At 37.7% G+C, this 72,089-nt stretch overlaps 1 protein-coding gene and 1 pseudogene across 4 annotated transcripts; both read left to right on the top strand.

The window, feature by feature from the left end:
• Window positions 1-17,697: 17,697 nt before the first annotated feature.
• Window positions 17,698-56,100, top strand: CCDC77 (coiled-coil domain containing 77). 4 transcript variants are annotated; one of them, XM_069094359.1, is made up of 12 exons: window positions 17,699-17,876; window positions 19,122-19,179; window positions 21,832-22,060; window positions 22,658-22,800; window positions 23,674-23,770; window positions 24,889-24,955; window positions 25,699-25,787; window positions 26,683-26,831; window positions 42,810-43,056; window positions 52,107-52,232; window positions 52,340-52,492; window positions 53,482-56,100. In XM_069094359.1, the coding sequence occupies exons 2-12, from the start codon at window positions 19,139-19,141 to the stop codon at window positions 53,626-53,628; spliced, it is 1,488 nt and encodes a 495-aa protein (XP_068950460.1). In that variant the 5' UTR covers window positions 17,699-17,876; window positions 19,122-19,138; the 3' UTR covers window positions 53,629-56,100. The 4 variants fall into 4 exon arrangements, with proteins under 4 accessions (XP_068950463.1, XP_068950460.1, XP_068950462.1 ...); XM_069094361.1 differs by having other exon boundaries at window positions 21,804-22,060; XM_069094360.1 differs by having other exon boundaries at window positions 17,699-17,890.
• LOC138165932 (vesicle-trafficking protein SEC22a pseudogene) lies at window positions 30,751-42,946 on the top strand (annotated as a pseudogene).
• Window positions 56,101-72,089: the final 15,989 nt, after the last annotated feature.

The raw sequence follows: 72,089 nt of genomic DNA, 5'->3' as shown, positions 1-72,089 counted from the left end.
CGAATACTTCTTCACCTAAAAACAAGAAAGAACAAATGTGAAATTGCAAAGCAGAACATTTGCCTCCAATTACAAGGCTCATGTTAGTGGGAGGGGGAGAGTAGCCTTATAATGTTAATGCTAAAAGTGAGCAAATAGTATGCTTTGATCTCTATCCAGACTCAATATTTCTTTGTCTGGATGCAGATGGCATTTTCCATCATGAGTCTTTTGGAGTTGTTTTAGGTCCTTTCATTACTGAGAAAAGCTAAGTTTATCAAAGTCAGTCATTACACATTATGGCTGTTAATGTATACAATGTTTTCCTGGTTCTGTTCACTTCACTCAGCATCAGTTCATATAAGTCTTTCCAGGTTTTTCTGAAATCTGCCTGCTCATAATTTCTTATAGCACATTAGTATTCCATGACATTCATATACCACAACTTGTTCAGCCATTTCCCAATTGATGGGCATCCCCTCAATTTCCAATTCTTTGCCACCACAAAAAAAGCTGCTATAAATATTTTTGTACATGTGGGTCCTTTCCCCACTTTTATGATCTCTTTGGATTACAGTCCTAAAAGTGGGATTGTTGGGTCCCTGCCTACCTCTTACACTTTATTTTACTACTGGAGTGGTTTGCCATTTCTTTCTCCAGTGGATTAAGGCAGACAGAGGTTAAGTGACTTGCCTGGCATCACACAGCACTGTGTCTGAGGCTGAATTTGAAATCAGGTCTTCCTGACTCCAGGCCCAGTGTTCTATCCACTGAGCTACCAGCTGCCTTAATACAACCCTCCTCACTTAAATCCAATTCACTTGCATTGACATCACTTCCCTGATGTCATGGTCCTCTTTGAGAACAAAGGACAAACAAACCACAAGCAGCAACTTTCCTACTAATACTCCACTGGCTTAGTTGCTCTTCTTCACTTTTCACACTTGATTTCCTGACTCCATGATTTTTCACTGGCTGTTCCCATACCTGAAATGCTCTCCTCCTCCCCCTTAAACTCCAGGCTTCTCAAGACTCAGATAAAATCTCAAATAATGGAGGACTTTCCCAGTCTTCCCAGCTACTACCAGTTAATACCTTCCCTCTGAGATTAACTTCAATTACACCATATATAATTTATATGTTCTTAATTATCTTCATGTTTTCTTCCCCAATAGAATGTGAGTTCCTTAAGGGTAGGGACCCTGTTTTTGTTTGGTTAGTGTTTCCTTCCTTTTTATTCCTAGCAGTTAGCACAGTACCTGATAGTAGTAAGTACTTATTTATTAGTAGTAAGTATTTATTTATTTATTTAGTAGTAATTATTTGTTAATACTTGTTGAGTGACTGACTGTTTCACCTACTGACTTCTTTCAACAACACTCAACAGCACCTCATTGTGTAAATTCTGTTATTAATTGTTTTTTCATTCTGTTAATTCACACAAGACTTCCCATACTTCTCTGAATTCTTAATTTTCATCATTTCTTATGGTACAGTAATATTCCATTACATTCATTTACCACGATTTGCTTAGCAAATCCCTAGTTAATGGATATAATTTTGTTTCTCATTTCTTGCTATAACAAAATTACTGTTATGAATATTTTATTGTCTGTGAGAACTTTCTTTCTATCTGTTTCTCTTTGGAATATGGGCCTAGCAGTCCAAGGATATAGATATTTTGGTCACTATCTTAACATTACTTCAAACTGTTTTCCAGAATAGTCAGACCAATGCACAGATCTACCAACAGTGTAACAATGTGCCTATCTTTCTGCATCCCCTTCAGCACTGATCATTTCTATCTTTCATTCTTGGAGACAGCTAGTTATCACAGTGGATAGAGAGCTAGCCCTGGAGTCAGAAGGACCTGAGTTCAAATCCAGCCTCAAACAATTACTATCTCTGTGACCCTGGGTAAGTCACTTAACCATGATTGCCTCCACACACACACAAAAATAATTCTTCAATTAATACTATGTGGCTACAAAGCATAACAAATTGACACCTCCTAAAGGACAATGGAGAGGCACATGAAAGTTGTGAATATACTTAATCACATTAACAATTAAGAATTATGGGGGGCGGCTAGGTGGCACAGTGAATAGAGCACCGGCCCTGGAGTCAGGAGGATCTGAGTTCAAATCTGGCCTCAGACACTTAACTCAAAAACTAGCTGTGTGACCTTGGGCAAGTCCCTTAACCCCAACTGCCCTCCAAAAAGGAAAAAATAATAATAAAAAGAATTATGCACCAAAACCAGCATAAATCATATCATCAAGGAGATATAGGCTCAAAAAGTGGGTGAGTCTATCAAGAAATGAGAACCAAGGTAATGTGTTGTCATTCCTAGAAAACCCATATATTCCTTGGTGTAGATGCCTTCCAAAGACCTACTCTAGGCCCCATATGCTTCTCTTTTACACAACCTTCTACTGCATCACTCCAGTACACTCTATATTATAGATGGATGATTACTTATTCTCCAGACTCAACGTTCTGTTCTCTTCTTTCATGCATTGTTCCTAGAGTAGGAATGATTGGAACCTTGGAGAGAAGTATTCATTCCTTAGAATTTGTGACAGAAAGAGAAGGAAAGTCTAACATTCACCTAAATTTTAGTAAGGCAAATTTCAAAGGGTTAAGGCAAAAAAAAATCAATAAAATGAAATTCTATAAAAGAAGTCAAAGACATATTAGAAACTCTCAAGAATGAAATTCTGAATATACAAACAGAAGAAATTCTGATCAATGCCTGGCATAAAATGGGTGATTAATAAATGCTTATTGATGGATTTTTAAATGGGAAATTATCTAAAGAGGTTGCTTGAATATATAAGGATCTCATCGACTAAATTAGATTTTTAAATGCAATACCAGGAAAATAGAAACAAGGGAAGACAATTAATGTCAACTACAGCATGGTTTTTTATGAAGAGCATCGGGAACATTAATGTTCAGGATGACCTGAGGCTTATGAGGAAAGTTAAAGATAGTGAAGAATGCATTTTGTTTTGTTTCAAGATCTGTTGGGGAACAGGAAAGAGGAAAATCAAAGAACAGATAAGACTGCTGCTTGGGGTAAATGGGACAATGGAAACAAATAATAGACTATTGTTGAATTAACTATGACTTTGCTTCTGTGGAGTTTTGTTCAGTTTTGGGTTTGGAGTTTTTTTGTTTGTTTTTTATTTACTAAGAACATTGACCTACTGTAAAGAGAAGAACTGAGATGTCTGTTAAGAAGCTGAAACCCAGAATTAGTAGGGAGATAGTGGAAAAACTACCTGGTTGCCCTTCTTAGGTTCAAGTTGCTAGTCCCAGATGAACTACATTCCAGAATTTTGAAAGAAATTGCAGGCATGATTGTTAAGCCCTTAACAGTGACCTTTGACAGATCATAGAGAATGAGAAAAGTACCCTGGATTTGAGAGTTCCAGTTCAAAAAGAAAGAAAATAAAGCATGCAAAGTATGGGCCAATGAGTTTGACTAGAAAAACAAAGACAAAAGTAACCAGTCCCTGCCCTAGAGGAGTTTATATTTTAATGGAGAAAATAATGTACACATAAATAGGTATGTGCAAAATATAAGTAACCATTCCTTCTTCGAGGTACATTCATTCCATATTTATTATCCAGTCATGATTCTGGTGTTTGTTTTCTTATCAGCTTCCAGGACTACTTCTCTTTCACTTCCCTTCTCAATGAGTTTGATGTTTGGTTCACAGTGTTTCTTTTCTCCCCAACTCCTGCCCCAATACTAGGAGATTACAACATACAACTAGTATTGACAATCCCTTAATGCCTTAACCTCCTAGGTTCTCAGCTTACTCATTTCCCATGACCTGCTCCTATATTTCAGCTACAGTCAGAGGCAGTCATACTTTTGATCTTGCTATCTCACCCACAGGAGTTCCACCTTCATATGCTCTGAAATTCTCTCATCTAACCATAATACATTGTCATTCCACTTTTCTCCCTGCCTTGTAACTACTAACTCTATTCTTTGTCCTCAATATACCTCCCAGTCCTTCCATTCCTCAGTTCTTTCCTCACCCCATCATTGGCAACACTGTTCTCCCTTCCCCATACTGATCCTTTGGTGAACCAATTGAACTTAATACTATTCTCTTCTTTCAAGGCCCTTATCCTCTTATCCTATCACTGATCATATTGTCCTGCCTACTCCTAGGTCTGGACTATTTTTACCATCTATTACTTTCACTCCTATTAAAACTATGCTGGTTAGGTCCACTACACATTTATGTTACATAATCTCAACTGGGCACTGTCTGCTGAAAGGCATTCTTTTATACCTCCCAGTTGAGTTCACTATTCCATTCATCAGAAAAGCATTTCCAAAATTTTTCACCTCTTCTCTAATCTTTCATGTTCTACCCTCCAGCCCTTGTCAGCTGAGAACCTTGCCTGAAAAAATGAGGTCATTTGCCTGGAGCTGTCTTTTATCTCCTTCGCCTTATCTTGCATCCCTGGGATACCTTCCACTACCATTTTCTCCTTTAACCCTGTCTTACATGAAGAAGCAGCCCTTCTTTTTGCCAAGGTATACTCCTCTACATGCCTAAATTATCCCATTCCATCTCTTTTTCTCCAGCAGATTGCCCCCTGTATTATCCCAACTCAATTATCTTCAATCTCTTCAATAAGAAGAGATTGGATACTTTCCTGCTGCCTACAAAAATACATATGTATCCCTCATCCTCAAAAAACCCTCACTTCATCCTTCCATCGAGGAATATTTCTCTTCTCTTTTCTGTCTGAATTCCTAGAGAAGGCTGTCTACTATCTAAGCTTCTATTCTCTTTTCTTTCTCTTCTTAAATCTCTGCATTCTGGCTCCTGGCCTAATTGTTCAAATGAAATGGCTCTCTCCAAGGTTAGTAATAATTTCTTAGTTACCAAATCCAGTGACCATTTCTCAGTCTTCATCCTTCTTCATTTCTCCATAGACTTTGACACTCCTAATCACTCTATTTACCTTTATACCCTCTTCTCTCTAGGTTTTCATGATGCTACTCTATCCTGGTTCTCTTCTCACCTATTTAACTATTATTTCTCTGTCTCAAATGTTCATTCAGGTTACAACTGCTACCTGTGAGTGCCCAAAAGAGAGAAAGCGACAGAGCCCAAGGTTCTGTCCTGACCCTTTTCTCTCCTCTTGACTATTTAACTTGGTGATCTCATTAGATCCCATGAATTCAGTTATCATTTATATGCAGATGAATCTCATATCTATATAGCCCACTCTAACCTCTCTCCTGAGCTCTAGTCTTATTGGGAATCCAGAACCGGATGCCCCATAAATGTTTTAAACACAGTCTACTAACCAATAAGCATTTATTAATCACCCACTCTCTGATGGGCATCATAATAATAGATGGTAGTATCTTTTAAAAATTTTATTTATTTTAGTATTTTATTGTTCCCATTACATGTAAAAACAATCTTTAACATTACTTTTTAAAACTTTGAGTTCAAAATTCTCTCCCTTCCTCCCTCCTTCCCCTCAATTGAGAAGTCAAGCAATTTTATACACATGGAGTCATGTAAAACATATCCATAATGGTCATGTTGTGAAAGAAAACATAGGCAAAACAACAACAAAAAAACTCAATAAAAATAAAGTTAAAAAAAAGTATGCTTCAGTCTGTATTCTATACCATCTGTTCTTTCTTTGGGATTGGTTAACATTTTTCACCATAAATCCTTTGTTGTATTGCTGAGTACAGATAAGTCATTCAGAGCTAATTGTCTTACAATATTGCTGTTGCTTTGTACGCAGTACATTTCACTTTGCATCAGCTCATGCAAGTCTTTCCAGATTTTTCTGAGAGCATTCTGCTCATTATTTCTTATAGTACAATAGTATTTCATCATAATCACATACAACAATTTGTTCAGGTATTCAACTCACACTTGTGTCCTCTGCCTATTCATGTAAACAATTTAAATTGATCATAGAATGAGGAGAAGGGGGAAATGTGCAATAAAACTACTCTGACAATGAGAAAGGTCTTATGAGTTACAAATATCATTTCCCCATTTAGGATTGTAAACAATTTAACCTTATTAAGTTTCTTGTAATTTCCCTTTTCTGTTTACTTTTTTACGTTCTTCTTGAGTCTTGTATTTGAAAGTTAAATTTTCTACTTAGCTCTGGTCTTTTCATCAATAATGCTTGAAAGTCCTCTATCTTGTTGTAATATCCATTTTTCCCCCTGAAGGATTATACTAAGTTTTGATGCGTAGGTGATTCTTGGTTGTAATCCTAGCTCCTTTGCCCTGCAGAATATCATATTCCAAGGAGTGTGACCCAGATCCAAATATGTGCAATGCAACAGAGTCCTGCCTCAGTGCTAGCAAAAAGACCCCTCTAATCTCCTTCTGACACCTTTACTGTCTGTGGGCTGAGAGCTCTGGAAGCAGCCACTGTCACTGTTGCTGATGATTCAATCATTCCCAAGGCCTTTTCCTGGTTTCCTGGGGCAGGGTTTGTGCTGGCATGGTCTGTTTTGGACTGTGTTCCACTCTCACCCAGGTGAGCTAGACCTTTCCTTCTGACCTTCTAAGTTGTTTTTGGTGTCTGTGGGCTGAGAGGTCTGGAAAGCACCATTACTACCAGTGATTCAGTCACTCCAAAACTGCTCCAGATTTGCTGGGGCCCATTCTACACTGGTGTAGGCTGTGCTAGACTGAGATCCTCTCTCATCCTGGTGCAACAGACCTTTCCTCCTGACCTTCCAAGTTGTCTTGGATTGTAAATTTCTTTCACTCCTTCTTTTTGTGGGTTCTCCTGCTCTGGATTTTGTTAACTCATTTTCAAAAGTATTTGGAGGAGCTTGGGGGAGAGCTCAGGTGAGTGCCTGCCTTCACTCTGCCATCTTGGCTCTGCCTCCCTAAATGGTGATATCTTTCATAGTAATAGAGAAGTTAGGAAGAAGGGAAGTTTTAGGAGGAAAAATAATGAGTTTAGTTTGGGATATGACCATGTCACACCACCCCGCCTCCCTCATTCAATAAACTCCTGTGGTTCCCTTCTGGGAACTTCTGGGAACAGATATAAAATCCTCTTTATCATTTACAGCCATTAACAACTTGACTTATTCCTATCTTTTTCTCACACTTTACTTCCCTCCCCACTTCTATGTGTTCTGTAATCTAGTGACACTGGTCACTTGTTCCTTGAACAAGACATTCCGTCTCTGGACACTAGGTGTTTTCACTGGCTGTTCCTCATGTCTTAAATACTCTCTCTCCTTATCTCTGCCCCTCAACTTTCTTGGCTTCCTTCCAGTCAGCTAAAATCCCATGTTCTACAAGAAACCTTTCTGATCTCCCTTTATGTGGGTACCTTTTCTCTGTTGATTAACTCCAAATTATCCTACATATAGCTTGTTTGCACATAGTTGTGTGAATGTTGTCTCCACCATTAGACTATGGACTCCCTGAAATAAGGATTGTTGTTGCTTTTTGTCTTTCTTTGTAGCCTCAGCATTTATCACGATGCTTGGCACCTACCAGGTGTTTAATAAATGCTTGTGGACTTGATATAAAACATCTCCCTTTGGAGGGATAGATGATCATAGCCAGGGGTGCATAACGCAGAAGGAGCCTGGAAGGAAACAAGGAGCTCCAAAGAGATGGAGATAGGAAAGAAGTTCATTTCTGATGTGGAGAATGATCAGTGCAAAGATGTGAGACAAGAGATGGAGTGTTGTCTGTGAGTATTATCAAGAAAGACAATTTAAATAGATGCTAGAATGAGAAGGATGAGATGTGTAATAAAGCTAGAAATTCAAAATGGAGTCATGTTGTGAAGAGTTTTAGTAGGTTTTTTATTTTAAAATTTTTTTTGTTTTGTTTTTTTGAAAGGGGGGAGGCAAAGCAATTGGGGTTAAGTGACTTATTCATGGTCATGTGGCTAGTAAGTGTTAAGTGTCTGAGGCTGGATTTGAACTCAGGTCCTCCTGACTCCAGGGCCAGTGCACCACCTAGCCACCCCTTGTAGGTTTTTAAAATTGTATTTTACCCCAGTTATATGTCAAGAAAATTTTTAGCATTCATTTTTTACAAGATTTTGAGTTCCAAAATTTTCTCCCTCCCTCTCCCACTTTCCCTCTTCTGAAAATGGTACGCTTTAACAGCTTTAGCAGAGGTGTTTATAACTGATCCTAAAGGTAATAGTGGGTCACTGGGCATTATTGAGTAGAGAAGCATGATCAGATCTGTGCTTTAGAAAATTAAGTTTGATGGAGATAGGTTGGAAAGGAATGACTTGAGTCAGGAAGAACAATTGGAAAGCTATTATGGTTATCCTGGAGAGTGTAATGAGGGCCTTAACTAAGGTGGTGGCTGTATGAGTGGAGGCAAAAGGAAATATAGTCAGTGAAACTGAGGAGATGAAGATGACATCTAGGTTGTGAAGACAGATGAATGCAATGATGGTAGTGTCCTGAACAGAGAAAGGGAAGTTTGGAGGAAGACAACAAGGTCTGCTGTAGACATTTTATTTTATTTTTTACATTTACCAAATATTTATTTAGATCAGAAAGTAAATAATATATGCATTATTCCTTGTTTGTTGGATTCTTCAATGATACCTTGTGAAATGATCTCAATATTAGATAATTTGAACATTTGATCACTTTCCTGAATTTTTTTCTGGGTTTCATGATAAAGAGCATATTCTGTTCCACTATTGAATCTCTATATTAAAGAAGTTCTAAAAGTATGTAAAGAGTTCCATATGTGCCAGAATATTGTCTTACTGAAGTGAAGTATGGTACTAGGGTATGTCTACCCTATATGACTGTCTCACAAATAATCCATCATTTGCAAATTTATAAAATTATACAGATATTTTGTTAAAATATAAATACTTAAAAATTTGACAGAATCTAAGTTTGATTTAATCTGCAATATTTCATTTTTCATTTTCATTTTTAATTTTCTGTGATCTCTCCCATGTTGATTGTTGCTCAAGTGGTTAACATTTCAACCCATCCACGTTTTTTCTTATAAAATATTATTTAACTCATCTCATTAATCATCAGTAGATGACCCACCCAAAGCCAGCCTCCTGTTCCCTATGCTTCACTCATCACATTGAATCTTTTTTTTTCCTACTCATAGGTACTAAATAAATGACTTAGAGAGATGATACTGCTTCTCTTTCCCCAAGAAAAATATCCTATTCCTTGGATAGAGAATGAACACATGAACATATCAAGTAAATGTATAATGATGGTAGTAACATTGCTACATTGATAATTTATTAATCCATTAAATTTGCTTGAGGAATTAAAATAACCCTCTCATGAATAAGTTGATGGAAGACTTTGGAATCATGAAAAACTAGACTTGAGTCCTACATCGTGCAATATGAGTTCTGTAACATTCATTCATTCATTCATTCATTCATTCATTCATCCTTTCATTTATTTGTTCATGTTTTTGTGTCCCTTTGCCTATCATAGACATTTTAAACTTGAAATACTTATTGAGCAACCCATTGAAAATGTGCTGTAAGTAGCAGGTTATGCAGGAATGGATCACAAGAGAGACTATCAATTCATCAGTTGATCAATAAGTTTTAATTAAGTATTTGCTATGTGTCATATGGGCAGCTAGATGACACAGTGGATAGTGTGCTAGGCCTGAAGTCAGGAAGACCTGAGTTCAAATTTGACCTCAGTCACTTACTACTGTGTTTCCCCGATAATAAGACCTATCCCGAAAATAAGCCCTCCCCTTACGGTGTAAGATTCCTCTAAAATAATCCCTCCCCCGAAAATAAGCCCTATTGAGATTGTTACTGTAGTGGTGATCCCCTGCGCTACATGCTACATTACGGTACCCTCTGTATGCAACGTTCCCCCTCCCCCCGGGTGAAACGCACGCCATGCTCCGAGCTGCATCCAATCAGAGCTGCAGCAGTGAGCGCTTCATCCTGTTCTTCCCCAGTGATTTGCTTGCTGGTGCCATTGAGAGCAGTGCCGCGGAGGAGAGCTGAGGCAGGACAACATAAAAACCCGGTATGTAAGTGGGAGTGAGGGGGCATGATGGAGGATAAAAAGGGCATGATGGAGGAAAAAAGAAGAACTCAGGGGGCATGATGGAGTGAAAAGAAGGACTGATGGTCATAATTTTATTATTCTGTCTGTTTTGACCCCCAGACATGAGTAAAAAAAGGAAGAGCTATACTGTTGAGTATAAGAAAGCAATTGTAGAGGAGTCACATGGCAAGAATCTTGCAGTTTTCTGTAAAGAAAAACTTTTGGATCTTCGAATAAATAAGCCCTCCCCTGAAAAAAAGCGCCCTGTGGTTTTTTTTGGCCAAAAAAAAAAAAAAAATAAGATAGTGTCTTATTATCGGGGAAACATGGTAGCTGTATGACCCTGGGCAAGTCTCAACCCTATTTGCTTCAGTTTCCTCACTTGTAAAATGAGATAGAGAAGGAAATGGCAAACCATTTCAGTGTCTCTGCCAAGAAAACCCCAAATGAGGTCATGAAGAAATGGACATGATTGAACAATAGCAACAACAATGTGCCACCTACTGTGTCAGTTGGTGGGGATATAAAAATAATGAATGAAATGATGCCTACTTTCAAGGAACTTAAATTCTGATGGAGTGAAAGCAACAAGGACATATATGGCTATGTATAAAATAAATACAAAATAGCTACAAAGTACTTTGAGAGGGAAGGAACAAGCAATGAGGGGGTTAGGAAAGGCTTTATGAAGAAGTTGATACTTGAGCTGAGTCTTGAAGTAAAAAAGGGATTCCATGAAGTAAAGGTGAAGAGGGAGTACATTCTGGGAATGGGGAGTAGCCAGTATAAAAGTACAAAGATGGGAGATGGAATTTCTTTTCTTTTATTTCTTTTTGCTTTTTGGAGTGGGGAGGGCAAGGCAATTGGGGTTAAGTGACTTGCCCAAGGTCACAGGACTAGTAAGCGTTAAGTGTCTGAGGCTGGATTTGAATTCAGGTCCTCCTGACTTCAGGGCTGGTGCTCTATTCACTGTGCCACCTAGCTGCCCTGGGAGATGGAATTTCATGTGTGAGGAGCAGAAAGAAGGATAATTTAATTTAGTTGGATCTCAGAATGCAGGAGGGGCTTCGATGTCCATTACCCTCAACCTGGTTTAGCCTGTCTGCCAAATCAGTTTAACCAGGGTGTGACTGCTGTGAATGCAGACAGCTTCTTGGAGACACAGGTGAGAGCTGGGTGAAAGGTGTACACCAAAGGCAGATGAGAACCCCTGAAAAGAGTATTGTAAACCCTCATACCAGAGGTGCTAGTCCTCCCTGAATAGTCCATACACTCCCCCTTTCTCCCCACCAGAGGCAATAGGAAGTAACTGGAACTAGTTGAGTGCAGGAATCACATGGTCAGATTTGAGCTTAATGAAGCTGGTGATTTTTCAGGGAAGAGAAAGGACTCATTAAATAGATCTTGGAATCATCTACATAGAGATGATAGGTACATGTATGGGATCTGATGAGGTTACCAAGAGAGCATTTAAAAGGAGAAGAGACAGACCCAGGACAGAACCTTGGACAACACCCAAAGTTGATAAGCACGATGTGATGCTAAGCCTGCAAAGGAGACTAAAAAGGAGTGGATAGATGGGTAGGAGAAGAACTAAAAGACAGAAATGTCATGGAAACCTAGAGAGAAGTGTGTACCAAGAAGAGGATGATCAATGGTGCCGAAGGTGAGAGAGAGGTCAAGAAGGATGAACATTGAGAAAAGATCATCAGATCTGGCAGCTAAGCCATCATTAGTCACTTTAGATGGAGTAGTTTCAGTTGAATGATAAAGTCTAAAGCCAGGTGGCAAAGGGATAATAGATAAGTTTGAGGAGAGGAATTAGAGGCAGCAAGTTAGAAATCTTTTTCAAAGAGTTTTGTCTGACAAAGGGAAGAGAGATATAGGGGATGATAGGACTTTTAGAAAAGGCTTGTTTTGAAGATGGGGGACACTTGGGCATGTTTGAAGGAAGCAGGGAAAGAACAAGTTGATAGGAAGAAATTGAAGAGGTTGAGAAAGGGAGGGGATGATTGAGGATGCATTTTGCTAGAGAAGACAGGAGGGGCTGGGATCATGTGCATGTGTAGAAATGTTGGACTTAGCAAAGAAAAGGATCTCTTTTTTTATAATCAGAAACTGGGAAAAGGAGAATGGGAAGTGATGTTGATGTGGGAGTAATAGGTGTTACAGGGGCTCCAATAACCAGAGTCCCTGAGTGGGCAGTCTGGAATGAATTCATAGGACCCAAGCAATCTTTTGAGTCAGGATTGTAAAACTTTATTGCTATGCTATAACAGGAGGTCTTAGAGAACCTGCAACCTTTAAAAAGTCATAGGTATAGTTTATAAAGAGTTACAACAGTAAATCAGATGTCAATTATGCTAACTAGGTAAGGGTGGGATTAGGGAGGAGTTAAGGAGTGGTCAGTAATCAAAGGAACATGCACTTTTATTATCTACTTCGAAGGTGTATTGCCCATAATTCACTGGGAAATAGCCCAAGGAGGGGCTGCATGGAGGTGTGGTTTTAGGCTTGAAACATCACTAAGTCAGCTAGCGGTCAGGGCTAACTGAGAAGTGCCTAGTCTGCCACCCATCAGTGTCATGTTTGACAAGATGGATGTTGGGAACCAAGTCTAACGGGGATTCAGGGTGTGCCTCATTGGCTGAGGAGTTCACTTACAGATAGTGCATTGAAGGATTCATAGGTGCAGCTGGCCATTATACTAAGGGGAGATAAACAGTTCATGAATTGTTGCTAGGCAGAGTCCTGGCTGGGGGAAGGGGCAGACTTAATGCTCTGAGGCTAGGGAGGGGGGAATGTGATTTTACAAACTGGTTTTACAAACTGATTTTACAAACTGATGTTACAAACATAGACACCCCAAGTACCCCATCAATGTCAAGGGGTCTTGAGATGAAGAGAATGAAAGAAGAGGTAGCTCAAATTGAATGGCCTCGTTTTTTTTCAGTAAAATAAGAAATTGCTGAGATGGATGAGGTAGAAGAATTTGTGGGGGGCTTGAGGAGAGGAGAAAAGGTTGGAAATAACTTTGTGGGGAGTGAGATAATCAATCAATGATGGTCATCTGAGTAGAGATGACAATTAAACCTACAGGAGCTGATGAAGTTACAAACAGAGTTTAGAGAAAAATGAGAAGGCCCCGGGATAAGATCTTGGGGGTATATTCACACTCAGGGTATATCATGTGACTAATGACCCAGTAAAGGATATTGAGGAGTTGTTGGACAGGGAGAAAGAGAACCAAGTGAAAGCAGTGTCAGGAAAACCCAGAGTGGAAAGAGTTTAGAGGAGGAGAGGGTGGTGAACAGCATCAAATGATGTAGGAAAGGTTGAGAAGAATAAGAATGGAGAAAAACCATCAAATTTAGCAATTAGGAGATCACTGCTAACTTTGAAGAGAGTAGTTTCATTTAACCAATAAGGTTGGAAACCAGATTATAGAGGGTTTAGAAAAGAATGAGAGAAGATGGTTCAATGAAAATAGAAAGCTTTTCCAAGAAGTTTGGATGAGAAAGGGTGGATGGAAATAGAACAAAACCTTTTAGGTTGGGTCTAGTGAGGATTTTTTTTAAGGATGACACACTAGAGTTTTCACTGACTGTCCCCCATGTTTGGAATTCTCTCTCTTTTCTTTCTACTTCCTGTCTTCCCTGACTATTTTCAAGTCCCAGCTAAAATCCCACTTTTTGCTAGAGGCCTTTGTTGCTGCCCTTTAATACTAGTGCCTTCTTTATTTGATTATTTCTAATTTTTCCTGCCTCTATCTTGTTTGTACATAGTGGTTTGCATATTGTCTCCCCTATTAGATTGTAAACTCCTTAAGGGCAGGGACTGTTTTTTACTTTCTTTGTATTCCCAGTACTTAATTACATGCCACCTGTGCATTAAATGTTTGTTGACTTTACATGGCTTCTGCTGGCAATATGTAGAAGAAAGGAGGGGATGAAATCAAAGGTCCACATAGAGAGGTTGGCCACACACAAGACACTACTCCTCCTACCTCTATGATTCTAGCCAGACTGGTTTTCCTTCTATTGCTTGCTCATGCTGTCCCTGATGCCTAGAATACACTCCCTCTTCATCTCCACTTCATAGAATTCCTTTTTTCCTTTAAGATTCAGCTTAAGTAACATCTTCTTCTACATGAATCCTTTTCTAATTCCCTCCACTGCTTGAGTTATCTTATAGTTCTCTACTTTCTACTTATTTGTATTTATTCTCCTTATATTTATTCTGTATATATGATAAATGTCCTTGTTGCCATTTCCTTCTCCCGAATTGGAATTTAGAATAGCAGGTAGAGATTGTTTCATCCATTGTATTTGTATCTCTAGAGCCTGACATATATTCTGGAACATAATATGTCTTCATAAATACTTGTTGATAGATTAGTTGCCAAAGCCTTTTTTGAATTCCTTTCCTATGTTCCACCCTTGCTAAATAACATTTCCCCCACTCCAGACTTTCCTAGAGTGCTTCATATGAATGTTTCCTTTAGCCCCACCACATTTAAATTTTTGTATTTATCTGCGTAACCCTTGGTTCAAAGGACCAAATGTGTAGGACTCTCTCCTCATTGGTGGAGATTGATTACCCAGTACCCTATACCAACATGAGGGTCAGGGCAGAGTTGGTGAGAGTGTCAGAGAAGAGAGATCTGGTCACTAGATTTGTATGCAGGATTCTGCCCTAGCAGTCTCCCACTTGGAGGCTGTGTTAGGTTCAGTTGACCCTCCTCCACCAGGCTCTCATGAAGCAACTCAAAGCAGTCCCCAACCTTTAAAGTAAAAAGTAAGACTTGGTCTAGATCCATTGAACTCTGGGTGAGAAGTCAATGAGGGAACTTTGTCATATCCAATTGAAAGTCCCAAAAGTATCTAGTTCAGCAGTCAATTAGGAACTCTCTTTATAATCATACAGTGTAAAGGTCCCTTCAGGAGCATATACATAATTGGAAATAGGCTCCACAAAGCTCCTATGTTGTGAACTGGAGCTAGGCAGGGAATATCTGCATAGGCACCAAGGAATGACCCAGTTGGCCAGTTATACAGGCATATTGGTGTATTGGCAAATATTTAACAATCAGCTTTGAGAGGGGTGGGAAGGATGTACTCTTAATACACTTTAAGTTTAAACTGCATTATTAACATTTTCCCATCATTTTTAAAGTCTAGAATCAAAGGTTCCCAAAGTGGGTGATACTGACTCCTGAGGGGCACTGGAACAATCCAGGGGCAGACTAGCCTTGAGTGCAATTGGGGGGCATTGAATAAAATAAGGGGGGTGGTAGAAGCATAAAGAAAGAAGAAAAGAAGAGAGTTTTGAAAAACCATTCTTACATGTTTCATCTGTTGTATAATAGAGTTAAAGTTATAGCGATTTTCCAAATAAACACATAAAATGCACGTTATAACTGATCAGTGGTCAAATCCACCAACAGGTCTTAACAAGCAAGTGTTGGCAAGCAAGCCTGTCACACATTGTCTGGTAGTCTAGCATGCATCGGCAGTAATATGTGTGTGTAATAACTTGCTTATCATATGATATTATATGTCTATATGATTCAATGTTATGTCATCAAAACTCAATGCAGGAAAAATCCTGCATTTTTTTTGTAAAACAAATTTTTGTAAAACAAATTTACAATGTTATTAAATTTAAGATGTATCATTTAAAAAATATTTAAATTTAAAATTTATGTAAATTTAAAAAACAAAAACAAATCAACAATTGTTAAAGGGTTAAAGAAAGTAGATTTCCAGTTAAAGAGTAATTTTTTTTGAAAAGGGAACAATTGGTCAAATAAGTTTGGGAACCTCTGGTCTAGATAAATAAATAATATACATAAAAATCAATGAAAATAATAAATAAAGTAATTGATCAAGCCTTGATTTGTAGCATTTGAAGATTTCAAAAGTGTAAATGTTCAAGCTGAAAATTTAATAACTGACTCTCAGAACTGGCCTCTGTACAAAGTAGCAAAGAATGGATACAAAGCACATATTCTTAGACCAAAATACAGCTCAACATGTTGCAGCAGCTAGGTGGTCCCCTGTCTACCTCGGTTCCAATTTTACCTCAGACGCTTAGTATCTGTATAATCCTGGACAAGTGAGTTGATCTCTATCTCCCTCAGTTTCTTCACCTGTAAAATGAGGATAATAATAGAACCTACTTCCCAGGGTTGTTATGAGGATCAAATGAGACCATTTTTTGCAGAGCGCTTAGCTCTGGGCTTATTTGCCTTTACTCCCTAGCTGTGTTTGGTCAGAGAGACACACACTATAAGCTTCTGAAATGGGGCTATAGAGGTCTTGGGCCTTTCCTATGTGTGGCCTGTGAATACAAGCTTTTGTTCTATCCTGCTTTAGGTGAAGGAATACTGGAGACACCTCTGACTTTGTGAGCTTCAAATGGTCAGGAGAGAAAGCCACTAGAAGTCTCTGAACTACAGTCCCTGCTGGTATTTGCCAGAGATCATATGGTGTTGAGCCAAGGCCCAATCAACCCACCAGTTCTAGTCTTGCAGTAGCAGGGATGTAGATTCGTGGGATAGTTGTGTATCTGATGATGGGCGATTACAAGAATAATTTGCTGTGTGGCATTGGTCCCATTTTACCTGGCTATGCCGGTTCCTGGAAAATTGTTTCTGAATCCATCAGCAAAACCTTTCTAGTGCCTGCCCAGACCTTTCCTTCTTCCATCACTTGTGGATAAGACAGCATGGTTTAGTTATTACTGTAGTAACTTTAAGTAGCCTTGGAGTTGAGAAGACCTGAGTGTGAATAATGCCTCAAATACTTACTGTCTATGTGTGTCTGGAGCAAATCACTTAACCTCTATTTTAGTTTCCCCAACTATAAAATGGGGATGATAATAGCACCTATCTCCCAGTACAGCTGTCAGTCTAAAATTAGATAATATATTTAAAGAGTTTTGCAAACTTTAAAGTACTATGTTAGCTCATTATGAGGCATAGGAGGGAGAATTTTGTGGAGAACCCTCCCCACCCCAGCATGTTGGGTGGACCCCTTATGCCTTATTTGTGAAAGATGGACGAACCTCACATTATCAACAGCAGTGGATGGATGCGTTGTAATGTGCATGGGAGAAAAATGAGAATGTAAGATTTCAGTGGAGAAAACAGTGATACCTCTATTGCTGCTTTTTTTTTTTTTTTTTTTTGTATTTTGCTTTTTAGAGGGGGGAAGGCTGGGCAATTGGGGTTAAGCAACTTGCCCAAGGTCACACAGATAGAAAGGGTTAAGTGTCTCAGTTTGGATTTGAACTCAGGTCCTCCTGACTCCATGGCCAGGGCTCTGAGCCATCTAGCCGCCCCCACTCTATTGCTGCTTACGGAGAGAAAGTAGTTTGGCTAAGGTTATGGCGGGTGCACGCTAGAATCGGGGTGAGCACATTTGGCAAACCGGCCCCACTACTCCTGGGGGAAGTGGTTTGGAGAAGGCAAAAAACTCCTGGCCTGAAGTGGTGTGAGAAGAGAGTAGAGAGAACTACATTTCCCAGCGATCTTTGGGGAAGTAAGCTGATACAGGTGAAATGTCTTGTGGGATGGGGAAGACGCGTGCCTGAAATTCACTGCGCCCTAATCCACTTTTCCATTGGTCGGGAAACCGAAGAGCACTGTAACCCTCAAGGTGATTAGTCGGTTTCTGTGGCGCCATGTTTCCCTCTCGTTCAACTTGGGTATTTCCGTTGGGACCCAAGATTCTGACAAATCGTAGTTTGTTTTGAGTGTAGGATCCCACAGAGCCCGGAGACTGAGGGAGACATTGTTGGCATCGGTTCGGAAGATCCGGTGAGAGGGAAGAGGTCTCGTTTTGGGGCCTGAATCCCGGGAGGGACGACAAGGGTGGACGCGGGGCAGGATCACTCCTCCAACCCTCCAGGGATCTTGGGGGAGGATCAGTGTCAGCTCCCCCATTTACAGATGAGGCAGCCGAGGTCCAGACTCTGGCCACCCGACTTGTTCCAGATCACACAGATACTAAGCATCAGAGTTAGGATTCGAACCCAGGCCCCAGATCCCAAGGCATTGTGATGCCCCCCGTCACCACAGCAGGCTTCGGAAAGGACAATTAGAAGGATCTTTGGGGTCAGCCCAGGAATGGCGAGGGACATTTGGGTGTCAGCAAGAGTTCTCGCAGGCTACGCCCCCTCCATCCGTTCTGCTTTCTTCGGTGAACCCTGATGTCACCGGAATTACACTAGGCCAAGACATTTCAGAGCGGAGGCCTGGTTTCTGGTTGTTCCAGATTAACAGCCCCTCCGATTTTTTGCTCAGTGCATTCAGCTGTGAGCAGTCTCCGAGAATGAAAAAATGAACTAAAACTCAGGCCCTGCCCTCCAGGAGCACCTTCCGTGAGGGAGGCAGAACGTATAGACATAACTTGTACATATGGAAAAATGGTGAAGTGGAAAGTGGAGGGCCACATAAAGCGCTGTTGGAGGAATTGGTCACAGTGGGAGTCCCGACGTGCCAGCTGATGAGACTTTTTACCAAAGTGTGATATAAATGAACAGGCTCTTGTACATAAACTTCATTAACATTTTATTGTGCCAGAATTTTACTGGCTCTGAAACAGATGAAGAGTTTTATTAATAATGAAAAATTTTGATGCCACTATCAAAGCCTTTACTACTTATTTTTCCTAGAAGGGGGAAGACAAAACCCAAAAAACCTATTGTTTTAAAGCTCTCTCCATGGCACACAGTCCATTAATCAACTAAGGAACTAATACCCATTTTATTGGTTTTATGCTAGAAATAGAAAAACATTAATTGACCAGATTGTATTAAGGGGAGAGATATAATTCTCTTGATTCAGTTTCCTGACTGAAATATTGCATATTCTGAGGCCAACTCAAAAGCACAGTAGAATTTCTTGTGAATTCAATGTAGTGGTAGAATTTTGAAACAGGTGGGCGTGTTAGATATCTAGTGATGCTACTGGGGAAATTATTAATGATGACTGGGTAATAGAAATTTTGTTCTGCACAGTTTCTTTTATGCTCACGTATTCTGAACTTTGTTTCTTTGGCAGGTGCTTGACAAAGCAGTATGAACCAGCATACCCCACCCTCTACTCCTGTCTCCAAAAAGTAAGTCTTCCCATTTTAAAGGGTTTAAGACTTAAGTCACATTTACTCTAGCCTTTGTCCAAAATAACACCTTTCTTATGGCAGCTGGAGGGATATATTTCTTGAACTCGGATTTGAAGGAACCTTATGTATTGGGAGAAAGAGACAGGGTAATAGAGTCCCAAAAGAGTTGTGGTGATTCCTAGTGTAACTCTTTTGGCTTCCCTAGTTCTCACTTTTATAGTATAGTTAGGGCAAGTGGGAATTGCCTCTAGAAAACTGAAATTTCCTGCAGTTTTTGCTTATGTAGAATTTACAATAAAATAACTTTGTATATTGATACTACTGGCTATTACCCAATACTGGGATACAAATTGTTTGTAGATTTAGCTTTGTCACCTGTATCTGTAGTAATAACTCACAGTTATATAGAACTTTAAGTTTTAAAATTAACTCTCCTCTGCAACAGCCATTTGAGATGAATATTTCAAGTATTACTAGCCTTCCTATAGTGTCAGAGACAGGATTTAAGCTCAAACTTCCTGACTACAGATGCAGAGCTCATTCTGATACACCATACCACCTTCTCATTGTAGAAATGGGAATTTTTTTTTTTTGCTTTTTGGAGAGGCAAGGCAGGGCAGTTGGGGTTAAATGACTTGCCCAAGGTCACATGGCTAGTAAGTGTTAAGTGTCTGAGGCTGGATTTGAACTTAGGTCCTCCTGACTCCAGGGCTGGTGCTCTATTCACTTTACCATTTAGCCTCCCCTCTTGCTGTTATTATTGTAATCAATTATATAGTTGTAGAAAGGACATGTAATTTTTTGGTTTTCCTTTCTTTGTTCTACATCATTTCATATGTTATTTAAATTCTTTATAATTTTCATTCTGTATGGTACAATAATATTCCAGTAAGTTTTTGTATCTTTCTGTTGTATGCAAGATACTATACTAGGCCCTGGGAATAAATACAAAAACAAAAGTGAAAAAATTCCTATATTTCAGGGGCAGCCGAGGGAGGAGAGAATATATAGAAAGGGGAAGGGGAGGTGGTCAAAGCTGCTGAGAGGTCAAGTTAAATATGAAATTAGAAAAGGCTATTGAATTTAGCAGTTAAGAGATCCTTGGGAACCTTAGAAGGAACAGTTTCCATTGAGTGTTAGGGTGGGAAACCAGGGTGTAAGAGTTTGAGAAAAGAGTGGGAGGTGAGGAAATGAAGGCATGTAAATGAACTTTTTAAAAAATAGATTTTTTTGTAACTTTTGCTTTAACATTGCTTTAAATTTCTTCTTTTATTCCTCATCCTCTTCCCTCCTACAAGGATATTCTAACAAAGAATTTGTTTTAAGGAAAAAAGAAGTGAAAAATCTATCAACATTTTGAAAAAAATCTGGAAAAAAAATGTGCTGTATTCCATCCCTGTGGATCTTCTACCTCTGCAAAGGAGTTGGGGAAAGGAAGAGCTACTCATGTTTCTTCTTTGGGCCCATTCTTGTTCTTTGTAATTTTGCAACATTCAACTGTTTTGTGGTTTTTGTTCTTTCCATTTACATTGTTGTAGTCATTCTGTATATTGCTTACTTGGTTCTGTTTACCTCATTCTCCATCAGTTTGTATAAGACTTTCCAATGATCATATTTGTTGTTTCTTACAGTACAATAATACTCCATTGCATCCACATTCCCTACTTTGTTCCTCAGTTGATGGACGGTAGATGATCCTTCTAAGGGCTTGGCTAGACGAGGAAAGGGCAGCTAGGTGGCACAGTGAAAAAGTGCTGGGTCTGGAGTCAGGAAGACCTGAGTTCAAATGCATTGACCCTGGGCAAGTCACTTAACCCTGTCTGCCTAGTTTCCTCATCTGTACAGTGAACAGGAAAAAGAAATGGCAAACTACTCCAGTATGTTTGCCAAGAAAACCCCAAATGGAGTCATGAAGAGTTGGACATGACTGAAAAAACTGAACAACAGCAAATGCAAGGAAACAGAGATAAAGGATAATAGCTTGAGAGTATGACTTTCAAGTAAAAGTTATTTATTGCTTAAGGAGACCTGGGCATGTCTGTAAGCAGTGGAGATGGAATCAGTGGATTTAATTTTGTTTAATGCCTACTATGGGCTAGACATTGTGCTTGATTGAAAACAAAATGAAGAACGTGCTTAAGGAGAAAAGATAAGATGGGGTCAAGAGTACAAGGGGAGGCATTGACCTTGGCAACAAAAAGGGCTACTTCATCCAAGACTGTAGTGAAGAAGAAAAGAATAGGGAATCATGGAGAGGACTTTTGAGGCATAGATTAGGGAAAAAGAAGGAGTCTGTGATGGATGTCCTCTAAAACTTTTTTTAATGATATCAATAATTTACTCCCAACTCCTTGAAATATTACTTCAGATCCATAACCAACACAAATAATCTTAAAAACCCCACCTGTCTTAAAAGAAAAGTTTTAAGTGTGTTTTTAAAATGGCTTATTAAAAGGTGGAGTTATGGGATTCAGAATTTAAATATTATTCAATACAAGATTTGTTTGGACTAGCTAATCATATCACCCAGTATAGTGTAATCAAATCTCTTTTAACTTTCAGGATATTAGAATCTAAGTATACCAGATTCTAAGAATTCCATAAATATTAACAAGCTTCAGTTTTCATTTTTGTGATGATTTCATTTAGGTTACCAACCTCCCAGAGCCCTCCCAGACACTGTGCTGCTTCTGGGACAAAATCTCCTATGGATTCAGAGGAGTCAACTCCCCTGCCCTCCATTACTGAACGTCTAAATTTCATCTGCCCATCCAAAGAATTATTGGAGTATTACCGAAGAAAGATACATGAGTTTGATGAACAAAATGAAGAGCTGTTGAGAAAACTGGAAAAATATACCCACATGTACAAGGACCGAGTAAGAAAAAACAACGTAGTCCTCATTCAAGTCTTTTTCACTAAGTTTGTTCTTTAAATTATAATTAGAATGTGTATGCCTGTAGGAAGTATCGACTTGTGTCCAGAGTGGGTAGCTATAAAGAATGTTGTATTAAAATAACTTAGTCATACCGAATCCTGGGATATGTGCTTCCCATAGGCTCTACCCCTCCCATGGGAGATGGTGCTAAAAGGTTTTATGTAAGATTCTGATGTTTGATACATTATTCACATAGCCCTTGTATGGAGCAAATTTACTTTAAATGTTCCCTCACCTATTTGGTACCAGCTGGTACAAATAACTCAGGTCCAAATTCCTGTTAGAATGTTCTGTATTGATCATTGCATCTCAAAACACTCTTTCAGAAACTGACTTCCAGCACCCTGCCACATGGTGGCTGATTGCCTTAATGTAATCTCGTGAATCATTCTCACAACACTTAAATATTATGACGCTTTTTATACTCTGGAACTGTATTGAATGTTACTACGGTATATGAACTAGATAGGGTTATATTTAGGAGATACCCTCTGAGGCTCAGGATCATTTCATCTGCCTTTTTTTTTTTTTTGGTAGCACAAACTGGAGTTGGAAATCCAGCAGAGGGAGGAAGAGATTGCTGAGTTACAGAAAGCCCTAAGTGATATGCAGATCTACCTCTTCCAGGAGCGCGAGCATGTGTTACGCCTCTACTCAGAAAATGACCGATTAAAAATCAAGTACTGAGCAGAAATGGGGGATCATAATACCCTAGAGTTAAAAAATAGAAGGGACCCTAGAAATCATCTAGTTCAACCCCCTTTTTTTACAGATGAGAAAACTGAGTGCCAGAAAGTTTAAATAAATTGCCCAAGGTTGCACAAGTGGGGATTTGAACCCAGAACCTCTTGTTTCTCAATCTAGTGCACTTTTCACTCTGCTGGAAGCTGGCAGCAGGGGAGGTTTCAAATATGCACTGAAGAAAACCAATTTTTTTTTCATTCTTTCTAGTCATACTGTGTAACATTGCTTTTAGTGATTTAAAAGGAAAAAAAGTCTATATATAAATCCCATTTCCTTTCCAGTGATAGCTAAGAAAACATTTCAAAGTTTTTCCTTCTGAACTTCCATGTTTTGTTATCTGGACTTTTATGAGATTAGAGCTGAAGCATTGTTAGTGATCTTAGATACTTACTAACTGTGTGACCCTGGGCAAGACAACTCCAATTGCCTCCACCACCACTCCCCAAAAAAAGAAAGAAATATATAGTGGTACTATTTATAGTAGATCATTAAATTTGGAATCAGGAGACTTAGGTTCATAACCAGACTCTTAACACTTACTAGCATTGTGACTGTCAACTTTTCTGAGCCTCAGTTTTCTAATTATAAAATTGAAGATGATAATTCTTATACAACCTTCTTCATTAGTTAATTGTGGTGAAGAAATTTCTTTGTAAATTTTAATGCAGAATGTAAATGTGAGTAGTTTTTATTTCTGACAGTCCTCTAGAAACAGGCTGACTTTGTTTCTTCAAGAGAGAATGCCCAACAAATGGAAAAGGGTATATGTTCTAGGAACAATTATTTATAATATTCTCTGGTGATTATAGGGAGCTAGAAGACAGAAAAAAAATTCAACATCTCTTGACCTTAGTGGGAACAGATTCTAGAGAAGTAACTTATTTTCACAAGGAGCCTCTACACAAAGTAAGTGATTATTGGGACAGCCTGGTCAATAAGATTTTTTTTTTTATGAGGTATGGGACTCAAGGTTATAGAAACAACCTAGAGCAATCAAAGCAATTGTGACCAAAGTCTGTCATGGGTCGAACTGGATGGAGAATCCAATACAAAAACCTTTAATCCTCATTTTTATAATAGCTGTGTTTTAACATAAGTAATTCATTTGACAAATAGTTATTGAACAACTCCTTTGTGTAAGGCACTATGCAAATTGTTTTATCAAGTATAGAGAATAAGATAGTCTTTTCCCTAATGGGGTTTATAGCCCATTAAGCTAGGGCTATAAACACATGTACACATAAAATACAACATAGAATATGAAAGTATAATAAGAGTCAGGGTAGACCATAAGAAGGAAAGATTACTCTTAGCTAAGGGTATCAGGGAAAGTTTCATGGCAGAGGTGGCATTTGAACTGGGCCTGGAATGAAGGGTAAAAATTGGAAAGTCTGGGCTATAGGAGAAGAGCATTCCAGATATAATAATTTATAAATTTAAAAATGTGTATATAATCTAAGTTTTTTAAATGTAAGTTTTTTTTACAGATTTATGTTTATAATCATTATTTCCTCCTTTGGGACTCTCTACCTGACCAATGTTAAGAATAAAACTCCTTTTGTTATTTGGGTAGGGAATTTGGGAACTGAGGAGAATTTATCTCTGCTGGTAAGTTTTTGTTTATGGTACCTTGGTTTATATATCAGATGGATTTTAAAGTTCCTTAGAGTAGGAAATCATCCTCTAGTGACATTTTGGCTACGTGATAACTGGATGCCATGTGGAAACAGCAAGAACTCTGTTTTCTTTCAAAGATTAAGAAAGATTAAGATCTTGGGACACAAAGAATAAATGGCTTGCCTGAGCTCAGGGTCAATCAGGGCCATACTTTGGTATAAACGGAAGTACAAACCCCAAGCCTTAGTTCCTCTGCTTTGTACATGGAGTCTCATGCTTAATTTAGTTCTTTTTACATCTGTATGCAACGTGGTGAATATACTGTGGGGATGATATTTGATCTTAGAGGTACATGTTGGAAAGTGAAATGTTTTCTCTAAAGGGAATGTCCCTTTTGATTCTTTCAGGTCACTATTCCCCAAAAGACTGTTCATTTCAAGCAGCCACATGAACATGAGTTCATTTCCAAAGCAGGTACCAATGAGCAAACTTTTTTTCTTAGAATCCAAACAGCTAAATGAACATTTTTTAAAAATACTGTACAATAACAGTTCTATTTTTTTTTGTGAGACAATTGGGGTTAAGTGTGTGCTCAAGGTCACACGGCTAGTAAGTGTCAAGTGTCTAAGGTCGGATTTGAATTCAGGACCTCCTGACTCCAGGACCAGTTTTCTATCCACTGCACCACTTAGCTGCCCCTTTACAATAATAATTAATACTGATAATGATGATCTGGTGGTACTCTGAATATTCTGAAGAGCTTTGTAAGGAAAAATTCAGTTTTGTTCAGTGTGGTTAGTATTGTATATTACATTTCTTTTGAAAATTAGTAATTCAAATGTGATATGTGTGTGTATGTATATGGCAGTTCTATTCACCAGATTTTAAAATTAATATGAATATCCTCAAACCACCTGGATAAACAGGAATTACTAATAAAATAGATCCTGCTCAGATGCAGTACTCTGCAACTCAATTCAGTAATGAAATGGGTATTGTTAATCAGGAGGCATCCCACAGAGTTCCTTACTATGTTTTTTGGGGGAAAATACTGTGATTGCTGTAAAATTTTCTTTTCTCTCCTTTTTCTATTAGACTCTTTTCTGAGATCAGACTGAGCACCTCAGCTTTTCCTTGCTAGCATAAAATGGGTAACTGCCCATCTGGAATAAAAGCCACATAAGTTATTTTCCCAACTAACCTGTTTTCTACTGCAGGTACTAAAAGAAACTTAGGAAGATCAAAAAAAGAGACACAAGAAAGTCCTGAGAAATACCAAAGAGACAATCAGACACTTGTGCTGCAGGTAGAAAATATCTGTTGGTAAACAATGACAGCTTCTGTCTTCCACAAATTTAAAATCTTGTTATGTTTTAGGGACCCACTTACCACATATATTTCTCTGCTGTTTACTGTAAGATTAAAGAAAACAGACATAATTTAAACATTTCAAAACTCCTGCTTCCTGACTGTATAAAGACCTGCTTTGGGGTACTCTAAATTCTTAGCCAACATTAAGTGTTAAATTTCTTTGTTATTGGGATAAGTTATATAGAAACTGAGAGGAATATCCTTCCTGCCAAATTGTCATATATGACACATCCGCTATGTAACAGATAGGTTGTGAAGTTCCTTAGAATAGTGACTCTTCTTCCAGTGAGATTTTGACCACTTGGTAACTGAATGCCACATGGAACCAGGATTCTTTATCTATACACTGGAAATCCTGGCTCTATGAAGGTAATCCAATTGTTTAAGTAATATTTTCTAACTATAGGTATTGACTGCAGTTGGACTTGACAGCAAGATCCATAGAGGGGAGTCATATAATTATTTCGTTATAAGGTGACTGTTGTCTTCAACCAAAAAAACTAAAGAAAGATTCTCTATGTTCCCTGCCTATCTAGAGGGCTCTTAGCTTGTCTCAGTTCCCACAAAGGAATATTAGAGCCGAAGGATTAGGAAAAAGGCACTGGGTTTTCCAACAATATAGTCCAAACTAATTGTATAGTTGATTATTTTGTTGTGTAGTTTGGGCCCGATAAAGACACTTCAAAGAAAGGTCTGTTTAACATTTTTGTTATTTTGTTAATGTTGCTGCTGATTATTAATTTTCCTAGAAAGAGATTTAGCATCTATTCTTGTGAGTAGTTGTCAAGGGGAGTAGAGCTGAGTATTTTACCCCTTGTTCATCTTTCTAGGTAGAAGCACTGCAAGCTCAGCTTGAAGAGCAGACCAAGCTTGCCAGAAACCAGGTTGAAGGACTTTTAGAAGACCGACGCATCTATATGGAAGAAGCACAGGTTCAGCATGAGAGAAACCAGGAGAGAATCAAAGTGCTGACAAACAAGTGAGTGCCTAGGAGAGGCTCTACTTCTGTTTTATTTTCCCTGAATAGTTTAAAATTAGGTAATTTTTTACTTATATGTTGTCTTTTTTGTTATGATGATGATTATTACTTTGGTATAATAAAGAATCACAGAATTAGGAGTTTCAGAAGGTAAAGCATCATAGATTTAGAGCTGAAAGAGATTTTTAACATAAAGTAGTCCAAGCTTCTGCCTTAGCTCCTAAACATGTGCAAAGGTAGAGAAAATCATTCAGCTATTCTGATTGACTCTGTTACAGATATGTGTTACATAGGCTCAAATGGACCCTCACTGCTGCTAGGTAATCCTTCTACACCTCCTTTATCAACTCATTATTTTGCTATCTGCAGCAGCAATTCCAAACCTTTGCATCATTCCTCGAGCCTTTCATGTTTCCACCTTTCCTGCTCTTTCAGCATAGAACCTTGCCTCACATTTTATAGAAGAAGCTCCCTCTTCTCCTTTCTTCCTCATTTCATATCATATGCCTTCTGCCACTCTCCTCTATCTCTGTTTTATGATTCCTTTCCAAGGCTAACCCCTTTGCCTACCCAAGAGATCTCACTCCATTTCAATCTTATCACTTATTTTCAGTCTCTGTCTTCTGACTCATTTCCTACTGCCTACAAATGTGCTCATGTCTCCCCTATCCTGAAAAAAAACCCTTACTTAATTTTCCCCACCCCAACCCCTCCCCTGGTCCCACCCACCCACCTCCCTCAATCAACTCTAGTGTCTTCCTAATGCCTCCAGGATCAAATACAAAATGCTTGCCTGGCATTCATAGCCCTTCAAAACCTAGACTCCTACTACATACTGGACATACTACATACTACTACATATTCCCCTGCACATACTGTTCAGTCCAGTGATGCTTGGCCTCTTGGCTGCTCTATGAACAAGACACTCCAAGTCTTGGCTCTGAACAGTTTCTCTGACTCTCCTCCATGCCTAGAATGCTCCCTTTCCTTACCTCCTCCTTAGGATAGGGGTCATTCTCAAATAAAGTGAACCATTTTCTTCAGATCAACCTCTTTCAAGCTCACTGTGTTATGTTGCCTTTGCCAGTGGCTCTATTTTTAAAGTAGTTATATTCAGCTTGTAGTCCATGGGAAAGTGGGAGGTGCATAATGAAATCAAGTCAACAATATATGTAGATAAAGTGACGCCAGGCTTGTAAAGCAAGGATTTTATAAACATGATTTACTGGTTTTACAAGAAAAAAACAACTTATCCTCAAGTTCCCATATAGCCTATCACTCTTTGTCCCAATGTTTTCTGCTAACTGTATTGTAAAAGTAGGTTCTATTTTCCCATAGGAATAGTGTCACAATTGATTGTATTTGTGACCAAAGATCTGGCTTGAGATGCATCATGTATATAATAATTATAAATAAGAGTAGCTTAGAGTTATATATAACAGAACAGTAATACTTACAACTAGAAAAAAACTCTTTAGATTTACAAAACTTTTTCATATATATCATCTCATTCATACATATCATCTAATAACAACTCTATGAGTCAGTACAAGCAGTATTATCATGTCATGAAAGCAAAGATACAATAACCATAAATCTCTTGTATCAATAGGAGGAAAAGGTACTAATTGCTACCATATGTGCTATCCTCCTTTTAATATATTCCAGACCTGTACTGATTCGTTTATACTGTTAGTACTGTCTTGTAAAGAAGTCGTATTTAACTTGTGCTCAGCTACTGTCCTCACATTTTTTTTCTTTTTCATAAAAACCTTTTTCCATTCTGATCTTGTATTTGTATTTTGGCATTTTTCCTTAACCTTTTACTTTTTCTTATTCAATTTTCTTGTTCAGTTTTTAATACTTTTTTTTCTGAATTTAAACACTTCTCAAAAGGTCTTTCTATACACACAGCAAAACAAAAAAAAAGAATTATGTATTTGAAACAGTATTTCATTTTGCTTGCTTTTTAAAAAAGTATATTATAATTCTCTCCTTATCTGTACTTCCTTCTGAACTTCCTTCTGTTGTCTGCATCTTAAGAAATATTTCAGTGCCCTTTCCTTTTTGGCATCACTTTTGCTAACTCTTCCTTTCCCTTAAAAAATTCCTCCATGCCCATTAAAAACCTAAAGAAGGGGGCAGGAAAGAAACTGTAAAAATAAGTATTAGTCAAACAAAACAAATCTGAATAAAATGGCCGTATCCAGAACTATATGTCTCTGCACTTTGAGTTCATTACCTCTTTATTAGGAAGAGGTAAATAATAGTCTTCCTTTGGAAACTTGGTTGGCAATTGCTTTGATCAGTGCTTTAATCATTTAAAAATGTTTTTTCTTAGGGGCGGCCAGGTTAACCCCGATTGCTTAAAAAAAAAGGTTTTTTCTTTACAGTTGTTGTCTTTGTATAAATATTCTTCTGGTTCTAATCATTTTACTCTGCATCCATTCAAACTACCTAGAATTCTTTAAAATTATTTTGTCATTTCATACAGTACAATAATATTCTATTATATTCATATAGCACAATGTTTTTATTCCTTAATTCATAAAGATCCCACTATAATTCTGGTTCTTTGCTTTTCTTCCTCCTGCCCTTTGAATCCCTTCTTCTGGATCATGAAGTTTGTTTTGTTTGTGACTATTCCCTCCTAGATATTATCTTCCCTCTTAGCTACCCCCCTCCCTTCCCTGCTTATTTACTTGTTGAGTTTGAGTATAGTGTATGTGTTCAGCCCTCTTTCATTTGTTTTGGATAAGAGTGAGCTTCATATGAAGTGTTGCCCCACTCACTTCTTCTATACTCTTCCCTCCCACCTCTCTGATGAAATCTAGCAAGTTCTACCCCCCTCTTCCAATTTTTTGTACTAGAGCATTCCTTTTATCCTCTCTTCACTTTCCTTCCTTAAAATCCTCAGAATGGAACAACCAATTCACCCCTAAAGTGCTTAAGGGACACACTTATTTTTTCTCCCACTATTAATGTTAGCACTGCTTCCTTGTACAACCCTTTCCAGTTGCTTACATAAATTTTCTTTTTTAGGTTTCTCTGGACTTTTGTGTTTGCTTTTCAAAGTACCTATTTAGCTCTAGTCTTTGTATCAGCAATGCTTGAAAGTTCTCAATTCTAAAGTCCTCTACTTTAAAGGTCAATTTGTTTGCTATAGCATTATATCAGCTTTTCAGGAAAGTTATTCTTAGTTGTAACCTTGTATCTTTTACCTTTTAAAATAATTGTATTCTAAGATCTCCTGTAGTTTATCTTAGAAGCTACCAGATCTTTTGTAATCCCAACTGTAGTTCCTTGGTGTGTGTAGTATCTTCCTATGGTGATCTGGATTTGGGCTAGGATACAACTGGGACTTTTTGGTTTGGGGTTTCTTTCAGAAGGTAATCAGTAGATTCTTTCTATCTGTACTTTGCCCTCTGATTCTAATAGATCTGGGCAGTTTTCATTTATGATTTCTTGAAATACAGAGTCCATTTTAAAAAAAAATTATAGTTTTCAATAAGTCTAGCTATTCTTAAATCATTTCTCTTTGAGTTCTTCTCTAGGTCATTTGTTTTTGCTATTAGATTCCTTATGATCCTTTCAGTCTTTTGATTCTGTTCTAATAGTTCTTGCTTTCTGATGGAGTTACTGATTTCTCTTTGGTCTATTCTAGTTTTCAAGGATATGGTTTACTATTCTTCTAAACTATTTATTCTCATTTCTTTTCTCTGGAGCTTTTATTTCTTATTTTATTCCTTACTTAATGTCTACTAGGTGGAAAATAAATTTTTTTTCACTATAATTCCCTGTTCACATTTGTTAGTTACTTGCTCCTTCTTTTGGGGATTTTTAGATTTACAGTAGTTTTTTATTTTGCCAGGCACTTTCTTTGATTTATTTATCTCTTCGGCTTTGGTTTCTGTACTGAAACTTTGTTCCAGGGTCAAGTTCCAGCTCCTCTAACCCCTTTGGGTGGGGTAGTGGGGTATGCTTGGTCTTGCTTTGGGTCCCCTGTATTTCCTGTCTTGACCACCACTTCCTGGGTTGGGGCTCCCCTGGATCTTTGAGGCTCAGAGTACTGGATCCTCAGGTCATCTGTGGCAGAGGTTCTTAATTTGGGGTCTGTGAACTTGTTTTTAAAAAATATTTTGATAGATCCTTCCCAGGGGCAAGAGTGCTCCCAGATCCCATGATACATCACATGTTGCATCACACAGAGCAGCAGGTTTCAGCTCAGCAGGTCTTTTCTGTTTGTTGAAATGTCTATGGTTTTATCTGCTTCAGTGGTTCGTATACACGATGGATTACTGCTTTCTGTTTCTACTGATTATGAACAAAGCATGGGAGTGCAGGAATGCAGAAAGTATTTTAAATTACTCTCAAAGAAACTTGGTCAGCTTCCTAATAGATGTACACTGAAAACTGGATGATACAATATTAATTTTATTAACTCCCTGGGAGTGAGTTACATGATGCTATGTACCCAAATTGCCCAGATGTCTTTCCTGGATGAGTTTCAGAAGGAATTCATCAGTACTTACATGATGAAGACAAATACTGCTGTCAGACCATACTGTTTCATTGAATTTGATAACTTCATCTGAAGAACCAAGCAGCAGTATAACAATTCCTGGTCCCTTTCAACAAACACCAAACTTTCTGACATGCAAATAGAAATCGAGCACCTTATCAAGTTTCCATATGTGAACTGGGAGCAGCCAATGGATTCACCTCTTCGTTTTCTGTGGAATGTGAAAGTGCTAGTTAGATTTCTTTTGTTCACCAGTGATTGGAGCCAGTGACTGCCAGAGATTGTGGTATTTATTCTTAGTCTCTTACGTGGGACTCTGAATTTAATTTGAGGCTTTGATGCCATAGAAAGTCTCTTCCAGAATGGTGGTGAGAATTTCAGTTGTCTCGTGTTTTGCCTTGGAACAGCAGCTTATCTATACCAGTGCTGTTTGCTCATCGGCTGCACTGACTGGAGGGATGTAAAAATCTTTCTTGACTTTATCTTTGCAACACATAGCTATCTGAACCCAACAACCTCTGGCAGCTTTTCTTTAATGTAACTGTAGGAGTATTTGTGACACTCTGGATCTGGCTAAGGCGATCCCAGGGCAAGTCCACCAATTAGAATGGCTAAAACAAGCCCAACATTTGCCTGCATCAGCTGCCTAGAAGGGTGAAGAGAGCCTCCTACTTGTCAGTGAAAATTTCCACCAGACCAGGTATGAGAAGCTTTATTTTTCCTCCTTTCTCCACCTTTTTGTTATTCAAAAACAACATAACTTGCCTCTGAGTATTCCTGCCTTGGAAGTCTTCCAAAAGTCTTTGAAAACATTGCTGGCTGAGGGATCATCATCACACAAAAGACAGGCCTCTTTGCTCTGATAACTTGTGGAAGGACAAAGTAAATTTGGGAGATACTAGTAGAAAGCAACACAAAAGCTTTTCTGAAAAAATTCAGTGAAAATATGAATATAATACTAGGTCTCCAAACCAACTGTGAACCAGTACCAACATTGATTTTTGTCTCTGTGAGGCAATAATACAGATTAAATAAAAAGATGCTATGGCATACTGGCAAACTTATGTGAAAAAGTAGTTACTAAGTGTTAGACTATTTGATTATACACTAATGGGAACATGCATTTGTGCATTTAAAGGGGATTTTTTGTTATTGTTTTTTTAAAGTTTTCTCTTGAATTCTCAACCCTAGAAACTACCCAGTTATAAAAATGGTGCTGGCAGTCTCACCTAGGTGGGAACTTTAGAAATATTTGAGAAGACAGTGACGTTTATAAACTGTTTGTGTGGAATTTTGGAAGTGACCATTACTAACAAGTGTTACTCACATTTACTATAAGGCAGAAAGTACACCTATCTCTCTAGAAATGGTACTAACTTTCAGTGCTTATAGATATAAGCCATTAACTGTCTCAGTAGTCCTCCTGATAAAATTGTAAAAGACATCCAAGTGCTTTGAAAGTCCTCATTGTTAATCCAGGCATAAAGAAAAACTGCCTACACTTGTAAAATCTGTGAGACACCTATACTGCTTTTGGCAACTGTATTCATTAATGTCTCATTTTTTAAAAAAATGAAACCAAAAGTTTCCAGGCAGAAAATTTTAAGGTAGAAGCAGCCTGAGATAGCAAGAGGAATACTGGAGTGGGAGTCAGGAGGCTCATGTTGAAATCCTGGCTCTGCTCCTCACTGACCTTTGGCAGCTCACTGCCTCTTTAGGTTTATTTATTCATTTATAAAATGAAGGGGTGGTTGGATTTGAGAATTTTCAAGGTTTCTTCATTTCTAACATTTTATGGAATTTGGTATCATTGAAAAATCATAGACTAATGCTGTTGGCTAAAAGATAACATTTGCAAATAAAATAAGATGTCAGAAAGAAGCTGAGGAAAGACCAGGACACACAGGGAAATTTATCATTGTGTCCCTCTGTATATGATGTTAAATTTTTATAGATACCCACCCAAGCATTTTTATTCTATGCATATAATATAAACCTTAATTAACCAGAGCTTTTTTGCTGCAGTCAGTTTCTAAGAGGAGGAAGCAAAAGACAAGAAAAGCTGTTATCAGAATTTATTTGAATTTGAAAAAACAATACCAGGTAGGTGGTAGGGTCAGTACATATTCAGCCCCTTCTCTTATGATTGTACAAGAGTGATTCAGAATCATGACCCTGAGGCACTACAAGATCTTAAATCATCCAAGTAACAGGATGTGATATTCATGGAATATATGGATTAATAAGGTTTTCAATTTTAATTTTCAAAAAATTTTCAAATTTCAATTTCAAGATTTCAATAAGGATTTTCAACAATCATTGAAACAAGTTTTAAAATTTTTATGTCAGAAAGATTTTGTTCCCTTTTTCATCCTAACATTCTTACTTCTGCCAAATTGGTGGTGGTTTGTTGACTTAGGATTCTGTGAATCCCTGAGAGAAAATAAATTTTTGCCAAAGACACAGAGAAATCCTGGATGTTTGAATAGTTTTTCATATTACTTTTTTCTTCTAAGAACAATTTCTATCACATCATCTTCACACTACCAGGTGTGACATGGAAGATAGTTATTCTTTGTCCAGATTGTATAGAAGAGGACACTGAGGTACCAGAAAGTTGTGTGATTTACCCAAGGTCCTCCTAACTAAGCCAGCATTAGAGTGTGTACCTCATAACCCCAGGTTCTCAGGACTCCTTCCACTACAATGGGAATCATGGATGTTGTATTCACAGACTATAGTTTTTTTGAGTAAGAACTAGAGAATTTAGCCAGGGGTGGGGAACCTGCATCTTTGAGACCACATATGGCCTTCTAGGTCCTTGGGTGTGGCCTTTTGACTGAGTCCAAGCTTTACAGAACAAATCCTTTTTTTATGGACTTGAGGACCTAGAGGGCCACATGTGGCCTTGAGGCAACAGGTTCCCTACCCCTGGAGACTTTTTCATAGCAATAAGTCCACACTTCTTTTTGCCAAGTATTGGTATCTAATATAAGGTATCATGAGACTTTTTATTGTCCAAGATAGCTTGTGCTGTTAATGGCACAAAGACTCTTATTTTCCAAAAGCCTGACAATAATATAACTTATTTGCTCAATAGAACTGTGCTTTTATTGCTCCAGGATGTCAGCACTCAGGGGTTTTCATTTCTGGTCTTCTGTGTATATAGTAAGCTCTGTCCTCTTGACTAGAATTCCTCTTTCTGGGCTAGAAACAAGTATTTTGGAACTTAAAGATCTGTCTCTTATAAATACTGTTGCTTTAAGACAGAATATTTTTCTTTAGTTTTGAAGTTTTGCTGTGGTATAAAGGGAATGAACCATCTCCAAGTTAATGCAAAATAGGAGTGTTTATCACAGTTTTTAAATATGTGAAATGTTATCTTGAGTTAGCTACAGGATCAAAGACTCAATTAAATTAACTCCTTTAGAGGAATGCATCAGAAACAAAGCCCAATTTCTATTACGCTCCCTCTGAAACTCCATTAAGCCTCCAATCACAGGGGGAAGAATACTTTTAATTTCCCCCTTTTCTTTTTGGTGAGGCAATTGGGGTTAAGTGACTTGCCCAGGGTCACACAGATAGTTATGTGTCAAGTTTCTAGTTAGAGGCCGGATTTGAACTGAGGTCCTTCTGACTTCAGGGCTGGTGCTCTATCCACTGTGCCACCTAGCAGCCCCCATTTCACCCTTTTCTTGAAGGCCACAAGTACCCTCTCTAGTATTAGGTACCTCATGCCAAAAATGGTCTAGGATAGCAGTTTTTATCCATCCTTTACTCCCTATGCATTAGTAACATCCCTGATGACTTGTTCTGGGGTGTAGGAATTATTGAATATATAACCATACTGTCTTATACTTGTTCTTTTTGTCTATTTAAAACCTGCTTCTGTTGACCTAGAAGTAGTTTTGTGTTCTGTGAGAGAGGAATGAAATTATTGCAGAAATTGTCTCCTCTGCACACAAACTCATAAACATAGCCCCACTCTAGAGACAAAATTCTCTAAAACTTTGTTATTTATGATTATGCCAAAGCTTTCCTCTTTTTCCCCAGTCTTTTTTGTTTGTTTTTTCCCCACTTAATAGTATTAATTTTTTCCAATTACATGCAAAGATAGTTTTCAACATTCACTTTTACAAGATTTTGAGTTCCAAATTCCTTAAGATAGCATGCAGTCTGATATAGGCTATATGTGTACAATCATATTAAACATATTTCCACATTAGTCATGTTGTGAAAGAAGAATCAGAACAAAAGGGAAAAAATAGTATGCTTTGATCTGCATTCAGACTCCGTAGTTCTTTTTCTGGATGTGGACAGCACTCTCAATTATGAGTCCCTTGGAATTGTCTTAGGTCATTGCATTGCTGAGTCTGTCAAAGTTGGTCATCACACAGTGCCGCTGTTACTGTGTACAATGTTCTCCTGGTTCTGCTCATTTCACTCAGTACCCGTTCATGTTAGTCTTTTCAGGTTTTTCTGAAATCTACTTGCTCATCACTTCTTATGGAACAATAACAGTCCATTACATTTATATGCCACAGCTCGTTTAACCATTCCCAGTTGATGGGCATCCCCTCAATTTCCAATTCTTTGCCACCACAAAAAGAGCTGCTGTAAATATTTTTGTACATGTGAGTCCTTTTTCCTTTTTTATGATCTCTTTGGGATACAGACCTTAGTAATGCTATTGCTATCTCCCATACTCTTTAGGATATTGTAATTTTCCTGTTTCCGAGTACAGTAAGCATATCACTACCACATTAAAGGTGGAGTTTAATTTTATTTTACCATTCTGGCTTAAAAGTTGAAATAAATCTCCTGATCGTTAAAAAAAATTGTTTTGATAAGTGCATTTCAATATAATTGGCTTCCTTTGCAATCCTACACATTTTATTTTATGCATTTAAAAATAACCTGATTTGGGGTCCATATACTTACTAGCCTGCAAAAGGGGCCCATAATGCAAAGAAAGATTAAGAACTCTTATTCTGTTGCATCTTAGGACAAGGTGCTAGTTCTTCAGAGTTCCTTTCGGCCCTAGCACTCCCTAGGCTTTCTGACTTCTATAAATCTTTTTTTAGGGGGCCCTCCACTTCTGTTGCCTCTTGTCGCTGAGTAACTGGGCTATGTGCTTGTGTTGTCTTTGCTGGTGGCCTCCTTTCCTATTGCTTATAGCCTTCTGACTGATTTTGTGTAGCTTGGGGCTTAGAGCAGGTGCTTTTACTGTAAATTTTCTGGGGGTTTCTTGATCATTATTCTGTTGTACACTCCAGATTTTTGCTGGAGTAGGACTGTGGGACCTAGGCAGTGTGCCTCCATTTACAAGTTATCTTCAATTTCAATTGCTTTTCTCACTATTTTTCCAATTTGTATGGTTGTTTGGAATCTAGCTTCAACTTTTGAGTACCCATCCTCAATTTGATATCACATATTTAAACATATTCAGTTTCTTTAACTGTTAATCCATAAAGATACTGAATAGAATAGATCTCAGGATTAATCTCTGTAGGGTACAACTCACTGGTTTTGTTTTTTTTTACCCTTGAGTCACTTGTACAGTAATAGTCATAGTTTTTAAGATTATACATTCATAAATTATAGTTGAGAATGCCTTTGTGAAGTGATTAAAAGTCTTGTTTAAATCAGTTTATCTTTCATTTTTGTTAGACCTGTTGCTCTCTTACAAAATGAAACTTAATCTTGCATAATTTACTTTTCACAGAGCTATGTTGATTGCTTTATGATGTCTTCTATTCTTGTAGGTGTTTTCTGAGATATTGACATCAACCTGAATAATTTATAATTTATGGGGTTTTCCCTGTAAAGATCTTTAAAGATAGGTACAATATTTACCCTTTTCTAAATTCCAAGGGACTTACTATGTCTTTATTGTGCTACATGTGCTATTAATCTGTAGCCATGTGCCTAGAAGTGGTAAAACTTCCTAAAGGCTAATGGAATAGAGAATTGAATTGTGAGTTGTTGTGCTATATGTGATATAAAAACAAATTTGTGAACTTAAAAAAAAAACTTTTCAGGGGCAGCTAGGTGGCGTAGTGAGTAAAGCACCGGCCCCAGAGTCAGGAGGCCCCAAGTACTGTTCCGGCCTCAGACACTTAACACCCACACAAAAAAACTAGCTGTGTAACCTTGGGCAAGTTACTTAACCCCAATTGCCCTCCAAAAGGCAAAACAAACAAACAAACAAACAAAAAAACCTTTCAAAGCTTAGAAAAAATCTAGTGGGAGTATAAAACATGGTCTCTTACCTTCAAGGAATTTAACAGTCTGACTGAGAGAGAAAAGTAAGCTACATGAAATAATTAGCACATAGTATAAGGGAGATGATTTAAGTGCTGAATTGTGTGATAGACTAGAAGTGTTATAGAAGTTCAGTATGGTATGTAATCAATAGAGAAATAACCTCAGAGTCAGGAGGACTTTATCCTTATATACATTCGCATTATTTCTCATTGCCACTTCCAGACTCTCCCTCTACCATTCTCCCTCAGAAACCTCTCCTCCTTTAAGGTTCACTTAGTCCATATTTATCATCCCATTAAAATTCTGATAGCTTGTAGCTATCAACCTTCAGAACACTCTCCTTTCCTCAATGAGTTTAGTGTCTTGATCATTGTATTTCTTTGTACCCTAACTTAATGCCTTCATACTAGACTTACTGGTACATCCTCAAACACTTGACTTTCTACTTCTTCAGCTTACTTATTTCCCATGACTTACTCTTCCACTCCACCTCAGCTACACACAGAACTTTCTATACCCTGGATCTTGCCATCACCACAAGTGTTCTAATTCCATATTCATGAGTTCCCAAATTCCTTTATCTGACAATATCTTTTATCATTCTGCCTTTCCCTTTGCCTAACAACCGCTACCTCTCATCTTGGTTCTCACTATGACCTCCAGTCCCTTTATCCTCATTTTTTTCCCAGACTATCACCCTATCACTCCCTCACTCCCAGTTCAGGTCTCCATTCTCTCTTGAGTCTCTTTACCACCTGCTATGGCTGACCTTGCCCTGCTTAAGTCTTGGAGTACTCCTACCAGCTACTGCCTTTGCTGTGCTTATATGCTGCTTGAACAAAGCAGGAGAAAATCATGAAACCATGCTGCCTGGGTCCACTACAAATTTATGTTACATAATTCCAACTGGGCTCTCTCTGTGGCGTGGCAGTCCTTTTATACTTCGCTAATCAATTCACTCACCATAGCAGGTTTTCCAGACCTTTTTGTTCCTTCTTAAACCTCCTGTTGTTACAACTCCCCACCCCCCTCAGCTGATAACCTTTCCTCGCATTTCACTAACATTTCAAAAACTAACACCTTGTGCTACATTCTTGCCATGGCAAACCCATCAGTATGCACAAGTGATCCTATTCCTGATTTCTTAGCTGATTGACCTATCAGCCCCACTCTCAAGAATCTCCAATTGCTCCATCTACTGACTGCCTCCTTGCTACTTAGAAGCATGCTCATGCTGTACCCATCTTCAGAACCCTTATTATTCTGAATAGCATCTTTCTTTTCTCTGTCATGGATAAACTTGAGAAGGCCATCTAAAATTCGTACTTCTACCTTCTTTCCTCTCATTCTTGTCTTAACTTTCAGTAGTCTGGCTTCTGATCTCAACGATAAATGAAACCACTCCCTTCAAAGTTATAATGATCTCTCACTTGTCAAATCTACTAGCCTTGACCTTCTCTGTAGCCTTTGACACTATTGATCACTCTCTTCACCTGGAACTGTGATTTTCCTTCAAGGCTGCCTTCTCTCTCTATTACTTCACTTAGCGATCTCATCAGTTCCCCTGGATTCAATTATCATCAATATGCTGATGATTTCTCAGATCTGTAGATATAGCCTTATTCTTTCTAGGCAGCTAGCTAGGAAAGGGGTGCAACTAGGTAGTGCAGTGGATAGAACACTGGGCTTGGAACCAGGAAGACTCATCTTCTTGAATTCAGATCTGGCCTCAGAGACTTTACTAGCTGTGTGACTCTGGGCAAGTCACTTAACCCTGTTTGCCTCATCTGTAAAATGAACTAGAGAAGGAAAAGGCAAACCAGTCCAACATCTTTGCCAAGGAAACCCCAAATGGGATCACGAAGCATTGGACACGAGTGAACAACAACAAAAACTGGGAAGCCATCTTTTCCATAGCTGGCACAAAGGAGAGAATGCTAGACCTGGACAGGAAGACCTGAGCAGATTGAAATTCAGACACTAGGTATATAATCCTGGGCAAGACTGCCTCAGTTTTCTCAACTGTAAAATGGAGATAATAATAGCACCCATCTCCCAGGATTGTTGTGAAGATCAAATGAGATAATATTTATAAAGTGTTTAGAACAGTGCCAGGAGCATGGGTGCTTAATAAGAAGGGAAAAAAAAGCAGATAAATGTGACTGATAAAATCCTGACATCTAAGATATGTAAAGAACCTCAAAATTCACAAAGGCTGTGACCTTCTAGTCTATTATGGTCAAAGTATATGAAAAGATAATTTTTCAAAAAAGGAAAGACATCTGATAAAGGCCTTATTTCTAAAATATAGAGAACTGAGTCAAATTTGTAAGACTACAATTCATTTGCCAATTGATATATGGTGAAGGAATATGAATGGATACTTTTCAGAAGAAGAAATTAAAGCTGTCTATAGTCCTATGAAAAAATGCTCCAAATCACTGTTGATTAGAGACATGCAAATTTAAACAACTCTGAGGTACCACATCATATCTATCAGATTAACTAACATGTCAAAATAGGAAAATGATAAATGTTGGAGAAGATGTGGGAAAGTTGGAACACAAATTCATTGTTGGTAGAGCTGTGAGCTGATCCAACCATTCTGGAGAGCAATTTGGAACTATGCCTAAAGGCCTGTAAAAATGTGCATACCCTTTGACCCAGCAATACATCTTCTAGGGCTGTATCCCAAGGAGATCATAAAAATGGGAAAAGGACCCACATGTACAAAAATATTTATAGCAGCTCTTTTTGTGGTGGCCAAGAACTGGAAATTGAGGGGATACCCATCAATTGGGGAGTATCTAAATAAATTGTGGTATGTGAATGTAATGGAATTCTATTGTGCTGTAAGAAATGATGAATAGACAGACTTCAGAGAAACCTGGAAAGAGTTATATGAACTTACATGAGTGAGGGGAGCAGAACCAGGAGAACATTGTACGCAGTAACAGCCACAGGACTGATTTTGATAGACTTAGCCCTTCTCAGCAATGCAAGGACCTGAAACAATTCCAAATGAATAGTGGAATGATGGAAAATGCCAGCCACATCCAGAGAACTATGGACTCAGAATGCAGAATGAAGCAGACTAATTTTCTTTTTTGTTTTGTTTTTGTTTTATTTGTTTTTTTTTTCTTATGGTTTTTCCCATTCATTATATTTTTTCTATGCAACATAACTAATGTGAAAATGTGTTTAATAGGAATATATGTGTAAAGTTCATATCAGATTGCAAGCTGTCTTGCGCAGGGAAGGGGAGAAAATTTAAAACTTATGGAAGTGAATGTTGAAAACTAAAAATAAATAATTTAATTTAAAAAAAAATTTTAAAAGGAAAGACATTTGCTTCTCTTGAAAAAAATAGTCAATCTGAGCAATCTTAGACATGCAAATTAAAATAACTTTTGAAGTACCACTCATACCCATTGTGTTGATGAAAAATAATCAAAAGCAATGAAATTCAGTAATATTGGGATTGTGGAGAAATAGGTTCACTTATTCATTTTTTATGAGATTGGAATCTTGTAGAATCTTTTGGAAGTTAATGTGGCAGTATATAGCAAAATTTATCAAAATAATCATATCCTTTGCCCTAATATTTCCATTATTGGGAATATACACTGAAAAATTGCCCTTAAAAAAACAGTAACTATCTCTAGAGACTTTCATAGCAATATTATTTGTAATTAGGAAAAAAATGTAAAAGCAATTGAAGTGTCTCGTAATAAGAACAGTTAAATTATAGTATATTTATTAGGTACTATAATGCAGTTAAAATTGGCACAAAATATGAAGAAGTAGGGGAAAACCTTTATGCAATAATGCAGAGTGACCAAAGCAAAACCAAAAGAACAAAGAACCCACTAACTGTAAGCACAAAGAGAAACAATGGGTGGAAGGATCATAAGATAGTGTTAGGACAACTTATAGGATGAATTTCGATATTTGGATTAGACAGTTATAAAGTAACTGATTTACCAGGATGGTACTGGTGTAAAGTATTACTTATGATCATTAAATTAATGCCTGAGAGGGGTTGTTTGCAGCAATAAGATGCTGAAAAAGGTAGAGGACAATTGGATAAAGGGTATGGGGAGAGTGATTCACATTAGTAAGGATACTTCTTTAATCTCAGGAAAGGAAGAGAACATAAGTGATGATGCTGAAAAATTTTGAGAAATAGCAACAGGGAGAAGGGAAGAAGTAATCAGAAGATTAAGTAGTGAAATAGGGGGCTAAATCAAATGCTGTAGGTGGGAGTGGGATGAAGAAATGATAGATAGGGCACAGTGATTGTTGAGCAGCAATAAGGGCCCTGCTGGAGTTATTCACATTAATTTATTATTAGCTGAAATCAACTGACAGGAGGAAATCTTTAGGCAAAGCAGGAGTGATTAGCCAAACATCTCATTCTGACTGTTCTAGAGCTGTTACTGCTCCCTTGGTATAGTTCTGTTCTATGTATTTCTTTGATTCTCTATATCACCTTTGTCTCTCCTTTCAATTTTAGTGTTGGAAAGACCATAAGAGTATATGACTAGAAAAAAAAATAAGGAATTTTATTTTAAAGTGACATTTAATGGGGCCAATAATGTAATTTAATTTTTAATGTTTCTGAGAACTTTTTAATCCAATCTTTGCATACTTGTACCAGTTACATATAAATATTCTTTCTAGACCTTAATGTGAGCAACAGGAAGTTCTTTTTTTTTTAAATGAACTGGTATATACAGGCAGGGCTGTTGTATTTTCCTTCTTCCTATGTTATGGACATCACAACTGAGGAAATTGAGGTGCTGCTATCCAGTGTTTCAGTGCACTTACACCCAACATAATAGAAGTGTGGTGGAGTGGGAAGTGCCCTGGGCCAAGAATCAGACCCAGGTCTCATTCTCACTCCACTATACGGCTTTGGGCAAGTCAGGCATTTCAACCTCTCCAAACTTCCATTTTCTTTAAGAAATGGGAATAGTACTTGCCCTGCTTCCTTAGAGTTGTTTATGGCAATCAGAAAGTGTGTATAAAAGCACTTTGTAAACTAAAGAACCACTAAGGTAGGACATTGTTCTTAAACAGAAATGGCTACATGTTCCTGTTGAATTCGAAGTCACATCTTATGTATCAGATGTAAAATGGGAGCATATAGGGAAAGGAACTCACTTCCTCATTTATCCCATTGTCAGTCTTCAACGAACCCAGGAGTTTCTCTATGAGAGCACTAAGGACTTCCTGCATCTCAAATTTGAAAATCAAGACAAAGAGAAGGAATGGGTGACTGAAAAGGACCATTTACTCTGGAAATTGAGCCAATACCAAAAGCAGCAGGAGCAAGCAGTACAGTATAATGAGGAACACTGTCAGCAACGGATAGTCGACAGTCTCTTGCCAGCGGTACAAGAGCTTCAACAGGAGCAAGATCAATATATTCAGGTAACTGTCTTTCTGCTCAGTCAGTAGGATTGATCCCTTCTTGTAGAACATGTGCACTTTTGGGGAGCATTGAAAAAATTCAGAAAAAGAGATACTGTCTGAGTTCCAGTAAGGACCCAGGGACTGGATCTTGGTTTTATTGGCATAGCAAACTCCTAGGGGAGGAACCTCCCTTGACCAATGCAGATCATCACCTTCTGTGCAGCTTGTATTGCCTAGCCAGCATGTGTCAGAGGTGAGACTGGAACCCAGGTCTTCCTGGCTTTGAGGCCAGCTTTCCATCCACTGTGCCACTCTGCCTCTCAGTGACAGTACACATAGAAATTGGCAATAGTAGTCCCAATGAATGAGTGAAGGAATGAATGAATAAATGAAATGAAGAAAAAGCAATTATTAGATGCTTACTATGTGTTAGGAATTTTACACTGAGGGGACGACATAGTTTCTCTTCTTGGCATCAACCTTAAAGGTGATATTCTACCTTTTCAGTTTCTTTTAGATTTTTTTGCTAGTACCCTCTCTTTCAGTAATGAAATTAATGTGTTGTTTTCTGAATGAAGTAGTACTTTGTTTTGTCCTTTAAATTTACCTCACTAAAATTTCTTTTTTAAAAAATTATTTATTATAATAAACTCAGTTATCATCAGTGAATTTAACATGATTATTAAGGTAAGAACAGCCTTCCTATTGGTTTTCATTTCTAATAATCGTCACCATCACTGTTATCATCATTATCATTATCTATATAGTACTTTTTGCATTCCAGGCACTATGCTAAGCTCTTTACGATATTCTTGCATTTCATCCTTACAACAACACTGGGAAGTAGTTCTATTAATATTCCCATTTTGCAAATGAGGAAACTGATGTTGTATTTTTCTGCCTTTTGCTGTTATTATTTACATAATTGTATCCAGGGTATATATTGTTGTTTAGGTTCAACTTTTTTCATTTTGTATCATTTCATATAAATCTTTTACATATTTGTTTGCATTCTTTATATTTGCCATTTCTTGAAGTGCAGTCATAATTTACTACTTTCATAAAATTATTTGTTTGGTCATCCTTTAATGTTTGGACATGTTTTGTTTAGAGTTTGGGATCAGTATGGATAATACTATACTAATCTAAATATTTTTATAGAGAGTGTGGTTGTCAACAAAATGGAGAGTCATAGAGAGGAATAGTTTTATAACTTGATTATATAATGCTATATTGCTTTCCAAAAAGATTGTACCAATGCATACTGTTACCAGCATTGTTCTTGATTCTCCACAGCCCTTTAAGCATTGATGCTTACTGTTTTTATCAGTAAAGCTCTAAAAATGCATCAAAAGGGATAATGATAAAGAAAACCAATGAGTAATAGCTCCTTCATGCAGTCCAGGGTTGCATGAAAAGATTACCAGAATACTGCAGAAGCTCTTAGAGAGATAAGCCAGGGAAGAGGGAAGAAAAAAAAATACACCAATCCCCAGGTTCCATACCAAGGGGAAGGGCCAGAGCAGTAAGTAGCACCAGGCAACTGCTGCTAAAGACAGATCTGGGCTAGTGTCCAACTTGAAGCCTGGGCACCCCATTCCCCAGCTTCTGAAAGACAGTGCTCAGTGCAGGTCTCTCCTCCTGACCTAACCTCAGCTTAAAACAAGGCCAGGCTAGTGCCCAGCACAGAATGGGGAGCAACTTCATGCCTTAGGCACTGTAGAAAACAAGATCAGACCAGTTCCTAGGCAGCCTCCAAAACCATACGGTACCTGCGCAACCCACCGCCAAACCACGGAGAAGCCAGGACCAGGGCAGCACCTGGGAAGCCATGCAGCTGGCTTTTTGTTTTTGTTTTTTTAAAGTTTTTATTGATGTCTTCTGTTTCTTACATCATCATAGTTATCCCTAGTATTTCTCCTCCAACTCCTGGAGAGCATTCCCAAGTAACAGATAGTATTTTTCAAAAAAGGTGGAGGGGAACAATATTGAAAAAACATCCAAAAGCTCATACGATGTATATGATACCTGTGAACCTCCCACCTCCATGAAGTAGGTTAGAAGTGTCTTCTCATGTCTCTTTTCTCATCCTGCTTGATCTTTATAATTTTGTTACATTCACTTTTGGTTTTTTGTATGTGGTTCTTTTGACTTATATTGTTGTATATATTTTTTTATTGTCTCTGCTTACTTTATTCCGCATCACTTCACATAGATTGTTCCATGGTTCTCTGTATTCATCACACATATAATTTCTTACTGCATAGTAATATTCCATTATATTCCTATACCACAATTTTAGTCATTCCCCAATTGATGAACATCTACTTTGTTTCCAATTCTTTACTATCACAAAAAGTGCTGCTATAAATAGTTCTGTGTAAATGAGGACTTTCTTTTCATCAGTAGGTTCCTTTGAATATAAGCTCATTAATGAATCTCTGGTTCAAAGGGTATAGATATCTTAGTCACCTTATTTGTATAATTCCAAATTGCTTTCCATAGTAGTACCATGTCAGTACAATTGTAGGACCATCTTACAGCTCCACCAGCAATGTATTAGCATGCTTGTCATTCTACAACCTCTCCAACATTGTCTTGCCATTTTTTGTTATCTTTGCCAATTTTCAGGACATGATGTGAATCCCTACCATGTTTTAATTTTTATTTCTCTTATTTTTGGTGATTTAGAGCATTCTTCCTTGTGGTTGTGAATATTTTGTAATTTTTTTTGGAGGGGGACAGGCAGAATAATTGGGGTTAAGTGACTTGCCCAAGGTCACACGACTAGTTTTTTGTGTGTTGAGTGTCTGAGGCTGGATTTGAACTCGGATCCTCCTGACTCCAGGGCCAGTGCTCTATTCACTGCACCACCATTTTTTGCAATTCTTTTGAGAATTATTTATTTATAACCTTTGTCTATTTGGGAGTGACTATTATTATTGCATATTATTATTAGTTATTTATATATGTATTTTAGATTCCAAACCCTTATCAGAGAATTTTGATACAAAGATTTTTACCCATTTAATCTCTCCCCTTTTTATCCCAGGTGTGCTAGTTTTGTCTGTGTGGAAGCCTTCCTGTTGCATGTAATCTGCAGCTGGGATCTTGTAAGGAAGTAAACTAGTAGCACAGGCAACAGTAGGACTTGGTTGGGGCCTTTCACAACAAGAGAGAGCGCTAACTCTATATTCATGACTATGTGAGGAGTAGTTAGAGAAAGCATAAGGACAAAACTCTCTAAGTCAAGCCACTGTAGATATAGCTATAACATATATCTAAATAGGCATGTGTGTATACATACATACCAAGAACATGTGATAGTGTGACCCTTTAGGTAACATTATTAGGTTGCATTTTAGTCAGTAATTTTTTCTTTTTTATAGAGGAATTAAACCTATTAACATTCAAGGTTGTAATTGTTAAATTTGATAACCTCTGTCACACTTCATTAAATTTTTTTTTCCAGAAGACAATTAAAATCTTCCTTATTTTGCTAATCGTATCCCAGTCTACACATTATAAACCCATTCATGCACACACATATCAGTAAATATAGTTCTTAAAACTATGAATTCTCTGAATTTTGCCAAAATTAAACTTCCCTTCTTACCTCAGAATTTGAAGTGACTCTGGCATTATCATCACCGTTGTTTCATCATCTTTGCCTTTCTGAAATAGAAGGCTGTCTGGAGATGGGATCAAGTGAAGAGATAAAAAAATTAGCTTTAATGAGAGTAGGATTACTTCTTCCTCAGAGACAAGTGGGAAAGACAGAATGTTAAGAAATTTTGAGAGGGAAGCTTCCTTCAGAATGTAAAAATATATCTTCAGTTTTAAGTGTTGGGGAATTAAATAATATTCTGATATGAGTGTATCAGTGTGACTGGGAACTGATGTAGGAAATTGGTAAGAATAGTGAAGAATAGAATTTTCCAAATTGTGGGTCATTTGTGAAGCAATAGTCAAAATTATTCAACATCTTCAAATACATTTCACTTCTTAAAATGAAAAAAAGTTCGTTAGAATCAGTATAAATAAGACTAAAAATGAATTTGTTCTGAGAATAAAAGAAATACTATTTTGTTTATTTTGTCTTAAAATATAAATCTCATTCTGCACCTCTAATCTATTACCTCTCCATCAGGAGGTGGGAAACATGATTCATCATCAGTGTCATGGGATCATATGAGTCACTGCAGTGATCAGAGTTGTTTTCCTTTACAATATAGTAGTCATTATATACATTTTTCTTCTGTTTCTGCTTGCTTCATTGTATATCAGTTTACATAAGCTTAGGTTTTTCATAATCTGTCACCTTCCTCATTTTAATAATATTTATACTGTAATATAACATTTACAATGTATATGTCATATTTCATTACATTCGTATATTGTAATTTGTTCAATCATTCTCTAGCTGATGGATATCCCTTTGTTTCCAGCTCTTTGCTATAACAAAAAAAATATTGTTATAAATATTCACGTGAGTCCTTTTCCACTTTCTTTGATCTCTTTGGAGTATAAGCCTAGTAGAGATATCACTAAGTATTTCTCTTACTGTTAGTGGCTTGAAACATTCTTTCACATGGTTATTAATAATGATCCAAGTATTTTTGCTATTAACTTGGATGATAGAATAGAAAATATATTAAATTTAAAGATATTACTAAGATAGTGGAATGGGAGTAGAAACCCTTTGTAGCAGCAAGCACCCCGGCCTCCCCAGGGTCGCTGCCAACACAGGTTCTTAGATCTGCTTTTTTAAAGGAAAGCAACTCAAAATGGGTTAACAAGCTTACTTTAATCAGTCAAACATATATTGTTTACCTTGTTCAGGGGAAAAAGATCAGCACCCCAAACTTCAGAGTATACAGGCAGAATTATCAAGACAGAGAAACAGATCAAATAGACAGTTTCCAAACTGTCCAACCATTACATGCATACCAAATCAACATCTGGGTTTTTCAAAGCCGGGGGCTCTCAACAATGGCTTCCCAGAGTTTCATCTGATCAAATCACAGAACACTTCTCAAAGTGAGCCCCAAAACAAAGCTACACATCAGGGCTTATATAGCCTTCTCCTGGCTCAGAGAATGTAACAACCTTATTGACTCACTGGACAATCAAGAAATATCTACTGAAAAACAAGCCTCCTTACCCCAGGCTCCAGGTGTACTTTAGCCTAGGGGCAGGGAAGATCTTAAAAATTTACATTCCCATTACTTTGGCTTGAAGCATTCTTTCACATGGTTATTAATAATGATCCAAATATTTTCGCTATTAACTTGGATGATAGAATAGAAAATATATCAAATTTAAAGATATTACTAAGATAGAGGAATGGGAGTAGAAACCCTTGAAAGATAATTTTAAAAATTAAAATACCATATAACTTTGAAAAAATGGTCAGTAACTAATAGTAAATTCAATTAATGTTGCATGGCATTTCTAAGGAAAAATAAATACACATATGCAAAGAGTAGATATTGGCAAGAGTAGGTAACATAACAATATTCTCATTTGTAAAAAGATTTTGAAGTGTGCTAAATTATTTTGCAAACCGATAAAGATTAAGAACACTTTTGATAATTTGTTTTACACAAATACAGTATCAAATTTTTACCTTTGTTTAAAACAAAAATTTAGATCAGAATGTATGAAAATTTGAAATTGACAAATGTGTTGGCAGAGTCAAGGAGTTAGAAAAAAGGGAATAAATGGACAATGAAAACTTAATCACTTCACTCTAACAGATATTTAATAAGGTTGAAGGAAGGATGGGAGGTTGTGGTTAAAGAGTGAAATTTCAGAGTTCAAAATCCATGAGGGAGTACAGTTATGATGAGGGTAATGTGTGATCATTTAAGTGTGGGACTATAATGGACTTGGAGGGAGAAGGCCCTTAAAATTGAAGAGGTTAAAGAATTAATTATGTGATCAGGTTGGGTCATCAACATGAGTATTTAAGACCCTGAAAATTATGGGCTATATCCCATCTAGCCTACGTTCAGACCATCTTTTTTTTTTATCTTGAGTACATGCTTATCTATTGAGCCGGGGTGGGGGGACATTTCTACCAGCTACTGGGCTTGTATATAGTTCAGGAAAAAAGTCGTCATTTTTGTAATAAGAATTATTGATTACTCCCTTTGATCTAGTGATTATACTATTAGAATTATGTCTTAAGATATTTTTTTTAAAAGACTCTCTAGTCAAGCTGTTTAATTTGTTACAGGGAAAAATTAGAAACAGTTTCAAAGTCTAGTAGTTGGAAAATGACTAAGTAAATTATGGTCTGTAAATGGAATATTGTATTATGTAAAACGACATTCATAAGGAATATAATTGTAGTTTGGAAAGACAAAAAAATGCGAAAGTGAAGAAAGTAAAACTATAAACTAGTAGGCATGCTGACTTATTTATTTTTATTTTATTTATTTTATTATATTTATTTTAAAAATAACAAAACTTTTAAGTGAAAGGTGACAAACTATTTATAACTATTTATACTTCTAATTATATCATCTTATTTTTTTTTTCTTCCATCATGTTCAAATTTTTGTTGAGTTTACAAAATAATTTTCTATCTGGTTTTTAAAAAAAATTTCTGCATCAATTTGTATTTAAGTTTTACATATTTATTTGAATTCTTTGTATTCATCTTTAGCTATGGAACAGTAATATTCCTTAAGATTTATCAACTCCAATTTGTTCAGCCATCCCCCAATTGATGGGACATAGAATTTATTTATAGCTTTTTGATGCGACAAATAGTGCTGCTTTGAATATTTTGGAACATTTGAGACCTTGGGATATAAACACAGTATTGGGATCATTAATCAGTATGAATAATTTTGGAATTATGTGAACAAAGTTACTCTTTTCTAGAATGATTAGACCAATTCATAGCTCTACCAATAATGGGTCAGTATGTCTGTCTTCTAAAGACCTTCTGACATTGAATGTTTCCATCTACTATTATCTGCCAGTTTGATGGGTGTGTGGTAATATCTGTATAGTTTTTAATTTACATTCTCTTATTAGGGATTTGGAGCATTTTTCATATGGGTGTTGAAAGTGTGCACTGCTTCTTTCAAAAACTGCCCCTTCATATTCTTTGCCCACTTATATATTGTTAAATGAACTATAGTATTATGCATCTTGTGTCAGTGTCCTATAAAGTTTGGATGTAGTTTATAGATATTTGATGCAAAGAGTTTTTTTCTCCCAATCAAGAATATTTCTTCTATTATTGATTTGTTTTCTGTGGGAAAGCACCTTAATTTGGTAAGTCAGCAAGTCAAGTCAGCAATCTTACTATGTGCCAGGTACCAGATAAACTTGAAATTATCTATTTTGTTTTTTTAAAATCTCTTCTGTGTGGGGCAGCTAGGTGGTGCAGTGAATAGAGTACCGGCCCTGGAGTCAGGAGGACCTGAGTTCAGATTTGGCCTCCAACACTTAATACACACCCACACAAAACTAGCCATGTGACCTTGGGCAAGTCACTTAACCACAATTGCCCTCCAAAAAAAAAAAGGCAAAAAATCTCTTCTCCTGATTTGCTTATGAATTTTCCCCCTGGAACATTATCATGATATATAGTGTAAAAATGGGTCTAAATTTATTTTTCACCTAACTTCTTAACAGTTTTCCAGTGGATGTTTTTAAGTATGAAATCCTTTCCTGAGTAATATCCCTCCTTATGTTTACTGGATTGCTCTATTAAAAATAATTAAAAGTCTAAGAAAGTTTGAAGAGCCTTGGCGATTAGTAGATGATGGCAACTTTTATGGGACGTTTATATAAGACATCATGTGAACTTTGAAGGAGAAAATGTATTAAGAATTTTAGTAGAGAAATAGACCAACAACAGCAGTGAGGAATAAGGAATATGCCAACCTGTTCTTTTGACCCTGTGGGCCTGGAGAAGAGGAGAAGGACCTCTATTGAAGAAACTTGCAAAAGATATAGTGTTCTCCAGGGAAATCTGGTTCTGCTAAAGTTAAAAGGAATGTATGAAACATTCGGTATTATTGGGATGATTTGTGGCTAATAGAACAGTAATTTTAAAGAATATATAATTTTTTAAAAAGAAGTGAAAAGAGAAGTAAGTGAGGTTGTAGTAGACCTGGAGAAGAACAAGGCTTATCTGAAAAAGGTTCAGGAGGACATAGAACGAAGCAGCTTCTATCCCCTGCATTTTCACCAGATGCTCTAGAACAGTCACAGGACTTGATGGAAAAACCTAGAGAAAAAGAAGAACTGGATCAGTAAGATTTAGCTGTAGGATTCCCAGTCTACATAGTACTTTTAGATATGCCCCATTATGTTATGGTAGAATTGTAATTTTTATGTATCATTATACAGACAGACAGACATATACATATTATAATACAATGAGGTTCTTTGCACAGATTATGTAGTATATTTCTATTCATTTTTTGGTACTTTTAAAAGGAGGCAATGCAAAAGAGTAGATTCAGGTGTTGGACAAAATAATTCCTAAGTTTCCTTCTAGTTCAACCTCCACAAAAGTCCTAGTCTGATTTCGGATTGTAGTATGAAAGTCAGTCCTCGATTTACACCAGTAGTCCTCAAACTTTGATAAGTCCCATCAAATGAAAAAACTTCTGAGATGGACTGTATACATATATTGTCTGAGGCCCCAGGGTAATGAATGTTTTAAAGCCACAGAAACTCTTAAAAACCATTTACTAAGTTGTAGAAGACCTATAATTTACTCCAGTAGAGGGAGCATCTACACTTATGAAATATAACTCTTTAAAGTTTTTTATCTTTAAAATAATATTTCATGAACTCAGTCTTTCCATTATATAATAGCTTGCCAGCGCCAACAAATGATACCTATTTCATTTTTAAATATATAAAACCTCCAGAATTTGACCTTTAAATTTGGGAAATTTTAGTTCCCTATCTCAAGTTCCATACCATCTGATTTCATGAATTGATATTTATTCCCAAAATTTTTCATTTCTTTCCCAATTTTTCTTCATGCTACATGTTGGGCATTTATGGTCTTCTTTCTTCTTGGCCTGTAGTCCCTCAAAGAGAAGTTGCTTCAAGAACAAAAGTTGTCCTGCATGTACCGAGAGCAGTGTGTTGCTCTGGAGGAGGAGCTGGCCCGAATTCGAGAAGAAGATGATATGAGGCAAAAGATCTTCAAGGTAGGAAAAGTATCTTCCATTCTCAGTGCAGGAGGTTGTGTGGCTTCCTTTCTCCCAGGTGATGGCCTTTGTTTTCCAGAAGTAACTTGGTGATTTCCTCTGCATAGGAACGTTCTAACAAGATGGGGAAACGTTTGCAAGAGATGGTGCGTCGGTATGACACCCTGCAAAATCGTCGTCGGCTCGAAGTGGAAGGTTTTCAGAGAGACATCAAGACCCTGCGTGAGAAATTGAGAGAAGTTGAGCAAATGCTTTATAAGGTAATTACCGCCTTTGAATCTGGGAAGGGAGCAAAGACTAATTTAAAAACCCAGCATGACCATGACTACCCATAGTCCCTTTCCCTTAGGAGTCCAGCTAGACTGAAAAGTTCAAACACATGGGTGTGCTAGAGTGAGATCATCTAATGGCTGTCATTTGTAATTAAGAGGCAGTGTGGAGTGGTGGATAGAGAGCCTGCTAGAATGACCCAGGTTCAAATTCTATTTCTGACCCATACTGGCTTTGAGACCCTGGGCAAATTGCCTAACCTCTCAGTGTTCTAGGCATCTCTTTAAGAGAAGCTTCATTTAAGGTGCCACCCTGCATTGGTTAGAAGGAGGGTTCTTGTCCAGGTGTTACTATACCAAGGAAATCATAGATCTAGTTCCTAACTCTATCCCATTTGTAGTTTGCATTATCTTTAATAACTCCTTCCTATCAAGAATAACTATAAATATTCTCTATGCCCTCTCTTCTCACTCCCCTCATTATCTCCATTTTGGAAATCACTTTTATTACTTGACTGAAGAGGTTTTTCCCAGAGCCAGCTTTACTTTTTACTTAAGGTTCCTCAAAAGCCACCTTAAATTCAAAGCAAATTTAACCTGTAATCAATATTTACAGACTGCATATTGTTTTTGTACTAGGCACTGTATTAGGCATTAGGAGGAGCAGAGAAGATAGACAAGGCAGATCCCTGCCCTTTGGGCCTTTAGTAACAGTGTTTTTCTTTTCATGATATTAGTTGCTTAGTCTCTATTTAAAGGATCCGTTCCTGTTCTATTTGGGAAAGTAAGAAGTTGGTAACCTCTTTGCTCAGGGCCAGAGCTTCCTTTCTCCTTCAGCATAATCATATTTGTTAAGAGTTTAATTATAAGGTATTTCCTCTACAAAAAAGGTTAATGTGCCTTTGTCTTTGCTCCTGGACTTCTTGTGTCTAGCTTATGCTATAACTGTATTTTTTTTTTCTATTTTCTTCATTCTGTAGGCATCGCTCAGTATTCGACCAGACCAAGATCTTGCCATTCTTAATGAGGTTCGTAAGAGCAACAAACGGACTGTTAAGATCCAAGGAGAACTGAAGGACCTCAAGGCCAAATTATATAGTTTAGAGAATGAACTTAGGGTGTGTTAGCATCTGTTTATAGATAGGGGCTTGAGGTTGGTAAAAGATTGTGCCTTAAAATCTGAGAACAAGGTTATCAGCTACCAAAGAAAGGGTTTCAACAAAGGGCCTGCTAGATCGATCTCCTTGTCTGGCTACATGAAGGATCAAGGGCCCCACTGCAAAGACTGGTCTTAAATTCATGTATCTGATGAGCTATACTATTTCCCTTGTATGTGTCACCCTTTTCCTGAGCCAATTTGTAACCTGAAAAAGCAGCTTGAAGTTTTTCCCATGTTGTTTTCACAATTCATATTGACAGCTTTGGGATAAAACGGTTTGGGGAGTTAAGTGCCAATGTGACTGAGTGATTATGGGAGAAACTCATCCTTCTCTTGAGGAACTGGATGCATTGATTAAGGTTATATCTTCACTGGTTGGGAGAAAAGGCAGCAAATTCCAGAGAGTCAAAGGAGAGTAGTTAGTTGCTGTTCATCTTTATCCCATTATTAGAATTGGAGAAAAGATCTCAGACTTTCATTGTCCTCTTTAATGCTTATTCTTGTGACATGTCAACAGAGGGCATTATAATTTAGAGTCCTCTGGCAAATTTCAGAAGGGGCTCTGTATTGATGCTTTTTTTTTTTTTGCAAGAGTGTATGCTGCACTATTTCATGATGCAATTAGATCTCATCCTATTAATCATGTTTCCCTGATTTGTACATTTAAAGTTATAATTTTTAAAAATTAAAAATAAAATTGAAGTATTATGAGTTTCTAGAATTTCTTATTAAGACTTATTAAGACCTTGTCACTGACTCACTTATTTATCCCAGTTTACTTGTTTGGTTTATTGTCTACTGTACAAGTGAAAATAATTTTAAATGGCTCCCCTGAAGTATCCCACATAGACAAACTGCTTCCATTTTTTCTTGGACACACTCTTTGTAGTAAATTAATATTACTGTAGTACAAAATTGATATTACTTTAGTGCTATTCAGCTTATCCAGCATATAAAAAAGAATTTTCCAGTTTTCCATATGTCTTGGGAAAAGATAAGATTGAGCTGTGAGTAGCAGATGTGATTTTTTTGAGTAAACCAGAAATGCTAGAATTAGTTTTCCATTGATTAATTGGGGATGGGAGCAGCCTTATTAGAAACAGGCCTAGGGATTGCTAAAGAAGCTAATGGATCTTGGGTGTCATTGTAGGTGATGTGATCATTCCACAGGAATAAGCCCCAGACTTTGTCAGGGTTTTGGCTGGGCTGGAATGTACTCTACTGACATAGGCTGGAGTGGTAGTTTAATATGATTTTTTAAAGTTTTTTTGTTTTTGTTTTTTTTGAAGGGGGGAAGGCAGGGCAGTTGGGGTTAAGTGACTTGCCCGAAGTCACACAGCTAGTAAGTGTTAAGTGTCTGAGGCCGGATTTGAACTCAGGTGCTCCTGACTCCAGGGCCAGTGTTCTATTCATTGCACCACCTAGCTGCCCCGGTAGTTTATATTTATGTATGTGTTTTTAATCATAGTCCTAACCTTTAAAGAGTTGTTCATATGTGGGCTGCTGATTTCTTTTTATCTGAACAACAAATATATTCATAACAATGAAAAATGAATATTGGACTTATAACAAGATTCAGCCCACTTCATCTTCCTGTTGTCACTGAACCACTTCCACTCCTCTAAACAAAATTATTTTGTATTATTAACAATCATCCTCAAACACAAACATTTCATCATGCACGAGCACACGTGTGCACATACACACACATTGCATATTAAATTATAATAGTACTCTTTAAAAAAAAATAAATTTAGCAAGGTAGTAACAAAATTGCTCTGTTTTACTCCCCTCATGAACTTTTTTTGTGTATTTTAAGAAATGTTTTATTGATACTATTTTATTTTTTTACATTTTTTTTTGCTATCCACTAACTTCCTCTTCATTGTAACAACTAGATATACTCAAGAAAAACAATTCAACTTTCTACTCATGGATATATTTCAAAATCTGCTTATTGTGCTGCACTTCTAGTCCATAACCTCTCTGCCAAGAAGTGGAAGTCATGCTTCATTATCAATCCTCTGAAGTCACAATTGATCACTACATTAATTAAGAGGAAATCCTTCAGAGTTGTTTTTCTTTACTCTGTAGTGGTAATTGTGCAAATTATTCTTTTGATACATATCATTTCACTGTGCATTAGTTCATACAAAGCTTCCTGAGTCTGAATCCTTCATTTTCATCATTGTTTACAGCTTAATAATAATTCCATTACATTTGTATGCTATATTTGTTGAGCCGTTTTCTATTTGATGGGTACCCCCTTAGTTTTTAGTTCTTTGCTGCAGCTCAACTGAAACTCCTCTATCCAAAGTTAACAGTATGTTACCAAATCCTCTTAAGTGCCTGTAATTTTTACTATTTTTAACAGAAAAGAGTATTGTGTTTTATCAAAAAAAACTTTTTTAATTGAATAAATGTTTCCATATTCAGCAAATCATACTGGTTTATAGTTTTCTTTTTCTGTTTTATCTTTCCCTATTATAGGTATCAAAGGAATATAGTAGTAGCTTTGGTATTTAGTTGGGATTTTTTTAAAGATGCTTTTTTATTTACTTGCCTAATTTCTTTAACTATTCATTCTTTTTTTAAATTAAATTATATGTTTATTTTTAGTTTCTATCATTAATTTCCACAAGATTTTGAGTTACAGATTTTCTCCCCCTGTTTCTCCTACCCACCACCTCAAAACAGCAGTCCCACTGTATACCCCCTCCCCCAATCTGCTCTCTCCTATATCCTCCCCCATGTCCCCTCCAACTTTCCAGTAGGGCAAGATGGATCTCTATACCCCAGTGTCTGTACATCTTATTTCCCAGTTGCATGTAAAAAAAAATAATAATAAAACATACATATTTTTAAAACATTTGATTTTAAAACTGAATTCCAGATTCTTTCCCTTCCTCCCTCATCACTCACCCTTACTGGAAAGATAAGCAATTCAATGTAGGTTGTACACATGTAGCTACGCAAAACATTTCCATAGTGGATATATTGTGAAAGACTGACTATATTTCCCTTCATCATATCCTGCCCCCTCCCCTTGTTCTATTGTCTACTTTGACCCTGTCCCTTTTCAAAAGTGTGTGCTTCTAATTCCCCCCCCCCAACCTGCCCTCCCCTCCATCATCACTCCTCTTATCCCCTTCCCCCCATAGGGCAAGATACCCTGTTTAGTGTGTATGTCATTCCCTCCCTAAGCCAAGTTCAGTGAGAGTAAGATTGACCCATTCCCTTTGGCCTTCCTGTGCTTCCCCTCCATTGTAACAGTTTTCCCTTAGCTCTTCTATATGAGATAATTTACCCCATTCTGTCTCTCCCCATATCCTCTCATTATATATATTCCTCTCTCACCTCTTAATTTCACCTTTAAAGTATCATCCCTTCCTATTAAATTGGTCCTGTGCCCTCTGTCTATGTATGTATACCTGTACACATGTATACACACACTCACATATGTATTCATATGCCCATATACCCTGCTATATAGACTTACATATGTATGTGTGTGTGTATACACATGCATACATATTTCTATTCCCTTAGACGATTCTCATACTGAGAAAAGTTTCATAAGTTACAATTATCGTTTTTTCATGTAGGAATGTAAACAGTTCAACTTTGATAAGTTCCTTATGATTTCCCTGTTTACCTTCTCTTGCTTCTTGTATCTGAATGTCAGATTTTCTAGTCAACTCTGGTTTTTTCATCAAGAATGCTTGAAAGTCCTCTATTTCATTGAATGACCCTATTTTCCCCTGAAACATGATACTCAGTTTTGCTGGGTGGGTGATTCTTGGTTTTAATCCCAGGTCCTTTGACCTCTGGAATATAATATCCCAAGCCCTCAGTGTAGAAGCTGCCAGATTGTGTTTCCACAATATTCAAATTGTTTCTTCTTGGCTGTTTGTAATATTTTCTCCTTGATCTGGGAAGTTTGGAACCTGGCTATAATATTCCTAGAAGTTTTCTTTTTGAGATCTTTTTCAAGATGTGATCAGTGGATTCTTTCAACCTCCATTTTGCCCTCTAGTTCTAAAACAGGGCAATTTTCCTTGAGAATTTCTTGAAGGATGATTTCTAGGTTCTTTTTTTTTGGTCATGGCTTTCAGGTAGTCCAATAATTTTTAAATTATCTCTCCTGGGTCTATTTTCCAGGTCAGTGGTTTTTCCAATGAGATATTTCACATTTCCTTCTATTTTTTTATTTGTTTGGGTCTGTTTAATAGTCATAAATTTATTTATCATAAAGTCACTAGCTTCTATTTGCTCCAGTCTAATTCTGAAGGAATTATTCTCTTCAGTGAACTTTTGAGATTCTTTTTCCATCAGGCAAATTTGGCTTTTTAAGGCATTATTTCCTCATTGGCTTTTTGAGCCTCTTTTGCTATTTGAGTTAGTCTATTTTTTAAGGTGTTATTTTCAAATTAAAGAGTTACATTGAGGTCCACTGTTATTATGGTTTTACTAGCTATTTCAACCAGTATATTACTGAATTTTAAATATTTGGATGCTGTCATTCAATGGGTATATATTGTATTGATATGAGTTCATTGTCCCTATAAAAATGATTATTGCATCCATGGGAACTGATGAGATCCCCAAGTGAAATAGCATAGAGAGTAAAGAGAGGAGGATCCTGAACAGAATATTTAGGGGATACTTATAGGTAGTGGGTGTAATCTAGATGAAGATTCCTCTAAAGGATACAGAGAAAGAATGATCAGACAGGAGAACCAAGAGACAGCAATGTCATTAAAGCCCAGAGAGGGTAGAAGTGTCCAGGAAAAGGTAATCAGCAATGTCATGTTGCAGAGGAGTAATGGAGGTTGAGGACTGAGAAAAGGCCATTAGACTGGAAAATGAAGAGATCAATGGCAACTTTGGAGATTTCAGTTTGAGTTGAGTTCTACAGTTGGTAGTTAGATTGCAGAGGCTTTAAAAGAGAGAAAAAGGATAATAAGTGGAGGTACTGTGTAGACATCTTTTTTGTGTGTGTTTTTGGAGGGGGGAAGGCAGAACAAATGGGATTAAATGAGGTCACGTGGTTAGTAAGTATTAAGTGTTTGAGGCCGAATTTGAACTCAGGTCCTCCTGACTCTAGGGTTGGTGCTCTATTCACTGTGCCACCTAGCTGCCCCATAAACTTCTTTTCCAAGGAATATAGTTGAGGAAGAGAGAGATTCATAACAATAGTTAGCAGAGATTAGTTGTTTTGCTGTTTTGTTTTGTTTTGTTTTTAAAGAGACATGTGGGGCGGCCAAGTAGCACAGTGAGTAAAAGCACCGGCCCCAGAGTTGGGATGACCTGGGATCGAATCTGGGCTCAGATACCTAGCACCACACCCAGAAAAAACTGGCCGTATAACCTTGAGCAAGTTACTTAACCCCAATTGCTTTTAAAAATAAATAAATAAAGAGAGACATGGTCATGTTCGCAGACCCAAGGAAAGGGCCTAGTAAGTATATAGACATTGAAGATTAGGGGTATTATAGTTGGGCAATCTACTTAAGAAGATAGGAGATGGGGATCAAGTGTATCTATAGACTAGTAAGGAGAAGGGGTACCTCTTCCTCAGAGAATGGAGTGATGGAGGAGATAAGTGGGTGCTTATCTCAGAAGGATGAGAGATGAAAAGAAGGAAGCTTGTAGTGAATAGCCTCATTGTTTTCAATGAAATATTATGAGAGATCCCCAGGTGAAGGGGCTGGGGATGGTGTGCTGTGGGAGACATGAGAGAAAATGAAAGATTGGTGCAGCCTTTGTGTTGACTGGGATAAGGAATCACTTAGGAAAGAATAAAAGTATTTCCTCACCAGAGTGAAGGCCCTGTTGAGATTAAATAATGTAAATTTGTAGTGACCCTCTTCAGAATGTTTACATGACCTGCAGCTCTACTCCCCAATATTTCCATTATTGAATTTAATCCTCAGCCACCAGTTCCTTTATGAAAGTGAGGAATATATTCATAATAGAATTTACAGTGAATGTGAGTGGCATTAATTTACCTATAAAGTGGAGGAGAGTAGCAGAATGCATTTGAAAGCATGTTTACAGGAAACATGTGAAGCTTAAAAATTCACACAGACAGGGGCGGCCAGGTGGCTCAGTGAGTAAGATCACCAGCTCCAGTGTTGGGATGACCTGGAGATCAAATCCCGGGCTCAGACACTCAGCACCACACCCAGAAATAACTGGCCGTGTAACCTTGAGCAAGTTACTTAACCCCGATTGCTTAAAAACAAAACAAAACAAAAACATTAAAAATTCACACAGACTCAAAAATAAGAGGCTGGAGCAAAATCCATTATCCTACAGGTTAACTCAGAAAAGCAAGGGTAGCAATTATGATCTCAACAAGGCAACAGTAAAAAGAGACATTATTCAAAGAGATAAATAGGGAAACTATGTTATACTGAGAGGCAACAAAAAAACAAAATAAGTTCTTAATTTATAAGCATTAAATTGCATATTAAGCACTTTAGAAAAGTTAAATATGATAGATCGTTGCCAATTACTATGGGAAAGAAAGGAGAATACAAATTTTTAGCTATATATAGCACTTTTATAAAAATCAACAAAATTCTTGGATAAAGAAACCTCATAAGCAAATGCAGAAAAGCAGAACTTTTAAAACACATCTTTTACTGACCACAAAAAATAACTATAATTAGTAAAAGAATTTTGAAGATTCAAATTTAAATGCAGATTAATTTAACCCTAAATGTTTGACAAGTCAAAAAACATAAAAACAATAAATAATTTTATAAAATAAAATTAAAATATATTAAAACCTGTGTGAGACAGAGGTGAAGGCACAGATAATGGCAGAAGGCCTTTGGGCATGTGAGTTGAGGCGAAAGGGTGAAGATGAAGCCTATATATAACTAATAAAAGCTAGAGTATTTTTTAATATGATTGGGGGTAAAGTAAGAATGTCAATTATTACTATTAATTCATATAGTACTAGAAATGCTAACAGTTAAGAGAATGAGGGAAAAGGAAGTAGATGGACTTCTCAAAGAGTTTAGTCACAAAAGGGAGGAAAGATGGAATAATAGCTAGCATAGCAGCGATGGACAGATCAAGTAAGAGTTTTTTGAGAACAGAGGAAACATGGGCATGTTTGTAAGCAATAGGTAAACAGGGAGATTGAAGGTAAGAGAGTGGGATGATATAGGGGATAATCTTTTGGAGATTAAAAGATGGAATAGGATCACTTGTACATGCCAAAGGATTTGCCTTAGCAGGAGGAAGGACCACTTTATGTCAGACAGGTGAAGGCACTGATAATGGCAGAAGACATCTGGGTAATGCAAGCTAAGGAGGAAGGAAGAGTGTGTACACACACATATAAAATACACTCAGATATGTATATATTTATACAGATATATGTATTTACATATATACATAGATATATATATAGTGGATGAGAAAGGGTGAAGAGGAAAGTTATATATTACTTAAATATGTATGTATATTATAACATTCATACATATATAAAACCTTCCTTTTTGCCCTTTCTCCATGTGTATATGCATATATGTATATAGCTAGAAGACTTTCTAATAAGATTAGGAATAAAGCAAGGTGTCAGTTATCACCATTATTATTTTATATAGTACTAAAAATGGTAGCTATACAATAGGACAAGAAAAATTGAGGAAATAAGCTTACACAAAGAGTAAACAAAACTATCAATTTTTGCAGATGATACCATAGTCTACTTAGAGAACCTGAGATATTCAAGTAAAAATTAATTGAAACAATAACTTCAGTAGGTAATAGGATGCAAAATAAACTGACAAACATCTTTTCTGCAACAACAAAACTCAGGATGAAGAGAAAGAAAAATTACATTCAAAGTAGCAAGCATCTTGCAAAGATCTCTTTACCTTGCTCTGCTACTGCTCTGCTACATGGAGAACACTAGGAAGATGGTTTGTGGGAGGATTGTTAAGATGTGTAATGAAGTGCCTTGGAGAAATTATAGATTATGTAAACATTCAATAACTATTCCAGTCAGGCTGACTGCATGGTGAAGGAGAGCTCTGTGGCTCCAGAAGTGTTTAAAAAGTCCTGTCAGATTAAGCAACTTCAACTACACATGTATAACCTGTACTGATTTGCTTGTCTTCCCAGTGGGGGTGGGTGAGAAGGGAAGAAGGGAGAGAATCTGGAACTCAAAATTTTAAAAACAAATGTTTAAAAAAAATGTTGTTACATACAACCGGGAAATAAGATATACAGGCAATAGGGCATAGAATCAGTATGCTTGCCATCTTGGAGTGGGGAGGTGGGGAGGAGAGAGATGGAGAGAAAATTTGGAACTCAATCTTGTGTAAATGAATGTTGAAAACTAAAAATAAATAAATTCTGAAGAAAAAGATTAAGCTACTTCCTACTCCTTTGCTGTAAGCTCTAAGACTGGTTAAATTGATCGATTTCTTTGGAAAATAGCAAATGTTACAATTGACCAGGAAAAACACCTTCATATAGGAAGGAAAGGAAATTCCAATAATGTAAAACTATTCTGTATCCATCAGAAACCACAGAAAGGCATGGAATAAAGTATTCTCAAGAGCAAAAGAACTTATGATGCAACCCAAGGGGACATAACCCTACAAACATGAGCCCACTCATTAATGAGAAAAGGTGGGTATTGAATAAAAAAAGTATTTGAAGCATTCTTGTGAAGAAAACCAAATCTGAACAAGCTGTTTGCTTTTCAAACACCCCCAAACAATAGAAATACAAGAAAGGTAAACAAACAAAGAAACCAAGGACCACAACAGAAAAAGAACAACAAAGACACCATTAAGAGATTATTTTTCCCCCCAAAAAAGTACACAAGAACACAAGGGTGAAAAGGGAAGTTAAATGGAAGGGCTTGTGAGAAATAGACCTGAAATTTCTTGTTAGTAAGCCTCCAACCCCCGCTGCCTACAGATGAATAAAAGGGAATGAGGGAGGAAGATTATAGAGGCAAATACTCTAAATGACTCTAAATCAAAAGTTGACCATAATGGTCCTCTTTGAGAACACAGGACAAACAATAACCCATTCTTCTATAGAAGCTAAGTCGCCTTCCAACAATACCTCCCTGTGGTCAGTCCTCCAAGCCCTCCCTAGAGAAGTGCACTATGCCCACTTGGTGTTGCACTGGCAGCAACGCAGGAAAGCCAATCAATTCAACATTATACTAAGCAACAAGGGGTCTGCCTTTTGTCACGGCCCATGCCAGGGCCAACTCTCCTGCCATTGATGCTGGGATCTTCTCTGTTGTCCACTGTGACTAAGAATTGCATCTCACCGCTTAGCGGAAGCTACCGTTTCTGGGATCCAGATCTCTGTTGGCCATAAACACTAGGGCCCATGTCTGTGTTTGCTGCCCCCAATCCATCATCACTGGAACCCGCATCTGTGCCCATCCCTTCCCTCTTCCAGGGTCAATAGTCAGTACAACTGCCACTTGGTGTTGAGAGAGGGCAGAGCATTACTGGATTGCCAATTCCATGGCCTGATTCTTCCTCCTTAAGGCAGGCTTGACATCATGAATCACAAGGCTGCCACAAAGACTAGGAAGGTTCAATTCAGGATCATCAAACTCTGTTCAAGGAAAGACAAAAAGCGGAACAAACCCCACAAGATCTGGCACTCTTCTATGTCTGTACATGTGCTATACCCATCATTTGCAAATAGTAATCATCTCTGCAAGTCTGGGTGGGGGTGCCTAAGACTAGAGTCCTCAAGGAGCCTATCAGTGGAGGGGAGGGGGAAAGGAGAGGGACAGAGACAGAGAGAGATAGAAACAGACACAGACCTATGGAGAGAATCAGAGACAGAGAAAGAAGGATAAAGAAGGAGGGAGAGAATAATGGGGAGACAAAGAGGAAGAGGGAAGAGACAAAGTAAGATAGAGAGAGAAACCTATGGAGACAGAAACAAAGAGAGGAGAGAGGGAAAGAAAGAGAGGGAGGGAGAGACAGAGAGGGAGAGAGACAGAGAGAGAGAACACAATTTAGGAGTGATAGTGGAAACTTTTTAAACTGATGTAACACCCTATTTGTCTTCGGCAAATTAAATGGGGTACAGTTGGCACTTTCATCCATATACCCAATTCCAAAATGACCTCAGGTTTCCTTGGAGAGAACTAGTATTTTCTCTTCAAGGGCCTCCCACAATAGCTTGAACCAAAGAACCAGAACAAAGTCCATGAGGCAAAATTCCAGTTGGTTTCTCAAATGCCAAATTTAAAACACAAAATAAATATCACACCATTCCTTCAGCAGTTGTTAAGAGGATCCTAAGATTTCTGGGACCTGCCTTAGTTTGTATTCTCTCACTATTGTAGTCCGTCATGGTACCCCTCACTTATTTGGCTATATCCACATAGAGTTCCAGTACTGAAGTCTGCTTGTTTGACTTCATAGTGTCATGCAGATATAGAAGTGTTTAGATGAATGTCACACAGCAGCACTACAATAGTTCTAAATGGTTTATTGATACTCACAGGTAAACATGGCAAAGGAAAGTACAGATAGAAAGAAACGATTCAGTCAAGGATAGCATAGCTTATGGTGTCCTTCATTTTCAGTATCCCGTAGCTCCAGGTAAAGGCCCAGTGCTGCTAGAGGATCAAGTTTCTGTGGGATTTTCAAACAAAAGGCCTTCTCTTGCAGCTACCATGTCATGCCTGGGGCGATGGGATCAGTGAAAAGGAACAGGTAGCAAAGGACTGCTCAGAATGAGAAGGTAGAATTATAATGGAGCTTCATCACCAAGCTTTCAGAAGAGGTTCAGCAGTCAAGTTTAATGAGAATTGGGTTAAGCAATTAAGGTAAGCCTTAAGCATGCCAGCAAATCAGCACGGTACAACAGAAGCCAAGTCTAAGGAAAGCGGGGCTGTAGATTCCTATTTATACGGTCATTTCTAATTATTTTCAAAGTATAGTTCTTAAGGACCCAGAAACTATTTACTTTGGTTTCTCCATACCAAATGGACACAGGTGATGTACTCCAATTTCTCAAAGCGACCAATATTCCTGGGGGCTTCACCAAAAGCCCTATCAGAAGCACGAAGATCCTAAATCTCAGCTCACCTTCCTCTGTGTGGCCCACCCCCTACTTCAACAACATCATTAGGTTTCTATTTTGTATAACTATACCAATTGTTCTGGGTTGGGTCTAACAGGCCAGTTCTTTGGTGGTTATATATTCCACACTGAACAACAACATTCGATATTGGACACAAATAGGTCATTTAACAGTTAACATAGGAAATGTACATAGCTAGGACAGAAGGATATTCAAGGATAAGCAGTGAAGAAACCCCCTAGTTTACTCAGCTGAGAAGCTCCCTTGTCCAAGTTTCACATAATGGTCTGATAAACATCACAGAGTACCTGGAGTTCCTCATGGCTCTTTAGTTCTCAGCTGCCCAAGAAGTGATGTTGACAGACTGAGACTTTAGTCTCCTGAGTCGGTCAAGTCACGAGGATGATTTCAATATATTTTTAAAAATATCTTATTTTTTCCCAATTATATATAAAAACAATTTGTAACATTCATTTTTAAAATTTTGAGTTCCAAATTTTCTCCTATCCTTCTTCCCCTTCCTCCTCATCAAGAAGGCAAGCAATTTGATATAGGTTATACATGTGGAGCCATGCAAAACATATTTCAATATTAGCCACGTTGTGAAAGAAAGCAAACTAAAAAGAAAACAAAAACAAGAAGAATAAAGCAAAAAAAGTTTACTTCGATCTGCATGCAGACTCTCATTTCTTTCTCTGGAGGTGGATAGCATTTTTCATAGGTCCTTCAGAATTGTCTGGATCATTGTATTACTAAGAATAGCTAAGTCATTCACAATTGATCATCATACAATATTGCTGTTACTGTGTACCATGTTCTCCTGGTTCTGCTCACTTCATGTTGCATCAGTTCATATGTATTTACAGGTTTTTCTGAAAGCATCCTGCTTGTCATTTCTTTTCTTTTTTTGCCTTTTTGGAGGGCAGTTGGGGTTAAGTAACCTGCCCAAGGTTACACGGCTAGTTTTTGTGTGTGGGTGTTGTGTTTAAGGCTGGAACCGAACTCAGGTCCTCCTGACTCCGGGCCAGTGCTTTACTCACTGCACCACCTAGCTTGTCATTTCTTACAGCATAATAGTATTCCATAACAATCATATACCATAATTGCAGAGCACTTAGCTCAGTGCTCCACCATCTTGGCTCTGCCTCTTTTCTCATTTCAATTCCTTTCTTTATCCCCTCACTCATTCTCCTTTGGGCCCTCTTCTTTCTGAGATCATAGGTGACATATGACTTGCAAGTGAATTAGATTTAAGTGAGGGAGGGCTGTGCAAGTCTCAGCCTCACTTTGTCCTCCAGAGCTAGCTGAGTCCAGTGGCCAGATATAGATCAAGACAACTGGAGATGGTCCAGGGTAAAATATTTTGTATTCCATACCACCTCTCCACCATAGGGCTCTCAGGGAGGAGAAGGTCCTGGCTAGAAGTGGTTGGAACATACAGCAGTTAAGTAGTGATGACCAGACAAAAGGTGTCATCATCTTCATGGTGGCTCCAGTGTTTCTAATGCTGCTCCTACTTAGAGGCACCTCTTAACTTTGAAAGATCTATTGTAAACTGAAAAAAATTAGTGCACCCACCATGTGGACCTGATCATCTAGCCGGGGGCGGGGAGCCCTCAGCCTTGAGGCCACATGTGGCCCTCTAAGTCTTCAAGTGTGTGACCCTCTGACTGAATTCAAATTTCACAGAACAAACACGCTTAACAAAAGCATTTGTTCTGTAAAACTTGTTCTCAGTCAAAAGGACCTAGAAGGCCACATGTGACCTCAAGGCCGCACGTTCCCCACCTCTCTAGACCCAAGACTCTACTCTTTCTAAAGAGGTAGGGAGGGAAGCCTGGGATTTCTGGTCTCTGTCCACACATAGTCAGTAATTCCTTTAAGAAACTGTTACATTGTTTTATTTTAGCAATGTTTCTGTTTTAATTTTTTTTTTCCATCTGTATCAGGCTTCTTGAGCCGGTCAGGGTTGCCTAGTAACAACCCTAAAGTCATTTAAGTGGTGGAAAGTCCTCCAGAAGACAATAAGGACCTTACAGCCAAGGGGTGGAGTGCGGTGGGAGCAATGTCCTAACCTCTACTACCCCATGGGAATTGGGCACTTTTTTTCTTAAAATGTATTGATATCACATTTAAAACTTGAATCTTGCTACTTGAGTCCCTTTACTAACAGGAGAGTAAAGGTTCAGGCTGATGACATTACTTCCTGGGTACCTGAGTACAAAATTGTCATGAGGAGGTCTAGGCACCCTCATGCTTGGTGGACCATGATGGGCAACCAAGGCAAAGGAGCTTTGCTTTGCTGAATCAACTCAGGATGTTCTTAATACATATTCTTGTTTAATAGCCTTCTTAGCCATCTAAATAATTTTTCTTTTGTTAACTATTGAATGACATATCATTAGTTTCCTTTTTTTCCAATATCAAGTATATGAACTATTGTGGGACTTAGGAGCACCCCAGGACAGAACAGATGGATTATTTACCCATGTTTATACTGGATAGCTCAGGTCCCATAGCCCCAGAGTCTTCAGAATAGCAATATCCCCCAGACCACCACTTGTTTCCAGACATGCTCCAACAGCCATCATCTGAGAAAGCAAACCATTTGGAGAAGAGGCCCACCATCCTTGCCAATACCATTTCACTAATGGCAAGTAGGCCCAAAGGCCTCAGGAACAGAGGCAACCCCCAGACCACTGGCCCTGCTTCTGGTTCAGCTCCTAAAGCCAACATTAAGGGAAGCCAACTTCATCAACTGCCACCCATGGGATACGAAAGCCAACCTAGCTGAAACAGCAAGGCATCCTGAGGAAGAAGGAAGAACACGTATCAGATGAGTCAATCCATCAGTACCACCTTGACCACCTCCCATTACTCTCCAAATACCAACAACAGGTAGGTATCTCAGCTTAAAGGCCCAGAAAATTCTCAATAGTCAATCAACAAGGATTTATTAAGCACTGTCTGCCACATACTGTGCTAAGTTCTGAAAACCAATCATTGCCCACAGAGCTTATCTTCTAATAGGGAAAGATAGCCCATAAAAAGAGATCGGAGAAGTTGGGTGTTGACCAGAAGGTGGTACCCTGAAGGGGGGATGGTGACTAAGTCTGGAGAATTGGGGAATGGCTGGTCTGGGACTTTCCAGAAAATGGTGTTTCCAGGAAGAACTAAGGCCCTTAAGAGCAGAGTCAGGAGATAGCCACCAAATCCTTGGTACTGCCAAATGGTTCAACAATAGAAACAAATGGTTTTATCAGTGAGACGATATCAAAGGAGATGCATTACCATCTGCTTTACTGATGCACCTTAAGGATAATGGGATCCTTCCATCTGACTTGTAGCTGAAATCTTCTGTATCTGTTGTCTCCTCCATTATAATGTGAATGAACTCCTTGAGAGCAAAGGACTATCTTACTTTTATATTCCTATCCCCAATACTTAGCACATTACTTTGTATTAATGCACACTTAATAAATGATTGATATTAATTAACTAATTAATGAAAATTCATTCATTCATCAGCAAGGGAAGTTCTGTCCTGACCTCAGCTCAAATGTGGACTATATTATTATTCTGGACATAGGAGTAGAAAGAAGACAAGTCTCCTCAAAATTCCTGTCATTTCCATCTCAGGAATTAGTTTCTCCTCATTGGAGAGAATCAATAAATTTAATTATTTTACTTTGTCCCAAATAATTTTCATATAACTGTATCTTGGTGGATATACTAAATCTGTTTTCTTCCTCTCCATTCCCCTTCATTTTAAAGCCCTTTTGATTAAATTTGCACGATTCCAAGAAAAATCATTTTTATCAGCCCCTTTAAGGTGCATTCCATATCTGGTCAGAACCATTTTTTAAGCTGTGGTCCTGAAATAAAAATTCTTTTCTCAGACTTGATCTTCTTAACTAGCTTTTCGCTTACCAAATTTGCTTTTATTTTGCTCCCTTTCCTTCAAAGAGTGGCCATGATAAAAATACCACCTTTATACCCATTATTTCCAGTTTTTTGCTGCAAACTTCATTATCTTTGGCAATATTTTCTAGGTTCTCTGGCACTATTGGTTATCCCCACACATATCACAAGAAGTGAGTATTAGTCATCCATTTTAGAAAATGTTTTTGTTTATTTAAAACTTAAATACAAAACAAGAAAAGAAAAAAAATTTTGTGTACACAGCAGGACATAAAGAGTGGATTCAATATAAAACAGTATATTTTCATTTCAAACTGTTTACTTTTTATTTTAAAACCTATGCAATAAATACTATACATTGTTTTCAAAGCTACCCAGCTTTTATGCTTCCTTCCAAATTTTCTTTTCTTCTCTGCTGTGCACTTTTAATTATTTTTCTCCCTTCCTCCCCACCCTGCTCTAGAGAAAACTACAATTAAACAAGAACACACAGACATATATATATATACACATATATACATACATATACACACATATGTATATGTAAGACAATACATATTTCTATTTGTCAGTTCTTTCTCTGGAGGTAGATAGCATCTTATTTCATAGGTCCAAGTCTTTCCATGTTTTTCTAACATCAACCAGTTCATCATTCCTTATATCACAGTAATACTCCATCACAATCATATACTACAACTTGTTTAGCCATTCCCCAATTGAAGGGCATCTGTCAGTTTAGCTAATCTGATAAGTGTAAGATGATAGCTCAAAGTTGTTTTAATTTGCATTTCCCTAATCAATAATGATTCAAAGTATTTTTTTTCCATATGACTATATATAGTTTTGGTTTCTTCATCAAAAAACTACCTGTTCATGTCCTTTGACCTTTTATCAATTAGGGAATTGCTGATATTCTTTGTTTTCATTTTTCAAATGCTTTATTAACTTCTGATTTACATCATTCATTTCAGCCAGATTTTGAGTTACACATTTTCTCCCCATTTTTCCCCTACCCACCGCCCCAAAATAGCAGTCCCTCAGTATATTCCCTCCTCCAATCTGCTCTCTTCCATATCTTCTCTCATACCCCCTTTCACTTTTCCAGTAGGGCATGGTGGATCTCTATGCCCCAGTGCCTGTATATCTTATTTCCCAATTACATGTAAAATAGTATTATTAATAGTATACACACACATATATTTAAACATTTGATTTTAAAACTTTGAATTCCAGATTCATTCCCTTCCTCCCTTGTCACCCTCCTTTACTGGAAAGATAAGCAGTTTAGTATGGGTTGTACATGTGTAGCTTATGCAAAACATTAACATAGTTGATATACTGTAAAAGACTGACTATATTTCCCTCCCTCCTATCCCACCTCCCACTAGTTCTATTCTCTACTTTGATCCCATCCCTTTTCAAAAGTGGGTGCTTCCAACTTCCCTCTCCCCCCAGCCTGCCCTCCCTTCCATCATCCCCCCTCTCATCCCCTTCCCCCCTACTCTCCTGTAGGGTGAGATACCCTATTTGGTATGTATTTCATTCCCTCCCTGAGCCAAATTCAATGAGAATAAGGTTGACCCATTCCCTTTTGCCTTCCTATTCTTCCCCTCCATTGTAACCATTTTCCCTTGCCTCTTCTATATGAGATAGTTTACCCCATTCTGTCTCTCCCCATCTCCTCTCATTATATTCCTCTCTCACCTCTTAATTTCACCTTTTAAGAATCATCCCTTCCTATTAAATTGATCCTGTGCCCTCTATCTATGTCTACCTGTAAACATATATACACACATTCACATATGTATTCATACACCCATATACCCTCCAATATAGACATATATGTATATATATGTATGTATTCCCTTCAACTATTTTCATACTGAGAAAAGTTTCATCAGTTACAATTAACGTTTTTCCATGTAGGAATGTTAATAGTTCCAATTTGATGAGTTCCTTATGGTTTCTTTTCCCTGTTTACCTTCTCATGTTTCTCTTGCTTCTTGTATCTGCATGTCAAATTTTCTATTCAACTCTGGTTTTTTCAGCAAGAATGCTTGAAAGTCCTCTATTCCACTGAATGACCATATTTTCCCCTGAAACATGATACTCAATTTTGCTGGGTAGGTGACTCTTAGTTTTAATCCCAGCTCCTTTGACCTCCAGAATATCATATTCCAAGCCCTTCGATCCCTCAGTGTAGAAGCTTCCAGATCCTGGGTTATCCTGATTGTGTCTCCACAATACTCAAATTGTTTCTTCCTGGCTGCTTGTAATATTCTCTCCTTGATCTGGGAATTCCAGAACCTGGCTATAATATTCCTAGGAGTTTTCTTTTTGGGATCTTTTTCAGGAGGTGATTAGTGGATTCTTTCAACCTCTAGTTTGCCCTCTGGTTCTAAAACATCAGGGCAATTTTCCTTGAGAATTTCTTGGAGGATGATTTCTAGGTTCTTTCTTTGATCATGGCTTTCAGGTAGTCCAATAATTTTTAAATTATCTCTCCTGGATCTATTTTCCAGGTCAGTGATTTTTCCCATGAGATACTTCACATTGCCTTCTATTCTTTCATTTGTTTGGATCTGTTTAATAGCATCTTGATTTCTCATAAAGTCATTAGCTTCCATTTGCTCCAATCTAATTCTGAAGGAATGAGTCTCCTCATTGATCTTTTGACATTCTTTTTCCATCTGACAAATTCAGCTTTTTAAGGCATTCTTCTCCTCATTGCCTTTTTGAGCCTCTTTTGCCATTTGAGTTAGTCTGTTTTTTAAGGTGTTATTTTCCTCAGTTAGGCTGTTGACTGTCATTTCATAATTTTCTTGCATCGTTCTCATTTCTCTTCCCAATTTTTCCTCCACTTCTCTTATTTGCTTCTTAAGGTCCTTTATGGCCTGTAACCAGCTTGTATTTTCCTTTGATGTTTTTGGTGCAGGAGTTCTGACTTCACTGTCTTCCTCCTATTCCATGCTTTGATCCTTTTTGTCCCCAAAATAGGAGTCTAATGTTGGGTTCTTCTGTTTGCTTTGTTTCCTTTGCCTGGGCATGTTGCCACTCAATTACTTGACTTTGGGGCTTTTTGCCACAGTAGGACTCTGCTGCCAGACAGGGAAGCTTTTGTCCCAAATGCTGAGGTTTTTTCAGCTGCTGGAGGTATTAGTTGGGAGCCCTCTCTGAAGCCTCCACATGCTCTGGCAAACTGGACACATACCCTAGGACCACCACCCTAGACAGCAATCCAGATCCAAGCAGGTTAAAGCAAGAGCGATTACCTCTCAGACTGCTTACTTGGTCCCTCTACACTCTGCAGTCCAGGAGCTGAAGCTGCCACATGGCAGCGTCGGCTGCACCGCAGCCCTCAGTGGCTTCTCACCCTGGGGGCAAAAGCTGAGGCACTCCCAACTACTG

Source organism: Petaurus breviceps, unplaced genomic scaffold (genome assembly GCF_028583685.1).
Source record: "Petaurus breviceps papuanus isolate PSGF00001 unplaced genomic scaffold, PetGlider_PUasm1.0 216, whole genome shotgun sequence".
Lineage (NCBI taxonomy): Eukaryota > Metazoa > Chordata > Mammalia > Diprotodontia > Petauridae > Petaurus > Petaurus breviceps.
The sequence above is the reverse complement of the archived record's forward strand: the minus strand, read 5'-3'. Positions and strand labels throughout refer to the sequence as shown.

Excerpts from the sequence above, each read along its gene's own strand:
- CCDC77 (XM_069094359.1), top strand. The coding sequence starts at position 19,139 with ATGAACCAGCATACCCCACCCTCTACTCCTGTCTCCAAAAA. Across the intron at positions 22,801-23,673 it reads AATGACCGATTAAAAATCAA|GGAGCTAGAAGACAGAAAAA; the intron begins GTACTGAGCAGA and ends TGGTGATTATAG. Across the intron at positions 52,493-53,481 it reads TTGAGCAAATGCTTTATAAG|GCATCGCTCAGTATTCGACC; the intron begins GTAATTACCGCC and ends TTCATTCTGTAG.